Genomic DNA, 57,834 nt, shown 5'->3' with positions numbered 1-57,834 from the left:
GGCATAAACATCCCTGTGAGTCATAGGCCATTGCCATCGCCAGGGGCCCAGACAGCTGCAGTTGTCAGGTATCCGAGAGTTACTTTGAGCTGGCCTGAAAAATATCTCCTGATTGGTTAAATCTACCTTATGTCCTGCCCCTAGATCTGTAGGATTGGCATTTTGACAGAATACTTTTATATCATATGAAAATACAACACCAGCTGCTAAAAGGAATGAACCTCTTCAACTTTGGTTGAGATAATCCCTTACTTCAAAATTAATCTGAATTTTATCTAAAGCCCTTGACCTTTCTGTGGTCATAGTTCATTTATAGGAGTAACACGAAAGGATTACACTTGAAATGCAGAACCTGGTTGCAGTCTTGGAAAATTGATTCAGTTTAGGTAAAGGCAATTTATGAACTGGCTTGTCTTCCTAAAGCTGAGAAATCTATCTTTATGGTTCAGTGTGCAGCAAGACAGAGCTGCAAAATCCTACCCTGAAGCAGCCATCAAAGCTAAAAGGCTGGGGCTGCCTTTGGTGCGGCACCCACTGGGCAAATAGTTAGCTCTTCCAGCATTCCAGAAATGAGCTCTGTGCCTACAAACCACCTTCAAATGGCAAGAGGGTGGGGGTGGGGCGGGACTCGGGCTCAAAGAGAATTAGCTGGTGCGCTTTCAGCCATGCATAGAACACACCCTAGGTGAGGGGTGAGAAGCAGGGGTTGCTATGCTAATGGATCAGCTCTAGGAATAATGTGGACTACATTGTTTAAACAAAAAAGCTGAACAGGGCCTGCCTCTGTGAGACTGTGCTTCACCACATCAGCCACATCAATTACCCTAGTAACAGTCACTCCTCCTTTGCTTTAGTTGGTCCTCTTGGTACAATGACGCAGTGGTGGATAACAGATCCTGTCTGCCTCTAATGTATGTACTATTGTTACTCTCCTTTCACAGATGAGGAAACCGAGGCACGGAGTGTTATGTAAGGTCACTCTACCTGGAGAAGGGACTACCCTGGTTATTCTAGTGACATTTTCAGGATTTTGCAACAGTGACTTAAAAAATATTTTCTAGTCCTGGCTGGAATGGATCAGTGGATTGAGTGCTGGCCTAGAAACCAAAAGTCACTGGTTTGATTCCCAGTCAGGGCACATGCCTGGGTTGGGGGCCAGGTCCCCAGTTGGAGACACGCAGGAGGCAACAGATTGATGTGTCTCTCACACATGGATGTTTCTCCCACTCTCTTTCTTCCTCCCTTCCCCTCTCTCTAAAAATAAATAAATAAAATATTAAAAAAAAGAAAAATATATTTTTCATGAAATAAAAATACTGAGAACTTAGGAGGTGGAAGTTTAAAGAAAAGGAGAAAATCATCATGTATTTAAAGTAGGGGGCACGTGGCCTGGCTGGTGTGGCTCGTGGACTGAGTGCCAGTCTGTGGACTGAAGTAGGGGGCATGTACATCTTAAGTCAGCTGGGCCCTGGCCGAGTAGCTCAGTTTCTTAGAGCATCATCCTGATACACCAAGGTTGTGGGTTCAATGCTGGTGAGGGCACATACAAGAATCAATGAATGAATGCATAAGTGGAACAACAAATCGATGTTTCTCTCTCTCTCCCTTCTCTCTCTAAAATCAATAAATGTAAAAAAAATTTTTTAACAGGAAAAAATGTCAGGTAGAAGTATAGGTCCACTTTGGGAAATCATAGCCAAGTAAGTCAATTAGACTTTTGACTTGGTGTTATTGATGCTCCCGGTAGAGATCCTTTTTTATATTAGAGTACAGGTGAATCTGTGCACGTATCAAATGTCAACTCAAACCTGTCAAAAAATGTAGACCAGAACACCATCTAATACTGACCCTTTTAGAGTCTCACATTGAAGCAATATCTGCAACTTTTACTTTTAAGCCATGAAATCACTTCCTTCAAACTTCTTTTCTGAGTTTGGTCAACCTGGGCTGCTTTAAAGTCATTAACTTTTGGACAGAAGTAGTATCTCTTTTGCCCTCCCAATGGGATATAAATCAAGTTGACAGAATAGTTAAGAGAAAATTTAATCAAAGATATGCAGTGGTAATTACAGGATCTTCAAATTCCCATCTTAAATTATCAAAAGAGATCGAGAGGGAAAGTTGGAGAGGCATCAACAGTCAATGAACTATGCAGAGTCTGGAGACACAAAAGTAAAAAATGAAATGAAGCAAATGGCCAAGGTCACTTTAAATCACATGAACTTAATTACCTACTTGGTAACTATATAATACCTGGGAAACGAGGAGTGGTCATTCTTTTTACTGATCTTGCAGCCTAAAGACTATCAGCAAATAAAACCTTCTGGGAGCCAGCACCCTGGAAAACTTGCAAGTTAAATGGGTTATAAGTAGCTTTGCTTAAACACAGGTGAAGGAAATGGAACCTCTTATTAAATGTAACTTGGTAGTAGTAACCTACTCACCTGGGGGCCAGTGGTGAAGGAGCACTGAGGCAGCGGGGATAATGCTGCTGCCTTCTCCCTCTGACCCCATAAGGGCCATCCTTGGGCTTTTTGTTTTGTTTTGCTTGCTCAGAATTTATTCCTCTTACGTCTTAGGTCTGGCACCCCAGTTATTCTTCAAGGAACAACTCACCCTCACTATCCGTCCCTCTGATTATCTACCTGTTCTCCCCACCCCAACTTCAGAGGTAAGAATATAATCCCAAACTGGCCAATCAAATGTGGGCAGTAGGTCAAAGATTGTCACATGATCCAAGCCAGCCAGAGAGACCTAAACCTGTGACTTGTTGGAATTATTAGAACAATAACTCTTTTTCTCTTTTTTCCTGCTGGCTTTCTTGAGGTATAATTGACAAATAAAAATTTTATACATTTAAGGTGTACAACTTGATGTTTTCATCCATGCAATACATTTTGAAATAATCACCACAATTAAGCTAATTAATATATTCATCACCTCATATAGTTACAATTACCTTTTTTTTTTTTTACTTTTTTTGTGGTAAGAGCACTTACAATCTGCTCTCTTAGCAAATTTCAAGCATACAATACACTCCTGTTTACTATATTGTTTTCAGTATTGTCACAGATCTCCAGAGCCCACTCATCTTGCACAGCTGAAAGTCTGTTCCCTTTAATCAACAACTCCCTATCTTCCCCTCCCCCAGGCCTTGGCAGCCACCATTCTGCTTTCTACTTCTATGAGTCTGACTATTTTAGGTACCACTTGTAAGTGAGAGAGGCAATATTTGCCTTTCTCCGCCTGGCTTACTTCACCTAGCATAAGTCTTCCAGGTTCATCCATGCTACTGCAAATGACAGGACTTCCTTCTCTTTAAGGCTGAACATCATTACATCATGTGTGTGTGTATAGATGCATAGATATAGACATATATAGATACATAGCATATTTATCATATTACATGTGTATGTACCTACATTTATGCATATATATCACATTTCTTTATTCATTTTTCCATTGACAGGCATTTAGATTATTTCCGTATCTTGGTTATGGTGAATAAGGCTTCAGTGAACATGAAAGTGCAGATATGCCTTCAAGATACTGATTTTGTTTCCTTTGGACGGGATTGCTGTATCATAAGGTAATTTTATTTTCATTTTTTGAGGAAGCTCAACACTTCTGTAATGGCTGTACCAATTCACATTTCCACCAACAGTGCAGAAGTGCTCCCCTTTCTTCACATCCTCACCAACAATTGTTATCTATCTCTTGTCTTTCTGATAACAGCCATTCTCACAGGTGTGAGGTGGTGTCTCTCTGTGGTTTTGATTTTCATTATCCTGATGATCAGTGATGTTGGGCTCCTTTTCATGTACCTGTTGACCATTTGCATATTTTTTCTTGAGAAATGTCTGTCCAGGTCCTTTGCCCATTTTTAATAGGTTTATTTCTGTTTTTTTGTTTGTTTGTTTGTTTGTTTTCGATCAGGGATTGAACCCATAACCTAGGTATGTGCTCTGACTGTGAATCAAACCAGCAACCTTTCAGTGCATAGAACAATCCTCCAACCAACTAAGCTATGTGGCCAGGGTCTTAGCACTTAATCTTTTAAACATGGTTATTGTTTGTCATCTATTTCTGCCTGTGAGAGTTTAAGCTCTAACCAGGTCATAAATCTTGGACTGTTTTGTTCACTAATGTATTTCAAGGGCCTAAAACAGGGCCTAGCAAATAGTAAATGCTTGATGAATATCATTGAATGAATAAATAAATGGATTTTTCAATTACATGAAAAAATATTTCACATAGTGGAAGAAACAAGGGAGCTCTCTGGGGTCTCTTATATTTTTTTAAGATTTTATTTATTTATTTTTAGAGATAAAGGAATGATGGGAGAAAGAGAGAGGGAGAGAAACATCAATATATGAGAGGAACATCAGTCAGTTGCCTCTCCCACACACCCCAACCGGAGACCAGGCCCACAACCCCAGCAAGTGCCCTGACCAGGAATCAAGCCGATGACCTTTCCTTTTGTGGGAGGATGTTCAACCAAGTGAGCCATGCCAGTCAGGGCTCTGAGGTCACTAATCTCATTTATCAGGGCCCCATCCTCATGACCTAATCACTTCCCAAAGGCCTTACCTCCTAATACTACCAAGTTGGGATTTAGGTTTCAATATATATATTTTGGTGGGGACACAGTCAAGTCCACAGCAGTGTCAATCACAAGGCAGCTTTATCTGATCCTTTTTCATTGTCTTCCTGTCATGTCAAGCCTACATTTATTTTTTTTTCTGATACTCAGTGAAACTGTTGGATGACAAACTTGAGAAAAATCTTCTAAAAATATTGCAAAAAGAAAAGGAGATGAAAACGAGAGAGAAAAGATAACACCTGAATAACAAGAGTTGTAGAAACAAGAAACAGAGAAAATAAAGGGAACAAAAGCCTCAAAAAATATTCCAGAGCACTTTATAAACAGATATAAACCTCCAGATTGCAACTGCCAGATTGAAAACATCCATGAAGCATCTTGGACAGTGTGCATCTCCAGTCCCAGCCCTTGACCCCCACTGCTTCCATCCCCTCTTGGATAATTTTGAGGCATCTCAAATTCCACAAGTCAAAATATGGACTCCTAAGTTTTTTTCCTCAACTCTTGTTCACTTCATGCTCTATATCTTGAAGAAGTATGTAACTATCCATCTAGTTATACAGCCTAAAATTCTAGGAGTTACTTTTGACATCTCCTTCTCCCTTCTTTTCTTTTTTTTTTAAGATTTTATTTATTTATTTTTAGAGAGGGAAGGGAGAGAGAAAGAGAGAGAGAGAGAGAAACATCAATGTGCGGTTGCTGTGGGGGCCATGGCCTGCAACCCAGGCATGTGCCCTGACTGGGAATCAAACCTGCAACATTTTGGTTTGCAGACCGTGCTCAATCCACTGAGCTATGCCAGCCAGGGCCCTTATTTTCATTATACACTCCATCTCTAAGTCCTCTGGTTTAAACTCCTATCTACCTATTAAATGTATGTACTTGTTTCCACATCTAAGATCACCTCTTACCTAGAAGATAGCAATAGAATTCTTGTCTCCCCGCATCCTCTCATAACCTCCTCTAACCCTTTTTTCCCACATTGTGTCTATAGTTATCTTTTCAAAAGGCAAATCTGAGCATGTCTTTCCTATTTGCCTCTTCTTCAGAACTGAGGCTCATTGGTCTAACTTAAAATGTCAGGTCTTACTTCCTTTCCTGAAACAGGTGGTCTCTTCAGGAGTCCAGCTCTAAGCTGTGGTCAAAACAGCTCTATCGTCTGTTCTCCTAAGCCCCAACAGAGAAACAAAGTCTGAGGCTCAGACCTGGTTGGATAACTGAGTGGGAGCTGCTAAAGGGAAGACCATGGAGGAGTTGGTGTGGCTGTTGTTTTGGGTTGCACTTGTTGGGAACAAAGGGCATGTGTCGCTTTATGCCTGGTCTCCATGTCTTGGTGTCCTGACATTTTTGTTTCATCATAATTACCAGGAATCAAAGTGAGGTTCAACCCAGCAAAGGAAAGCATCCCTAAGTTTTAGAGACCCAGTGACAGCTTCCCAATGTTCTTCAAATGAATATAAAATCCTTACCATGGCTGTCAAGCTCCTAGGTGGTCTGTTCCTACTAGCTTCTCCAGCCAAACTTCAGCCTGACTGCCCTCCCTCTGTTTCAGGCCCACAGTTCTCTTTCAGTCTCTCCCCTCATCATCAGCCTGCCATCTCAAGGCTGCTGCTCATACTGTTCCCTCTGTTGGAGTGCAATTGCCCCACTATTACCACGACCTCCTTAACTCCTCTTACTCTTCCAGTTCTCAGTCCAGTCAGCACTTCTTTGGGGAAAACTTTCCTGACCAAGTTGAATGTCCTCCTCATACACTCTCAAAGCAACCTTTTCTTTTCTTGATAGCAATTATGCGAGTAGGCAATTTTATTTGTGTGATTATTTGAGTAATGTCTTTCTCCCCCACTGAATTGGAAGCTCATGAGGGCAGAGACTGTGGGTTTTGCTAACCATTGACTCCTCATCATCTAGCCAAGTTTCTGGCCCATAGTAAGCCCTCAATACATATTGAATAAGCAGTTGAATGAATAAATGTGTGAATACATAAATGAATGAAAGAATTTGAGATTCAGAAACTTCTAAGATAAACTTTTTGAGTGGCCCAAAACAACTATTGGAGAATTATTCCACTGTTGATTCAAAAGCTGTCATATCAGTGCCCCAAATAATAACTTATATATCATGGTGTGTAGTCCCTCAAATATATCCTGTGATATTAATATGAATTTATGGCTATAGGCCATAGTTTCAAGAAAACAGTGCTATCTTCTTACTGTAATGAAGGATGGATTTAATCTCTTAAGAGCTCATCAAAAAACAATCTGGGATAATTTTATAACTGTGAATATCCTAATAAAAATATGATACTGCTTATATGGAAAATTCAATGAGATTCTATTTGCAGATTTAATAGTATAAAGAAATTTGTCAAGTTATAGTTTACCGAGCTTTGTGAAATCACAGCTCAAGATCAAACTGTTCCTGCCTGATAATTTGAAGTGAAGTAGAAATTCTGAAGTGGCATATGACTTTTATCACTCCAAGATATTAGATATACAGTCCCCATTTAGAAAACTCAGAGTAAGATCTTACTGAAAGGGTGCTTTGGTCATCATAAGGATATAGTTAAACATACTATCTGATGACAATAAGAGGTAACATTTACTATGTCAGATGAAGTTCTAAATGCTCATTTAATCCTCATGACAATTCTAAGCATGTAGGAACTATCATTTCCTCAGTTTATAGATAAGGATACTGGATCACAGAGGTTATAGAACTTCCAACATTACATCCCTACGTACTTTGGCTGCAGAGCCCACATCTGCCATGTCCAAAACGGTGTCTACTAACCCATGTGGTTGTTGAGCATGTCAAATGTGGTTGGTCATAATTAAGATGTGCTGTAAGTGTAAAATGCATGCTAGATTTTGAAGACAGTATGAAATATATAAAATATCTCATTAACAATTTTAAATATTGAAATGATATTTTAGATACTCAGGGTTCAATAAAGCATGACTAAAATTAGTTTCATCTTTTTTACTGTGACAACTAGAAAATTTTAAATTATGTACATTTATGTCTTTCATTCTATTTCTATTGGACAGTGCTGATCCACACACTCTTATACTATATTTTACTATCTCTTACTTAGTCCAGCAGCAAAGCCTTTTATTGCTAGTAGTTGTATTTTGTATAGGACTCTTAGCAATGTGAATGCACTGCAAGTGTGAATGATGCAGTGACAAATGTGGAGAAAAAGAAAAGAGAAGCAGAGATGTCATTGAACTTATCAGTAGTAAAATCTCAAAGCAGCTGGGCAAGTTGGCTGTTCTCTTCCATACATGTAGCTCTGTGGTGTTATCCATTGTATAGTATGCTTCCTCATTTCTAGACTCTGTCCTGGCTCAAGCTTTTGATGGACAAATACAAGCAACCGAGCAACATTGTCCTTGGCCCCCATAGATAATAGAAAAAAATCATTGCTCTTGGTGATTTGCCTTGGAGCCCATCAACAGACCACTTCTGTCTACCCATCAACTTCATTCATTCATGGATTTGTCCTTTTATTCCCAACTTAGGCAAGAGTTTGCCTTGATGTGTTGAGAAAATATGGGCTCTTTCTCTCTCTCTCTTTTTTTTTTCAGACCCTATGGGGAAAAGGATGTGCAGGGACATCTTTTAAGAGAGAGAGGAGGAACAAGAACAAGAAGAAACAAGAAAAGATGGGCTCCATGTGAAGTGGAGAGGACTGTGGCCATGGCTCAGGTCACAGTAGAGGACAAAGGTCTCTCCTTGCTCTTTCTGTCTAGCCACTACAAACCCCCATCACAGTATGAGTGTTTCTCCCCTCTCCACTATGCTTCTCACTACTCTGACTTAGAAGCCTCTTTCAGGATTTAAGTTTTAGATCTTTGTCATCTGAACCTGCAAAGGGGCAGAGTAATTAGCCATATTAGTGCATATTCATGCAAGAATAGAAGGAGGTGGACCACAAATAATATGGGTCCTGATGACTGCAGAAACTTTATTTAGATCTGAAATATATATTTCAGGGTTGTAAGATGAAATGGGGATGCCTGAATACTCAGTAAACTCTGAGATATGACCAGTGAGTCTTGGACTTGGGATTCCCCAGCTCTGGACAGAATAGTCCAAGGGTCACAGCTGGGCAGTCCAATCACACCTCAGGCTAAAGTTCCTGAAGACGTGACTAAGTATATGCTTTTCCCTTTATCCCAGAGATAGAGATCTTCATGGGTTGACTCAATAGACAATGGATGCAAGGACAGACCTATTTAAAGAACCCAGAAATTAGAAAATGCTTCCCAATATAATGGAAAAGAGAAAAAAAATAAACAACATAAGCATATAAATGACATTGGCTTGATTTTTGTTTTTAAATTTGTATATTTAAGTGCTTGTATTTTATTATATTTGTATATTTTTTATTTTTTACATATATAATCCACTAGAATAGAAGCTCTGTGAGGGCAAAGTGGAGGTTTTTTTGGTCTCTTCTTTTCATTGCTGGTTACTATCACTCAGAAAAGTGCTTGGCCTAGAGCAGGTACTGTAAAGATATATAAAAAAGAAAGAAGAAAGGAAGGAAGGAAGGAAGGAAGGAAGGAAGGAAGGAAGGAAGGAAGGAGAGGGAGGGAGGGAGGGAGGGAGGGAGGGAGGAAGGGAGGGAGGAAGGAAGAAGGAGAGAGGGAGGGAGGGAGGAAGGAAGGGAGGGAGGGAGGGAGGAAGGAAGGAAGGAAGGAAGGAAGAAGGAGAGAGGGAGGGAGGGAGGAAGGAAGGGAGGGAGGGAGGGAGGAAGGAAGGAAGGAAGGAAGAAGGAGAGAGGGAGGGAGGGAGGAAGGAAGGAAGGAAGGGAGGAAGGAAGGAGGGAAGGAAGGAGGAAGGAAGGAAGGAACTCATACCATATAATTGGAAAGAAATGCCTCAAAATGGCATTTCTATGTCACGAATAGGGACGATCTCCCGGTGGAGGGATTCTAAATGAATTGTATTTTTTTCTTTATACTATTCTGCATTTTTCAACTTTTTTAAAAAACTAAATTATTTATAATTGGGGCACAATAAATGTTTGTTTAAAAATACTTTTGGGCAGCCCTAGCTGGTGTGGCTCAGTGGTTGAGTGCCAGCCTGTGAATCAAAGGGTCATTGGTTCAATTTCCAGTCTAGGGCACATGCCTGGGTTGTGGGCCAGGTTCCCAGTAGGGGGTATGTGAGAGGCAACCACACATTGATAGTTCCTTCCCTTTCTTTCTTACCTCCCTTCCCCTCTCTAAAAATAAATAAATAAATACAATCTCTAAAGAAATACTTTTGGACAATAACTTTTAAAACATATTGTTGTATTTTAAATAATACAGATATTTCTTCCTTTTGACTACTCATCCTAAATTATTAGAAGACATCCAGTATGGAGGCTGCATTTGAACTCAGACCAGCTGTGTGCTGGGCACGTGGACACAAAAGGCTGAAGATGACAGAGCCATTGCGCTTAAAGTAGGGCATAGGGAAGAAAGTCTGAATGAATGGCATGAAACCTTACAGAAATCCTTACAATTGCATTGCCTCTATGATTTTCCATTAATTATCACATTAAAACACATAGAGAATTTCAGAGGAATCAGGGTAGTGTTATTCCCCATTTATAGATGAGGTCGTGTTGCCAAGAAATTGGGCTGCTTGCCTGAGGACAGGCAGTTAGTAAGTGGTCAAATCACATACTCCCAGATTGCCTTGTGTTGTCAGATTTCCAAAGAGCTGGGCTCTCCCCAGGGCTAGGGGGTGGGGGGAGTGGGGGGGGAGTGGGGTGACACTCTAATTGGACATTTGTGGCTATTTAAATTCAAATTCATTAAAACTAACAGACATCAAACATTCAGCTCTTCAATTGTGCTAGCCACAGTTCAAGTGCTCAGTAGTCACATGTAGCTTGTTGCTGCAGAATGGAACGGCACAGAATAGGACCTTTCCATAATCCCAGAAAGTTCTTCTGGATAGCACTGTTGTAAGTAATTTTCATTGGTTTTTTATTAACAAATAACAATCAGTGCGCCTTCAACAATTAGAGTACGTGAAACCTCATTTAAACCCCCTAATGACCTCTGGAGGAAGGCGCTATTATCATCTCTACTTTCAGAGAAGGGAGCTGAGGCCAGAGGGCTTAAGCAACTGGATCAAGATCACATATCTTGGGAGGTGTAGTTAGGACTTGAACCCAGCTGGTCTGGCATTAGAGTTGGTGTACTTAACCACTGTCAAGTACAGTGTGGCCTGCACACCAGCATTAGCATCACCTTGAAACTTAACTGTTAGAAATGGAAATTCCCAGGCCCCACCAGAATTACTGAATCAGAAACTCCTGGAGGGGTCCAACCCTCCCACTGACACTGACATACCAAGTACTGTGCTAGGTTTTATTTTATTTTATTTTATTTTTTAAAGGTTTTATTTATTTATTTTTAGAGAGGGAGGGAAGGGAGGGAGGGAGAGACAGAGAGAGAGAGAGAGAGAGAGAGAGAGAGAGAGAAACATCAATGTGGGGTTGCTGGGGGTTATGGCCTGCAACCCAGGAATGTACCCTGGCTGGGAATCGAACCTGCGACACTTTGGTTCCCAGCCCACGCTCAATCCACTGAGCTACGCCAGCCAGGGCCTGTGCTAGGTTTTAGCTGCTGGTATTTTTCACACTGGCTATGGTATGCCTTTAAAAATCTTTTTAGCAGAATGACAAGAATAATTGTTCATTAACATGCACCGAGCACTTACTCTGGAGCAGACTCGGGGTAGCATGTCTCACTCACAGGCACTCAGAGCCATTCTCTAATTTGTCTGTGGTCACAAGCTAATCAGTGGTGGGCAGGGATGTGAAGCCAGGCTCCCGACTCTAACACTCACCCTATCTACCAGCAGGTCTTACTTAAGGGATCATGGAAAAGCAACTCATCAATTGTGTCTCTAAATACAAACGAGTTATTAAATTCCCTGCTACCGGAGTCTTATTCGACTCTACTGTCTCTCCAGGTCTCATTCTTTAAATTTGAAAATTTAGCCCAACATAAAAATAACTTTTCGCATCTATCCTAGAATGTGCCAATGCGAGGTTCAGAACTTTTATTCCTGGAGGTTTTAAAACAACAGAAATTTGCTCACGCATTCTTCCATGTAACGCATTATTGAGTACCAACTGTGTGGCAGACAGAGTCCTCCTGGACAATGAAGAGCAAACAATGAGGAGGAGACAAAGCGCCTGTCCTCACGGGGCTTATGTTCTGCTGAGAGAGGTGTTCTGTGGGGAGGGGGTGGGTGGAGGTGGAAAGGGGGATAAGGGGAATCATGGTAATGGAAAGAATACACGAACAACAATTAAAATAATTAAATAAATAAAATAAAATACACTAAAAAATCTAATCATCAAGAAAATATGTGTTCAATACATGAATGAATAGATATTTCTAGATTGCAGCCCTGGACATGTTTCCCCAGCACTTATCACAGGGTCTATTTAACAGAATTTTTTGAACAAATAAATGTGGCAAAGGGGACTGCAAGCCAGATTCTGGTCAGAAGAGCTCTAATTTTTCTTCTGAGAGTAATAAGGTAGCAGCTCTACTTTATGGGGCACATTTTGTATGCTAATTATGTATTCATGAAATACTCCTCACAATGACCCTGTGAGTGTACTATTGTCATCCCCATTTTACACCTGGGGAAACGGAAAATCACAGATAAACGCTTAACATGCTTACTCAGTAAGTATTTACTCACTGCCTAAAGTATCAGGCTGCAGATCTAGTCCTAAACTGAAAAGACTGCCTGGTTCTGAAGCCCATGCTCTTTCATGAAGTTATACTGTGTCTAGTGATAATTAGAGAATTGAAAAATCTATAACCTCCCTCAACCTCCCATGTAATTTATAAGGAACAGCAAGTCCAAAATGGAAACTAGTTAGACGGGGTCTCGGGCGCACCACCCGTCTGTACTCCTGACCTTTTATGCCCCGCTCAGAACACTTCTGTGCCTGACACCAGGATCTCTTGCTGTGGGTGGAGACAGGGAGCTGGCCGGCTCCACAAGTCTGCATTCCCACTTGCTCTTCCAAAGGCCCAACTGCCTGCAGCAACCTGACATCATGCCCTGATTGCTAAGTCTGGTCTGGCGCAGGGACAGAGAGACTCCGAGGCCGAGGAGTTGAGAATTCTTGCTGGCCACTGGGGAGGGCCAGATAACACAAGTGAGACGCTGGCATGCTAAAAAGAGGGAGTGCTATTTTGAGAATCTGTTCAAATAATGTTTCACAGTGGAAAAAGGGTGGCACCCGGCAGAGGATGTGCCCTGTTAGGAGTTAGGGCTCAAGCATCAGTGCCCTGGGTTTCTATTTTTATTGCTAAAACATGCAGTTTGAACCTAAAAAGTTGATGTCTAAGAAAAAGGTAAAAATCAGTGTGAAACCTGGAAAATGCCACAGATCAGGATAGGAGGGTAATCTGTTAAATGCCTTGTGCTGTATCTACATAAGGAGTAGCATGCAGCTATTAAAAAGAGAATATGAAGCTTTCTCTGTCCACAAAAAAAAATATGTCCCAGCTGCATTTCTCTGTGGAAAGAGATAGTTACAAACAGTCTGTACCTTCATGGCATCAGTTTATAAAATATATGCATGCTTATATGTATATAGAAAAAGTTTGGAAGGCTATACAGAGAATAAAAGGCAGTTATTATGCCTTTATATTTATACTTTGTGAGCTTTTTACAAGAAGTATGGATGATGTGTGTACAATTTTTACAAAATGAAGCAATTTCTATTTTGAAAGAAAAGCCTGGTGATCAAAGAGGTCCCTGACCAAGAACAACTGATTACAGAAAATCCTGTAGGGAAAGATCAGGTAAGGAGCCAAAGTCCTTTGCTCACATTTTATTTGGGAAACTTTTTTATTCCCAAAGTTATCCCCAAATTAATTATATTACATTAATTAGACAGGAGAGATTGATTATATGCTTAGATATGGCTTCAAAGGACATGTAAAAAGTTAATGAAGGAAAAAGAACAGAAATTAATCAGCTATTATATTCAGAGTTTTACGGTCAGTTCCAAGGAACTCACAAACATGGGACTTGTCGCCTGGGGATAGGATTTGTATTTACGCAGGGATAACAGATGTCTAATAAAGACAGAGGCACTGGGAGAGGAGCACATGAAGTCTGCATGGTAGGCAAAGGGCTTCAGGCGCCATGACCGTGAAAGTTAATGCAGAGGCCACACTGTAGAAGGGAAATAGAAAGCTTACCTCACCATGTGCCAGTGTCAAATTCACGTGCCATGTTCAAGTTTTTCTAACTGTTCAATGTAGAGAGAGGGCTTTTCCCCTCAATTATTTCCTCAACTGGATATTCTACCTAAAAGTGGATTTATGTTAACTGTATAGCATGTTGAGTAATTGTTTAACTGGAAAAAAGTGCGTCTTTTTCATTAATATTCTGGAATAATAAAGAACATTAAATATTAAGCAATTATGATATGTAGTACAAGGATTAACGTGAGCATTATGGGTTGAATTGTGTCCACCCAAAATTCATATGTTGAAGTTCTAACTCCCAGTACCTTAGAATATGATCTTATTTGGAAATAGAGTTAATGCAGGTGTAATTAATTAAGATGAGGTCATACTGGAGTAGGGTGCACTCTTAATGAAATATTACTAGTGTACTACAAAAAAGGGAAATTTGGACACAGAGATAGACACACATAGAGGGGAGACAATGTGAGGAGATACAGGGAGAATGTTTTATTTGTTGATACTACCTGTGAGTTGCTGTGTGGATTTAATAAGATAGTTTCAAAGCCCTTAGCAGAGTGCCTGGTGCATAATAAGGACTCAAAACATGTTCTCTGATGTTGTTGTTGTTATTTCAGTGTCACGTAGATGCGCAAGCCTCCTTTGTAAACAAATAATCAAGATAGGTTTTCCAAAGTGGAAATAGGAAAGATGGTGTCTTAGCCACTCATAATGCTAAATAACAAAGTACCACCAACTGGGCAGCTTACAAACAATAGGAATTTATTTCTCACAGCTCTGGGAGCTAGAGTGCAGATCAGGGTGCCAGCATGGTCAGGTTCTGGTAAGAGCCCCAGTCTAGGGCTGCCGACTGCCAACCGCCTGTTGTAGCCTGAGCTGGTGGAATAAGAGCAAAAGGGATCGCTGGCATCCCTTTTATCAGAGCACTGATCCCTTTTATGAGGGCCCCACTCTCATGACCCAGTTACCTCCCAAAGGCCCCCTTCCTAGTACCACTGCACTGAGGTTTAGGATTTCAACATATGAACCTGGGGGGATGCAAACATTTAGTATTTTGCAGATGGGAATTTTGACAAGCTCCAGGAGAGAGAAGTGCTGACGTCCAGAGAGGAGACAGGGTTCAGCTAACAGATATTTAACGATTGCAAATGCAGTTCTCCCCACAATATTTCCCTCCAGAAAAGTCTCCATATTTTTGAATCATTACAAAGGCTTACATTATACTTTATTTTTCTACAACGAAGTCCCATTTGGGGAAGAAACATTTACTTGAAACCAACTCAGTCAACGTTAGTCTGAGAGACTTACAAAGCCAATTAAGAAGGAGGCAGAGACATTTAACACAGATTTAGTCTTTATTTCTTAGGATGTGACTTCACAATAGTGACTGACAGGTGTTGGTGTTGGTATGAGCACAGTTGTTGAAAAAACAACTTTTTAAGAAATGTTTTATTGAATAGATCAGAGTGACACTGGCTAATAAAATTACGTAGACTTCTGGCATACAATTCTACAATACATCGTCTGTATATTATATTCCCAAAATCATCTTCTTCCATCACCATTTATTGCCCCTTTACCCTCTTCTATGAAAAAGTAACTTTAAAAAGCAACGTAAGTGGTACTAGAAATTAGGAATGTAGATCTGTAAGACTTAAAATGTTTTAATGTTTGCGAGTGGGTTCTTGGCCTAGGGATGACATTTTCTGTGTTGGAATTATAAGTGACACGAGGAGTGGTATAGAGCAAACAGTTCAGAAGGCAGGGAAGAGCTGACTTGGTGCTTCAAACAGAGGCCACAGTAACCTCACACCAAAGACCCATGTGCATGTGTGGATAAAAATGTTCCTAGAACAAGAATGCTTTGAAAAGCAGTTTTTCTAAGTTACTATTTGTTATGGACTGAATGCACGCCCTCACTCTCCAAATATAAATGTTGAACCCCTAACCCCCCAGGGTAGCTATATTTGGAGTAAGAAAGTAATTAATTTAACAAAGTTATGAAGGTGGGACTCCTATCTGATAGAATTAGTGTCCTTATAAGAAGAGACACCGGATACCCAAGGATTCTCTCTTCCTTCACCATGTGAGCACTCAGTGAGAAGATGGCTATCTGCAAGCCAGAGAGTCCTCACCAGGATCTGAACTGGCTGTCACCTTGATCTTGGACTTCCCAGCCTCAACTTCGAGAAATAAACTTGTGTCGTCTAAGCTACCTGTTCTATGGTAGTTTGTTATGACAGCTTGTGTTAGTCTGAGTTCTCCAAAAAGACAGAACTGAGAGCACGAAAGCGAGAGCGAGAGCGAGAGAGAGACTGTATGTGTGTGTGTGTGTGTGTGTGTGTGTGTGTGTGTGTGTTTGTATTCATACATATATATCTATCTAGCTCTCTATCATAAGAAACCGGCACACACAGTTGTGAAGACTAAAGAGTCTTAAGATTGGCAGTCCCCAAGCTGAATCCCTGAGAGTCAATGGTGTAGTTCCAGTCCAAGTCTAAAGCCCTGAGAACCAGGGGAGCCCGTGGTATGAGTTCTAGTCCCAAAGCTGGCAGGTTTGAGATCTAAGAAAAGCTGATGTTTCAGTCTAAGTCCAAAGGCTGGAGAAGATCAATGTCCAACTCAAGCAGTCAGGCAGATGTTCCTTCTTACTGAGCCTTTTTGTTCTATTCATGACTTCAGTTGGCTGGATAAGGTCCATCTATACATTAAAAGAATTTCCTTCAATAAGTCCACTAATTCAAATGTTAATCTCCTGCAGAAACACCCTTACAGACACATGGAGAATAACATTTTGCCAAATGTCTGGGCACGCCATGGCCCAGTCAAGATGACACATAAAGTTAACCATTATAAATCCACTCCTTATAAACTTGGTACACATGTGCATCTTCTTAAACCAATACAATATCTATATTAATAATAAGAAAATTACCATATTAAAACATAGTCATTTGAGTAATCTATACCCTAGAAGTTTATATTTTCAAATGAATGGAAACTCATTTTTTTTAATTCTTATTGAGAAAGTGAAGAGCTAAGTTATATTTGGGGTCCCTGTTAATTGAAGTGCACATGGTTTTTCTACGAGGTTGGTATCTCATTTAGCATTCAGGGCAGACTTGAGAGAAAGTACCATTTCTATTATAGTGATAAATAACTTGTGTCTCAAAGAATTTAGGTCACTGTCCAAAACTGAACATTCAAACTCATTCTTGTGTACACCCATAGAGAAAACCTAACACTCACATTTTTAAGAAGCCTAACACCGCTGTATTTTGTAATGTGAATAGTATTTCCTATGCCATAAGCCTCATTGTCATGCTCTTTCACCTATTTAATTCACTTGTAATGTTCTTTCTTCTACAAGTTACTTCTCAGGTAGTCACAATCCCCTCATCAAAACCATGTGGCAATCTAAGAAATAATTGTATAAGTTCTCTTATTTATTGCAACAAAAATGAGTCTCTTTGTACTCCACAAGTCAAATAAGTTTTTCAGTATGGAGGTAATAAGATAGCAAAAATATTTTTATGAGATGGAATGACATATTCCTTCTGCCACTCAGTGGCTGTGATAGGATATTCTTACCCTATTAAAATGTGTTTACATCATCCTGATATCATGTAGTCTCTACATATAAATGCTTCTAAAAATATCCATAAAAGTATCAGGTTCTTTTTGCCTCTAAAAAGATTTGCATAAGGAAATAAAAAAAAACATTAATATTCTGTGACTAAATGAATAGAACTAATGGTTTTCCTTGTATTTTAAAGTGCCTTACATATTTTAAAGCACAGCATTATAATAATTTCTTACAAATAGTCAAAGAAACATGAATGTATTTTGTACTGATCCTCTAACCTTGTTCTAGATTACAGTGATTTCCCAGTGATTTTAATAAAAATGCCACACAGATTAATAAATCATGTCAGTGTCTTTGAAGAAAAACTCAAAGTCAGCTTACAAAAAAAGACAATGGATAAAATAGAGAATATGATAGACAGATATATAGTTTATGCCTTTACTTCCCAAAAGGCCATGAAGCAACAGATAATAAATATACATTAAAGCATATTTGATAAAGAAAAAATAGACAAGATATGGATAATTAAATCAGAAATAGTGACTGAAAGTGTTTAGATAAATGAATACATAAATTAATGGGATTCATTATTATTGAAGTCTGGAATATGATATTCTAAATTTTCTAGCCATTGCACCAACATGGAAGGAGGTAGAAGCAGCTTAGATGCAACCAGTGCCCCTTAGACTTCCCCACTAAAGGTCAAGGAGAATGACCTTGGGTTGCATAGACTGAGACACCTGCCAGAAGGGAAAAATCATTTTATGACTTAGCATAAGAATTAATAAAAATAAGCCCTGGCTGGCTTAACTCAGTGGATTGAGCACGGGCTGGGAACCAAAGTGTCCCAGGTTCGATTCCCAGCCAGGGTACATGCATGGGTTGCAGGCCATAACCCCTAGCAACTGCACATTGATGTTTCTCTCTCTCTCTCTCTCTCTCTCTCTCTCTCTCTCTCTATCTCCCTCCCTTCCCTCTCTAAAAGTAAATAAATAAAATCTTAAAAAAAAGAATCACTTTGTTAAAAAAAAGAATTAATAAAAATATCACACTCTATCATTAAATACATTGACATTTGTTTTAATGAAAAAGGTACGGAGAATAAGTAGCATAGATGGTAGGTAGAAAATAGACAGGGGGAGGGCAAGAATACTATGGGAGATGTAGAAGCTAAAGAACTTATGACAGATGGATATGAACTAAAGGGGGGGAATGTGGGTGGGAGAGGGTGTGCAGGGTGGAGGGGAATGAAGGGGGTTAATGGGACAACTGTAATAGCACAATCAATAAATATATTTAAAAAATTAAAGCGAACACCATCCAACCCTCAAAACAAAAAAATATTGTATGATCTCTATCTGTAAGTAAAATGTGTTCTTCAGAATGAAATAGCATATGAATCCTACAACTTAATACCACTTTCCCACAGCACACATTTCCTCCTACCCCTGCTAGTAAATATACAATTTGAAGGGAATATGTTTACAAAGTTCTCATTGTATAATTTATTTTGTAAAATCATACAAGCGACTGTTAAAGTCAAAACTTTAAATTTAAATGTGACATATATGCAGGGCCATTCCTCAGGAGATAGTATAAAAAGGACATTGATCATACCTTAAAAAGCCCCAAATCCAGTCTTGAAGTAGTACAGTGCCTGACTAGATTATAGTGATCTACTCCTAATCTGTCTTCTAACCAAAACTAGGAAAAATCCTTGCTGGATGAAATAATATCATCTAGAGTATCTATAATTTTTCATATTAAATGCCTGACATTCAATTTAAAATCACCAGACAAGCCAAGAGGGAAAACGGACTACAGAAACAGACCCACAAACGATCCACGGCCAAGAAGAGAAACTTCAACCCCACATGCAGCATACAGAAGAGGAAACTGTAAAACCTGGAGAGATGTAAAGCTGTAAAACCTGGGATGGAGAGAGCTGAGAAGCTTATTTGCTAATTTCTCTGCCTGAGAAGTTCAAAATTTGGAGGCACCAGGTATCAGGGAAGGCTAAGGGCAACGTAAGGTGGAAAACTGAGTGATTACCTGAAAAACCTTTAAATGAAAACAGTTGCATCCCCAGGTTCTCTATCTAGAAAGGTAACTAACTAGTTCACCTAATAGTAAATCACAGGTGTATGATGTGGAGAAATTGGATCAGAATGGCTCTAACCTGGGCTGAAACGTAAGGTAAAGTGTAAAGCTGAAAACCCAAATATTAAGTGAACATCTGCTTACTGAATGGTAGGATCTCCAGACCCTTATTCAAACTGCTCTGATAACCCCCAAAACTAGGCATTTGTCTCTCCAGGCTCCTGCTAGGAGTATTCTTCTCAGGAATATTCTACTGTAAGTGATGATATTTTGGCTTCCCAAAGAAATAGCTGCCTTCCAACCATACCATCTTAAACTGGAGCCTATAGTCAACAAGTTCCACCCATAAAAGCTTTCTAGTGCCTTACTCATTAGTGGAGAGACAAGGATGACCAAGTATTTGAAGAAAGTCACACATATAAAAGAGAAGGAATAAATTAAATGAAGGGGTAGTATTAAAAGATATTACATTGGAAATAGAAGAAAATTTAAAGCTGCATACATATAATAACCTTAGAAATATAGTAGAAAGTAATACATTCATGCAATAAAAATAAGATAAATAAAAATTTAAAAAGCCTTAAAACAAGATAAGTTCTGGCTGGTGTGGCTGCCCTGACTGTTGTGGCTCAATGGATTGAGTGCCAGCCTGCAAACCAATGGGTCACTGGTTCAATTCCCAGTCAGAGCACATGCCTGAGTGCAGGCCAGACCCCCAACAGGGAGTGCTCAAGAGGTAACCACACATTGATATTTCTCTCTCTCTCTCCCTCCTTTCTCCTCTCTAAAATAAATAAATAAAATCTTTTTAAAAAAGGAAATAAGATAAACAGGTGTATATTTAAAATATAATCACAAACATAAAATGTAATTGAGGAGTTAGAATGTGAAGTTAAGAAAATATCTCAAAAAGCGATGAAAAAGAGAAGAGATATGATGAGACAAGGTGAATTATGAGGTCTAATAATTAGAATTTCCAAAATGCAATATAGAAAAAAACAGTGGGGAAGGAATTCCAAAGACATGACGTCAACAACAAAAATCCTACAACTGAAATGTTAAGTGTTCGGGTATTAAAGGTCCACTAAATGCACAGCACAATATGTAAAAAACAAAAAAAGAAAAAACCATGTCAGGGCACAAATAAAAATTTTTTAGCATTCCAAGGATAAAAAGAAGATCCAAAAACTTTCACAAGTGAAAAGTCACCTCTATCAGAAGAAAATCTGATGTCTCAAAAATGGTGAATGGGAGAAGGCAATGGAGAACTGTCTTCCAAATTCCGAAGGAATTCTTTACCTAATAAAACTATAAATCAAATATGAGATTAAATGAAGAGGTTTTAAAACCCTTCTCTGCCATGAAGTGATATTAATAAGGTCTTCGTAGAGGTACCTTAGCAAAATGGTAGGAAGCCTGACACCCTACAAGTTACATGCTGGTAATGTCAGTGGATACTATCTAAAGTTCGGAAACCAAGAAATAGCAGCCCTTCCTTTATTTAGATGTGTGTCATAAATACAGGAGAAATAGCTAAATGAGTTTGGAGTGATTGCCACTGGAAAGCAAGATTTGATAAGGAGAGGGTTGGAGCAAGGTACTGTTGTTTTGCATTATAAGGCCTTTAGAGCTATTTGAAGTTTAAATGTCATACAGTACAAAAGAGAATAATACTTTGATAAAAATAAAAATGCATTAATTTTTAATTTAAAACTATGTTTTCCACTGTTGTACTAATGTACACCCCCAGCATCAGTAAGGGGGAGTAGATGATTATTTTATGTATGACTTTTGTTAATTTGCAAACATTTTTCTCCAGAATGGTAATGTAATGAAAACCTGGATTTGGCCCAGGTAGAGAACCTATATTAACCTATACCTAAGACAGTCATTACATCAGCAGGCAGTATGGAATGGTAGAAATAATAGCTAGATCCAAGTACAAACAATGGAACACTTCACTAACTGGATGATTTTAGAAAACACATGTTAATTCTTCCAGCATCACCTTCTCCACCTCTAAATAGGAAATGGAGCTGCTAATGCCCATGGTGGGGAGAGGGAGAAGGAGACAGAGAAGCATATTAGTATCCCAGTAAACTCTAAGTGCTGGTCCATTGCTCTCATTCATAACTAACATATCTGAATGGTCATAAGTGACTTGAGTCATTTAATGGCTTGTGTTGAGTCCTCCCCCTCCTCCAGAGACAAGAACATGAATGTTAGTAATTTGAGAGAAGATTCCAAGAAAGAGCATTAGGGAGAGTGGGAAGGGTAAGGACATTTCTCAGCATTATTTCAACTAAGGGGTAAAGAGGCAGGGATGTCTCTGAACTCCCATCTGTCACTGCCTGAGAGCTACTTCCAAGGGCCATTCAATCCTGAGCACTTTCAGCGTGCCCCTTGCGCTCTCAGAATGAGCTCTGTCCCCCAGACAAGTGCTCTTGGGGAACAAATCAGTATCAGTTATCTTTTATACCCGTAACTGGTTAATTATAGTATTTGGAGCTCTCCAAACTTCATCCCAGTAAAATTAAATCATGAAACTGGAACACTATAGAAACTTCCAGAAGAAGCAAAAACAGATGTAAATAATGCTTTTATACTGTCCAATTTAGAAATTGTAGACTTAAAGTTCTTAGATAAGTTTCAGTTACAGAAATGTTATAGTTTTACTTGATATTTAGATCATTTAAATACTGTGTTGAAACTGCCTTCTGAGAAAGATAAAGAAAAGTTGTTTAGAGACTATTTAAATTCTTATGACCGCAGAAGTACTAAACAAAGAGAATTTTGGGAAGTTAGCCAGGTGGATCAAAGGTCTTTAAAATTACACTATACATGTTCTGATCTTTGTTTTTGTACTTTAAAAATCAAATGAACTTTTGTCATTCTTTTGGCTGCCCAGCATGTGAACCCCTTCCTATGTTTGGGGAATTCTTGACCTTACAAGTCTTGGTGGGATGCAGAAACAGCCTTTCAGTATAAAAATGGAAAGTTCTAGATAATTGCTCTTCTAACTTCCTTTGCAGCCAACAACCCTCAGCCAATCCAAAGTCCTCTTCCCAGAACTTGACTAGGCATCTCTGATGTACAGAAGCAGGGATGGTAGGCCACTGTCTCTGAATGCAGCGGCAGCCGTAGCAAGTTAGTTCCTGGGGGCAGCAATGATGCTCTGCTAGCTCTGTTCAGTGACACATGAGGGGACGTGAGTTGAGGCATCTAGTGACTGGTAATAGTGACCGTGAGGTTTCCACTTAAACCAGATCTTTGATGTGGTTTGGGTCTTTATGACCCACAGGCTGCATGTTCTTCAGTCTTCTCAGAAATTCTGTAAGCAATGTAACATTTTTCGGTAAATTCCAGTGAGTACTTCAGTGAGTCAAAGCTGATTTCAGTTAGTTTTAATGATTTCTTTTTTTTTTAAAGATTTTATTTATTTATTTTTAGAGTGGGAAGGGAGGGAGATAGAGAGAGAGAGAGAAACATCAATGTGTGGTTGCTGGGGGTTATAGCTTGCAACCCAGGCATGTACCCTGGCTGGGAATCGAACCTGCGACACTTTGGTTCACAGCCCGCGCTCAATCCACTGAGCTATGCCAGCCAGGGCTGTTTTAATGATTTCTTTAACAAGAAAGTTTAATGCCTCAAAACTTAGGACCAGGGAGTTGAGTGTTTTCAGTAGCAAATGCTAAAATACAGAATTGGCAATAATAGAATTCTGAACTTGTTTTAACACAATGCTGCTCAGTAGTAAGAAAATACGTCTTTCAAATGCTGGTTCCAGACATTACCACACAAAAAAAATAAACTGGGAGATTATCCCAGAAGGCAGAACCAGGGATCGCAAAGGACCACTGGGGGTACGATTTTTAAATACAAACCAACCAATCCAGAGTCTCCCCCAACCACCTCTCCTATAGGAATCTCATACTATAGCCTACTATGAAGATCTTAATCACCCCAGGCCAGCTCAAACAAGAAATTGCTCATCAGTAAGCCATTGAGTAAATTTGGGTTAGCTATTAATAGAATTTATAAATCTGTGATTAAATATTGATAGAATTGAAGGTGCATGACAGAAGAAACCATGTCTGTTTCACTTAGCACTGGATACCCAGAGGTGCTACGTTCTACTTGGCACAGCGGAGCAGAAAGAGGAAACAGAGGAGGTGGAGGAAGAAAATTATACTGGTTATTTTTTAGCTTATGTATTATAATTAATACTGCCATCTATTTCCTGCATTTTCTCCCCCTTAATTTAGCAAAGGAGATGACTTTGAATAGATTTGCTCATAGAATATTTCTTACATAGCATGGCTGGGATGAGGAATAGGAAAACATTCTCAGTGCTTTCTTATGCTTTATAAATAGAACTGTAGGGAGAAAGCAGGATACATTGACCAGAAAGACTGAAGGCTCCAGTTCCAGAGGGCAAAGAAGGATCCTGTGATTTAAGGGAAGTGCTGATAGGAAGTACCTGGAAGTAAAGATTTAATGCTTAATACCTGGGCCAACAGATCATGGGATGCACTGTAATCAGATAGAGTTTGCTTTTCAGAGCTCACACTCCTTAAAGAGTTTAACTGGACCATTCAGCTAGATGAAGGTGACAAGATGGAGGATGGGCTACTATAACTAGGGCAAGAGGGGCCATGAGTCAAGGCTAAGAGGTTCCCCCCTGCCCTTGTCCTTGGGTGGTGGCAAAGGAACACCTTGTTTGGAATAAGACATCATTTCGCATAATATGTGAAGAGGATTTTAGTCTTTGAACAGTAGAGGTCTTTGTAAGGAAGGACATTATCGTGAAAATGGGCTTTGGTAGGTGCATTTTTTAAAAAGATTTTATTTATTTTTAGAGAGGGAAGGGAGGGAGAAAGAGAGAGAGAGAATCATTGATATGCGGTTGCCGGGGGCTGTGGCCTGCAACCCAGGCATGTGCCCTGACTGGGAATCGAACCTGCGATGCTTTGGTTCACAGCCCACACTCTATCCACAGAGCTACATCAACCAGGGCTGGTAGGTGCATTTTGAGTAAAAGACAGAACCAAGGTTTCTGCCCAAGAGTAAGCAACTCTGTATAGCACTAAGAAAGAGCTGGAACTGAGTGGGGGATTCTGGGAGAATTGTCCAGATGAACCCCTCAGCTGGTATTGGATATAGGAGGGACTATATGGAGAATTGTATTAAGTCATTGACTAAATGACTTGTGTTATAAACTGTCTTCACCAGTTTTTCATCTTTGCAATCTTTGGTAAAATGTATGTTCTTTGTTAATATTTTATAAAATATTTTCTTGGAAGGAGAATGAGTGTAATTGCTCTGTCATACTTTAATGTTAGCACTAACTGAAACTGTCTCGGTCCGTTCAGATTGCTGTAGCAGAACACCGTAAACTATGTGGCTTATAAACAAGATATCTTTCATAATTCAGGAGGCTGGGAAGCTCACGATCAAGACGCCAGAGCATTCAGCGTCTGGTGAGAGCCTGTTACTGGTTCAAGATGGCCATTTGCATCTTCACATGGTGGAAAGAGAAAGAGCTCTCTGGGGACCTTTTATAAGGACACTAAGCCCATTCATAAAGGCCCCCCCCTCATGACCTAATCACCTCCCAAAGACCCCACCTCCAAATCCCATCACACTGGAGATAGGTTTCAACATGAATTTTGGGGGCGTACACATCAGTTCATAACAGAAGCCCGGACTACATGTGGAGATGGCCAATATCAAGTTAGCCTCCATTTAGTCACTTTGGATCTGCCATTTTTAAAAAATGTTCTACTAAATTCATTGAAATAACATTTAATCACATATATAAACTCCAGGTGTGCAACGTTATATCTGTATGCTCAGTTAGTTGTGTGCTCACCGGTTGTTTCCTTCTGTTACCACATATTTGGTCCTCTTTACCGTGTCCTCTCCCTGACTCCTTCCCTTCTGACAACTTATGTGTTTGATTGTTCGTCTGTTGCTTGTTTTATAACCCACATATGTTCTTCTTAAGAGGCCCTGGGAAGGAAGGCCACCTGAACACAAAGAAAAAAAGAGGTGAGAGGGAATGCTACAAACTGAATAGGACTCTTGACCTGGATGAAAACAGCCCATGTAGTCTGGGAAGCTCTGTGGCACATGCAAGAACCTGCCAAACAGGAAGAAAAAAAAGTATGTCTTCCCAGGGTTCCTTTTGGACTATAGAGATGAAACCATCGTTTTCAAGCCAGACTGACTAAATTCTGGTTTCTCTCTGGGTATATTAGTTTCTATCGTTTATCAAACTCTCTCTTCTTTTTTTCTTCCACCTACTCCAGTTTGATCTCAGCTGGGCTGGTTCAAGGGAAAAAAGAGATCAGGTTGCAAGGTTGGGCCAGTTAGCTAACAGGGCAAGAGCACCTCCCTGTGGCTGAGTGGCAGGAGAGCAAGAAACGTTAGCTTCTGGATCTACCCTAGGGAGGAGAAATCCAAGGCAGTAATTTGTGGAAGAGATAAACTTTAAGTGGTGTTTTCCTTAGACCTTCTTTTCTTTGGCATCCAGGGTTACAGGCCATGAGGTCCGAGTGCAGAGAAAATATAAGTTCACAATAGCTGCTGAAGATTGTACAGCCATTACATGTGTTTTGGAATGAAATAAACACTATCATCACAATCGGTGTTTGTTTTGTTGCTAAGGCCATCAGATATGTTAGTCATTTTTTTTGGTATGGCAGGAAAAGAATGTTTAAATGAGTATATAAATCAAAGCCTTTCTACTGGCATTGTGAATCTAGAAGAAAGTATTGCACAGATAGTAGTAAGAGCAAGGACATTTAGTCCAGGCATTCAAATGGGACTGAATCATTTTAACATGGTTTACTGGTGGAATATCTCACCAAGTTACTGTAGATTATATGCTACTTAATAAAAAATAGCCATGATAAAGTTTTTTCTCTTCAGCATTTGCTTTAAGAGAAAAATTCTGAAATTTGTAGGGATTTCTTTTTAATTTAATTTTACTTTTATTGACTTTATTCAGATGACATTGAATAATAAAATTATTTAGGTTTCAAGTGTACAATTTTATAATGCATCATCTGTATTGCCTGTTCAGGCATTTCTGATGTCAGGAAATCATAATATGTAAGACTACATTTCACAATTAGGGTAACTTAGCTCATGATAACTGGCATATGCATAATTATAATTTGCATTCCAGTTACTTAAACTTAGATATTCTTGGTCAGGTTGAACATACTGTGAGTAAAAGATCTCTTTTTCCAACAGATGAGGTGGAGAGAGTCTTTGGAGAATGGCCTCATTGAACTGGTAAGTTAGTTTTCTTCGGATTTTGGTGATTTCCCCAGTTCTTCCATAATTCCTCAGTGCTCTGGCCATTTTCTGGTACGTCATGGTCTTCCGGTTGCCTTTTCTTTTCCCCCAAAGTTGGGCGAGTTTTTCTTTGTTTTTTGATATAAATTGAAAGATACCTTTACTTTTGTCTACCCACTGAATACAACATGCCATCTCGGGATTACACAGGGATTCGTAAAGGTATTCGAACAGTCGGAGCTTCTTCCTGCCTAAAAAAAAACAATGGAGAAGACACAATGTTATACTCCACTCATTGTGGCATCAAGGCACATCTTCAGGAAAGGTGTGTTGAGTGACTATAGAGCGGAAAGCTGCCCTGGGAGTGGTGTTCCTCCTCCTCACCCTCTTAGGCGTGCCTTTATGGCATTATTTTATGGGACTTGAAAGTCAAGGGTCTACTTGACCTATTGAAGTTTCAACTGGAGCCTTTTCTCTGTCAGAGAATTTGCCCAAAATTTTGTACCATCTTTCAATGAAAAAGGGAAGCCAGGAACTTCTTTACCTGAGTCTCCCGTTTGTCCTGCGGTCTTTCTTTCCAATTAAATCTTAACTAGTAGTTTTATGTCATATGTTCAACTTTCTACAAGCCAACAAAACTAAGCAAAATGGATGGCAAACGTTTACTGGTTTTAAAGAGAACCCTAAAAAGCCATATACAGAAAGTAAGTCATTTGAAGGTCTTTATTCAAATGAGCTAAGTCAAATGAAGTAAGGAGTATGACTCCATTTTGTAAAATGCAAAACCCTATGCAAATCTAAGTGAAACCAATAACAAAGACAGGTAAAGAATGTGAACTCTGGGTCTATTATTTCTCAAAAAATCAAGTATAGAAAAAACTGGAGTGGAAAATGCCAAAATATCTTCATGACATTTTGACATTGCTTATGAATGATGGCAATGACCATGGGCATTGTGATATTTTTCATTGCTGTTACATAAAGTGCCACTGCCAGAGTTCTTATCTCTTTAGGAACACAGTCCTTTAGATTTCAGAATAACTCATCAGGGAACTTTGGGAAAAGTTGTTGTTTTTGTTTGTTTTTTATTGGACTTCATTAGCCGAACAGAGAGCGAAGGTGATAGCCCATGTGGTGACTTCTGAATTGGCCTGTTAATGCCATGCCTCACCAGCTCTGTCAGGAGCTAAAAAAAATCCACGGCCAAATTCTGTTTTCCCCTTGAGAAAGCAGCATAGTGGATTCCAAAACTGCTTTAAATAGCCTTTGGGGAGTAATCCTCTTGCATCAGTCATCATTCATCCAAAAACCTCAAAGGTTTTGACAAAGATTATCTTTTGCATTAAATTATTTTGAGTTTATGAATTGAGAAATGAAAGGGACTTACCAAAAACACATCATGAATTAAAGTCACAACCTTAAACAAACTCTCTGCCTGTCAGCCAGTGGTCAAGTCAATTATAATGGATCCTCATCTTTTTTTAAAAAAATGTTTAAATTTTTATATTTTAAAAGATAAAAAGTGCCCTGGCTGGCGTAGCTCAGTGGATTGAACGTGGGCCCTGAACCAAAGCATCACAGGTTCGATTCCCAGTCAGGGCACATGCCTGGGTTGCAGGCCATGGCCCCCAGCAACCGCACATTGATGTTTCTCTCTCTCTCTTTCTCCCTCCCTTCCCTCTCTAAAAATAAATAAATAAAATCTTTAAAAAAAAAGTTAAATGCATCCCAGTTATTTAAAAAAAGATAAAAGCATTATATGCTCATAGCAAATGACTAAAACAGAAGCATAAAGTGAAAATAAAAGTGCTAGTTTAACCTACATAGTTTTAGAAAGCGTTTCTTATTTTTTGCCCATACGAACATATGCATATCCTTTAAAAATTACAAATGTTATACTATTTTGCACTTTTTAAAACAAATGATGTATCATAAATTAAATCATAGGACAATACAGGGATTAACTATAGGTAGAGGAAATAACTAAACTATTGACAATAATTACTTCTGGGGCGTAACATGGGAAGAGAGAAGGAACACTTTCACTTTTTAAAAATAGTGTTATTACTTTTCAATTATGGAATTTAAAAAGATTAAAACCAAAAAAAGTAAATGTATTTTAGAGTTCTTTCCCTATCAATATATAAGGTGCATCTTCATGACTTTCAATAGCTATGTATGTTCTACTTTATGCATGTACTTTTTCTCCCAGTGATGAATTTCCAAATTACTGTTTTATCCTGTTTCAAATGTATCTCTATTTTAGGTGGAAGATAAACCTCTAAACAGAAAATTGTGAATGATGTCTCCTAACAGCAAATCTCTACAACAAAAATATCAATGAAAAAATAAAGGCTTCACGCCCTGGAGTGAGTGAGTGAGTGAGTGAATTATTTACCAAAACTGAGTGACAAGCTAAGCTCCTTATATTAACTTACTACCACAGTTAAATATTTAATACTAATATTCTATGATACAAACTTATTTTTTCTGTGTCATTTTTTGTACATTATTCTTCACTGAGTTAGAAGATCACTGCATATTTAGAATCGTAGGATCCAATATACTGTTTTCCAGGAACAAAATTAGTTTTCAAAATAATATTCACTTAAAATAATTTTAAGTAACTATGATCAAGTATCATTTTAAAACTTGCATTGTAGAATTGAGATGCACCTCATATACAATGAATACGATAGGTGAGTTGCCATTATTTTTACTCTCACAAATAACATTTGCTCATCACAAAATACGTATGTATGTGTATGTACACACTCATGCATCTATGGTATTTTGAGAAATTACCCACAGTACCAGGCTATGAGTATAGTGCTTTATAAGGGTTTCCTCGTTTAATTTTTACACTACTCTTATCGTGTCTGTACAATTAATATTATTTGTTTTTTGAATAAGAAACCTGTGGTGCAGAAGGTTAAGTGATTTGCCCAGGTTCACACAATTAACCCAGAGCTCACAATCAACCACTGAGTTACATAGTCCCTTAAAGTCAAAAGATATGAGCGCTTAAAATTTTGATAGACTTTTGAGAGGTGTTGTCAAATTGCCTCATAAGACTTTGGAATAATTTACAACCCCTTCAATAGTGTGTGTGAATGTGTGTGGCTCACATCTTAGCCATCAGAGGCTACCTTGGCCCAACTGTAAAGTGAGATCATCATCATCTTAATTTATAAAATCAGGGTTTAACATTTATAAAACATCAAATTATTATGGAAATTTTTTTGCAGAAAACTTAATAAAGAAGATGATTTCTATCCTGAGGGTTTCACACTTGAAATAAGATTGTTAAAATAACTTGTGAAAAGGTTTCTCCTTCTATACCTAAAATATAAATTACACACATCATTCATTTATTTGAGCTAAGTGGACACTTTGCGGCTTCATAATATCTCTATGAAGTAATAAGAAGGCTCACCCAAGATGATAAGCTTAGTGTTCTTCAGTCTGTCTGAGTTAAATGATGCTCAACTGTGATTAGAGAATATTTTGCAAATACAATTCCAAACTTATATATGAAATCCCCTTAAAGCCACTTTGAGGGAGACGGTGTTCTTTTACCTACAGAAAGAGAGGTAGATCCATGTACCTTTCACTCCTTTTTGCTGGAGAACAGGAGGTTGTACCAGCTGGTTTTCAGGGATGTTCTGCAGAGATTGATGGGTATTTCCTTCAAGATAGAGGTCCGAAGCACTGTTCTGTACAAACAATGCAGCAGGGTGTTAAGTGGGACTTTCCATGTGGCTCCTAGTTAGTGGCTCAAGTCAAAGGCTGGGGGCAAAAATAGTGCTAAACATCTCCCAAATTCTAAAAAGCACTCTACCCTCAACTGCAGCCAATTATCTCCCAGAACAGAACTAGCATGCACAGAGAGGACCGAGAGATAGAGGGTCATCTTTGGGTTTGTGAGGAATTACATATTTTCCTCCTTTATGAGAACAGACAGGAGATGGCTTCCCTCCTTTCCCTTAAAAATACCCAGTGAGCCAAAGAGATCTGAAAGAATCATTAATAGAAATGGAGGTGTCAGCAAAAGGGGAAGATGAGCTTTCATTCCTGCTTTGGATGCTCACCCAGGCAAGAGGAGATTAGAGGAGAAAGATGGCAGCCAGAGGAGAGCAGAGCCAAGAGAGGGACAGCAGGCAGTAGCCTGAGCTTCTACCATTACATACGACAAGGATGTGTGGGTCTCCGGGGGTTAATTACACACCGTGCAAGGGGTCGGGCTCAAGCCATTTTACCACACCACACACAAGAGGGCTGCCCAACAGGCAAGGACTTCCCAACCACAACAGGCAGTGTGGTGTATGTACGCCAGGGCGCGGGAATTGAATGGAAGCAGGGTTGCCAGATTTAGCAGATGGAAATATTGGGCATCCTGTATTTTACCTGGCAACCCTAGGTGGAGGCAGAAGAGCTTAAGCTGGAACCCAAAACTCCCTCTTCAAAGAAATGTCTCGCGGAAAGGTCGTGACAGAACAACTTACAGGATCAGAAAAAGGACTTTTTTCATAGCATGGTTGCAGCTAGTGACTAAAGAAAAATTACATTTCCTATGTATATCCCACCACATTAAGGCTACTTTAATAAAATGAATACATTAAGAAAACAATGTAAAAGAGCATGTGAGTGGAGAGATAGATGGAGGGGCATCTCCTTTTGCAGGAGTCTACTGAAATATAAATTAATTGGCCCACTACATGTAGCTAGCTCTGAGCCTGAGGGGCGAGGAACAGAGCAAGTTAAGATAAAATTGTAGGTAAAGCCAGAGCAGGGGATATGTGGGCCTTTGCCCTCTGGCTTTTAGGAAACTATCATAACTTTTTTTCTTTTTGCAATTTTCCAGATGGACCAAGGAGAAGCAGTGATGTTAGAACTTTGAAAAAGCCTCTTCTTTTTTAAAAGTCTTTATTTATTTGTTTCTAGATAGAGAGGAAGGGAGGGAGAAAGAGAAAGAAAAACACCAATCAGTTGCCTCTCCTATGTGCCCTGTCTGGGCAAACCCGCAACCCAAGCACATGCCTCGACAGGGAATTGAACCAGCAACCTTATTTATTTTAATTTTTTTAATATAGTTTATTGACTATGCTATTACAGTTGTCCCATTACCTCCTCTTAATTCCCCTCCACCCTGCCCACCCACATTCCCCCCTTTAGTTCATGTCCATGTGTCATAAATTCTTTAGCTTCTACATTTCCCATACTATTCTTGCCCTCCCCCTGTCTATTTTCTACCTACCATCAATGCTACTTATTCTCTGTACCTTTTCTCCCGCTCTCCTCCTCCCACTCCCCTGTTGCTAACCCTCCATGTGATCTCCATTTCTGTGGTTCTGTTCCTGTTCTAGCTGTTTGCTTAGTTTCTTTTCGTTTTTTGTTTTAGGTGTGGTTGTTAATAATTGTGAGTTTGCTGTCCTTTTACTATACATGTCTTTTCTTTATCTTCTTTTCTTAGATAAGTCCCTTTAGCATTTCATAAAATAAGGGCTTGGTGATGATGAAATTTAACTTGACCTTACCTGAGAAGCACTTTACCTGCCCTTCCATTCTAAAGGAAAGCTTTGAACCAGCAACCTTTTAGATTGCAGGAGGATGCCCGACTCACTAAGTCACACCAGTTGGCGGGGCAGTGGGGGGGGGGGGGGATGTGGAAAGCCTCCTCTTAAATACAAGTCATTCAAACTAGTCTCCAGCACTGGGAGAAGAGCAATGACAAAGGGCAGTTTCTTTCTTCACTGCATTGCCAATCATCACCCACACTGACTGTCAAATTCACACCATGGATGGCGGCCATGAATAAACCTTTTCCCAGGCAGTGCTGTGTTTAAGCTGGGTTTCAGCGAGCACATGCCAAGTGCCAAGTGGAAGGCTGGAGCAAATAGGAAATTAGCCTGTTACTGAGGGAGAGTCTCCCGGTACATGTACTCACTATTACTGTTCTCCAGCCATAGACAGGTTCCTCTGGAGGCGGCATACTGTAGTAGCCGGAATGTCCTCTGGCATGGGCGTGGGGACAGTGGTTGATGAAACTCAAGTAATTTTTGTAATCTAAATTAAAAGCAGAAAGAAAGTGAAAAAGTGAAAGTTTATATTCGTGTGTGCTCATATATGCAATCGCTCCCACCGTGTTCTTTTATCACTTTGCATTTCCCTGTGTTGCTTATTGTGTTACACTGATATTACAGATACTCTTTTACATATTCCATTGTTTCTACTAGAGTACACACTCCTTGCAGGTCAAGATCCCATCATTTCTTTTATCTTAGAACTTCCTGCAATACCCTGTGTAAATTTGACTGTCAGAATGTCTACATCTCACCTGGACTGTCCATCTAAAACATCTGTAGGATAATGGGTAGGAGGGAATACTTACTCCTCCGGATGGATGGGTGGAAGATCTTTAAGATAAGTCAGAATAGCTGAAAAGCCCTTTCTGAACAGTAAACATCATCTGTCTATTGAATAAGTAAATGTCAACCAGATATGCTTAATAGCAGATAATTATAGGTTTTAGTATTCTTGTATGGAACATCATTCTCTATATTTTATGTCAGATTTTGGATTTATGTAGCATAGAGAACCCTGGATGCATGCTTTGGGTGAAAATGGTCGTTTCTTTTCTGATCATTTTCTTACCGTACACCTGTATGTTACCAACAAGCCATCTGATGTAAGAGCAGAAGGGGCTGACATTTTACCTGTGGTGTATGGCAGATCTCCAGCTGAATGTTGCCTCAGTACCTCAAAAGCATCTTCAAACGCTTGACCCAGCTTATCTTGTTCAACACAAGCCTGTTAGAACAATGATGGAACTCTGGATTCGGGGAATTACCAATTAAATGTAATTTTTCTGATATAAAGGAGGGTTGGCTCAACCATGGCACTGCTGACATTTTTAAGTTGGTTAAGTCTCAGTTTGTGGGGGTGCTGTCCTGGGCATTATAGGGTGTTTAGCAGCACCTCTGCCCTCTGACTCCTCACTAGATGCCAGTAGTGCTCCAACAGTTGTAATAGCCAAAAGTGTCTCAAATACATTCAAATATACCCTAAGAGACAAAATTGATCCTGGTTGAGATCTATGGCTCTCTAATACCTGTATTCATTCTACAGTATAGGGCTTAACATTCTTGTAAAATTTTAGCAAGAAGTGGTATAGGTGGAGACTGGTTTGGAAAAGGGAGCCCTGGCTGGTGTGGCTAAGTAGATTGAATGCCCGCCGGCCTGCAAACCGAAAGGTCGCAGATTCAATTCCCAGTGAGGGCACACGTCAGGGTGGCAGGCCAGGTCTCCAGTAGGGGGCGCGCGAGATGCAACCACACATTGATGTTTCTCTCCCTGTTTCTCCCTCCCTTCCCCCTCTCGGAAAAGAAATAAAATCTTTAGAAAAGAAAAAAGAAAAGGGGATCAAAAAATTATCTTCAATTAGACAGAATCCGAACTGTAACTACTCAACAAAATGAACAAGCAAGCAAAGTCTAGTCAAAGACACTGAAATTGAGAACAGGCTGACAGTGATCAGAAGGGAGAGGGAAGGGGATAAGGGGGGAAAGGGGTGAAAGGTTTACAGGAACAATTATAAAGGACACAATGGGCAAAAACTAGGGTGGGTGGAAATGGGGGAGGGAGGTGGGGAGGCCTGGGGTAGTGGGGATGGGTGGGAGCAAAAGGCAGAAAACTACTTGAAAAACAATAAAAAAGGAAAAAATAAAAAGACACCTGTAGAAGAAAAAAATAATAAATGCATTGAGACATGTAATCACACACAAAAATGAAATGCTCTTATTTTCAAAAGCATGTCTCTAAGACTTAAAATGGAACTGTTTTGCAAACTATTTCATACTGTAATTAATCTGATCCATACATTTTATTTCCAAAATAGAGGATGAATAAGGAAACCCTTTTTTTCTCTTGCACTGTTCCTGGAGGTACTGCAATACCCGCTCGGTGCGCAGAGTGGACTGAGCAAGCCCCTAATTCTGTCTCCCGGATCCAAAAATCCATTTAGTATAATGTCCTTGAGTACAGGGTGTATCAGATAATACACTAATACAAATACATACTATCCTCGGTCTTCACCAAAAGGCCAAGAAGAGATGAATAAGGAAATTTTAAATGACAACTTACCATACTTCATTAATGAACTGACAATCCTGAAAAAGATTAATATTTAAAAAACAAAATCAGTGTCTCTACTCAGTTTGCCTCTGAATTAAGAGAACTTACTCAAAATGTTTTCTAAAAATGTCTTATATAAACCAAAATTACCACCTGAATCCTATTTGATGAGTACGAATTTTATTTCTACAAAATTTTGTACTAACATTTTTGGCTTTTCTATCATTACAAAACTTCTTAAAATTTAAAAAGCTAAATAGAGTTAATTACCTAAAATACTTGACTTATAAGAGAATATGGAAATGACTGAGGAATATATTTAAATATTTCAAAATGCTGGAAATCAAAATTCTTTTTCTTTAGCATAGTTATTTGTTTATAGCAATGATTTTTTTAATTCCTTTAAAAAAACATTTCTGATGTTAAATAGCTTTCAGAGAATTTGGTGAAAAGCATGCTTTTTCTCTCATGAAATGTATATACATTACAAATAAAATATACCCTTGGAGACACATTCACGGACTTTCTAAAATCCTGAGTTAAAAACCCTGGTCTATAATTTTATATCATCTACTTTCTTATCTCTGTAAGTAATTTAGCTTTTGTTTTAAATAAACAATTATCACATAGACTCACACTAAATGTTTTTTTTAAATCTACCTTCTCTAAAACTACACGCATAAATCCATATAACAAGAAAGAGCATGTACATGGTGGATCTCACATTGTCTATCATTTAGCATACCAAAACATTGTTTATACAAGTTCTTACATTTATTTTGCGAGCACAACGAGCTTACTCTAATATTTAACACTGCATAATGCAATGAGATGACATGATCTAATGCTGTTATTATACAAACCCATGACACATCAGTTTGTCAAATATCTAAATTCTATTCAGCTCTTTGAAATCCCTCTATCATGTCAGTTGAAAGAGAACATGAAAAGAAAATCCATAAAAAAGGTAACTATGTGAGGTGATGGATGTGTTACCTAGTCCTATTATGGTGATCATTTCCTAATATATGCTCATGTCAAATCATCAAGTTGTACGCCTTAAACTTATACAATATTATGTATCAATTATGCCTCTATAAAGCTGGGGAAAAGCTATTTTTAAAAAACCATGTCAGTCACTTTTAATCAACTATGCCTTGACTGATAAGCACCGAAACAAATATATGAGTGTTGTTCTTCGAATACTTAAATGAAGCTACTCTTTTGACTAAAATACCCCCAAAACTATCGCAACTCTTAAGAGTAGCAAGCTCAAAGGGAATAAAGAAATTGAAAACGTATTGATCACTCAACTACTTAATATTTCTTGAATCAGAACAGCAGTCAATGAAAAGCACTCATTAGACCAATGGAGGAAATTAATAATTTTTACAAGGTATTTTGAAAAGCATAAGCTCAATACTTACCAGGAAGACACTTCAACCCTTTACAAAAATGTTTCATTAATATCAGAATCGTTAAGACAGAACTGTCAAGAACTCACTGACAAAGTTGCATTAAATAGCTGTTTTTAAGGAAGTGCTACAAAAGGGGAATTTTTTTAAAAGATACAGTGCCTTCATAATCTCTATTTCATGCTACGGCCAGTAGGCCTCAGGGGCTATTATTTTGAAGAGATGTGGAATAGTTTGTATCCTATGGGCCAAAGCATTAGAACAAACCCCATGAAACCCCCACCCAGCCTAATTTGCAGCCTTGCAGGCCGGCAGAGCCTTAGAAACAATGCTTGTCCATCCTCTCCGTTTTATTCCTATTACTTCCCCGATTCTGGACCTTATGTTGCCTTACTTATTTGAACTATTAACAGCTTTCATTCTGAGCTTTTCAAATCGGCCTCTTCAATCTTCTTTACTCATACTGTCGTTTGCTCATCTCCTTACTCAGTGATCACAAAGGCATGAGCCCTCTTCGCCCTGGCGTTCAGGCCTTAGTCTTCATTCCAGCTTTCGTTTCATTGACCATCAATCGTTTAAGAGGAAGGAAAAATGTTACGCTCAGAATAAAAAATATGCACACAAAAGTAAGAGATCCATGGTACGGTCTTCTCCTCACACTCGGTTCCAGTGGAGGCTCCAAAATGCTCCGGAGAGGCTTCTGGGTGGTGATCTAGCCACAAACGCCTGAAGCTGCTGCATTTTCAGAGCGGGTCCAGTTCTCTTAGTTAGCTCGGAGGTTTATTTGAGATGGTTTCTCGTGGCTTTGATGGAAACTCCGGGATGCTCCCGCCACCTATAATGCCTCCTTCTCAGTCCATCCATCTGCCTGCTCCCCCATTGCATCTTACCTGTTCGCTAGAGTCCGACCTAGCTTCCACAGGGACCCGGTGGGAAAGGCCTCCTCCTTGTAACACAAGTGTGCACAACCCTTAACTAACTGTAACCTTCTGTCACTTTAATAGCTATCACATATAGCCAGGGGGGAAACTACCTGAGAATTTTTTTTTTTTTTGTAAACCTTGTGGGTAGGGAAGAGATTTTCTGTTTTGCATTGTTGGAATTCTGAAGTCACCTTTGATACGTTGATACGTTGATACTTTGATACAGGACTATTGTTCTAGACTACCTACTCTATTGATTGGATTTGTTATGCAAATATAAACAAGCATCTCGCCTCCCCTTCTGAAATGTAAATATTGTATATAATCATTACTATTGATGAGCTTAACCTACACCCTTGACAAACCTATGCCCTTGACAAACCTATGCCCTCGACAAAGCTATGCCCTTTTGGAGCCACATTTTGATTTGGCTCAACTTTTCAACAAATATGTATTACTGAGCACTGTCTTGTGTCCAGGCCTGGCAGCTCTGTACAAGTTCTAATGAGGACAAGTGATTTAAAGCAAACAAACTAAAGAACTATGAGATAATATTTGGTGCTGAGAAAACAATTAAAGAAAGGGGAGGGGGACAGAGTATGTGGGCCTGGTGAATAGTCACACAAACTCTGCTTGGCAGGAAAATGTGTGAGCTGAAATCCAAGTGTAAGAAAAAGTAAGCAAAAGAAAAGCAGAGTTGTCAAGATCCATAGAAACATCTGACAGGAGAAACAAGTACAGAGAGCCTTAGGTGGAAACGAGTTTGGTTTCTTCACGGCACAGAAAGGAAGAGGGGGTGTGTAGGGAGGAGTAGAGGAGGTCTGGAGCAAAATGAGCCTGTGGGCTAATTAGGCAAAATTAGGGAGGATGAAGGGTGGATCCACTCAACCCACACATCAAACCAAAAGACTAAGAAGAAGTAATTTCAAGCCCATTTCACAGCAGAAAGAATCTAATTTAATCCAAGGCATTTCATGATTTTCCCTAAGGCCAGTTGCTAGTAAGAGATGGCTGGGTTGGGGACATATTTGGACCGGACTGTCTTCATGCTTTCAGCTGTCCTGCTGAGCTCCATGTCTGCAGGTTAGGTTCCATTAGGCCAGGGTTCTCAGTCTTCGTGGCAGTCTCCATAGCACCTAGCAGAGTCTTGTAGTAGTACAGGCTTGGCACATATTTGAAATGAAATGGAAACACAAGTAAACTTTGGTCATTGGCATTTTTCCCAACTGGTGTCTCCAGACTTTTTTCTGCAAGATGTTAATAAATGAATCCTGAAAAAGAGTTGAGTGGATGCCAGTTTTGCTGCTAAAATTTCTTTAGTGAAGCCAATGAGTATGTTGATGTTTTTTCGACATGATTCCATATTGCAGATGAGAAAACAGAAAGGCGGTTTTGGGCTCTTTGTAGAGCTACTGGGGAAAAATACTTTCTGCAACTTGAAAGATGATACATTGTCCTTCTAACATGTTAGAACAGGTCAAAGCTCCTATTCCTCAAGAATCCGATGAAAATAATGACTTCTCTCTGCAGCAAAATGCTATCAATACACATTTTCAGGCACAACCTCCAGGTGAAGCCCATGGACCCCAGTTTAGGAATTCCTGCAATACTGTGTTTTCAAAACTTTCTTATTTAAGGTTTTAAGGACTACCTTGTGAGGTATTTGTCACCAACGCCCATCCACACAGAGCACCTTTTTGGGGGTGGGGAGTGGGGGCGGGGTAGACACCAATATTTCCCTCAACCCAGAAGTGAGCTGAGTAATAAGGGCTCTAAAGGAAGGATCCCTCCCTGATTGACAGATTCTCTTTTGCAGAAGTTCATTGTCCTCAGTGGCAACTGAGATTATTTTAGAAAGTCTTAAGCAACAGATGTGCGGGTGTCTAAATCGTAGGGTGCCAAGGCGTCTTCAGGTGGAAGACAGCCTTTTCTGAGAATAGAGAACTTCAGAAGCCAGTAAAAGGGAGGCTAAATTCGAGCTCTTATTACTTTGCAATTTTTATTTAATTCATTTTCTTAGGGGATTACAGAACTGGGTCTTGATCTTAGTAAGATGTCTGAACATCTAATAAGCAAACAGTATTGCTAGACCGACAAAGTGCTAACAAAATTTCTCACGTCAGAGTAGGAAAATTCATGGAACCATAGATTATAAAACAAAAGGTGAATCCTCACCCTCATTTTGATAATTACTTGCATTTGATTATTCTTTAAAATTTTATTGAGATTTGTTTTGTGATCCAACATAGGACCTCTCTTGATGAATGTTCCATTTGCACTTAAAAGAAGCTATATTTTGCAAATATTGTATGCAGGGCCAAATAAATGTCAGATCTAGTCAGTTGATAATATTGTTTAAATGTTTCATACCCTTACTGATTTTTTGTCTTCATGTTCTATCAAGTATGAAGATTACAGGAGCTTATAGATATTACAAAGAGTAATAGCCAACTATAATTGTGGATTTGTTTATTTTTCCCTTTAGTTCTGCCAATTTTTGCTTCAAGTATTTTGAAGTACTATTATTAGATTTATACTTGTTTAGGATTATTATATGTTCTGGGTGAACTGAGCCTTTTATTATTATAAAATTTCTGACATTAACCACACCAGAATTCTTATCCTTTCTACTTTCAGTGTGTCCACGTTATGTCTTTATATTTAAAGAATGTCTCTTTAATCAGCATGTATTGGATATTGCATTTTAAATCCAGTTTGACCACGTCTGCCTTTTTAGTGTTTAATTTAGTAATTACTGATACTATTAGGTTCAAGTCTACCATCTTGAGATTTTGTTGTTGTTAGTTTGTTTATTTCTTCATCTTCTGCTTTCTTTTGAATTATTTTTATTATTTTACTTTATTTCCTCCATTGGCCTTTTATAATGTGATGACATGTTATAATGTGATATAATTCTGTAATTTATTTTTTGTGGTTTCTCCATGGGTTATAATATTCATCCTAAACTGATCACTGTTTACCCTTACTTATGATTATACTATTTCATATATAGGGCCCTAATCAGTATATTCAGTGTAATTTTTTATACCCCATCCCATCCTTTGTGCTAATCTTGTTATATATTTACTTCTACATATGTTATCATAACAGATTATTTAACCTTCACAGTAATACTGTGAAATGGTGTCATTATCTCTGAGTTCATATTGTGGCTCCGGAGCTGTGTGAACTTGGACAGCCTCTCAGTTTCCTCTTGGCCAAATGTGGGTAATGCTCTTTTTTCCACACGGAGCTGTTGTGAAAATCTGAGTGAACCCATCTCATGTACTTTGGATAGTCCTGGCATATAATAAACATTCAACAAATGTTAAGTCCCATTTCATTATTATCCATTTTATAGATGAAGAAATAGAGGCTTCGTGAGGTTAAGTGACTGAATCAAGGTCACACAAGGTAAAAGTGAAGCTTTTCAAAAAGGTTCTACCAAACTCCAGCCAGACTTTTAACCATTCAACTGACTTTGCTTCCTTATCTATAGAATTTGACTGTGAATGAGAATAAGAATTTGATAGTCGATAATTACCTATGACAAAGGGCTCTTGAAAAGTTTTATTGAGACAGTACAGAAGCAGGACTAGTAAATATGCACTGTGGTAACTCTTAACAAGCACACTGCTCCTATTTTGCCACAGCTGGGGCCTGCAGGCTAGCTGGTAAGTGGCAAAGTCGGGACTCAAACCCAGGACAGCAGGGTCTTCCCTTGCTGTCACTGGTGCCTCTTCCCAATAACTAGGTTGCACAAATATTCTCCATGGCTTTACTGTAATTAATAGCTCCTATGAGTGCTCCTACCAGTGGAGAAAACTCCTCTAACACAGGACTAGTAAAAAACCACCCTTATATACACTCACAAGGATAAATATATGCATCCATTTACATATATACACCCTGATAAGAGAATGAATAAATTGTGATATGTCCACATAATGGAATAATAGAGAAGAGTGAAAATGGATAAATGATAGCTAACTGCAATGACATGGAAGAACAATGTTCAGTGAAAAAAGTAAAGCCCAGGAAACCACTTAAAATATAACAGAATTTTTTAGAGTTCAAAACAAACAACTAAATATATTTTAACCAGCTTTTCTTTCCTCCATTTCCTTTCTTTTTCCTTCCTCCCTCCCTCCCTCCTTCCCTCCCTTGCACTATCTATCTATCTGTCTGTCCATCTGTCATCTATCTTTCTCTGGTTGGTGGGTGGTTGTCAACCAAGGGAATAATAAGCAAAAAGTCTGGGGCAGTGGTTACTCCTGGGAATAGGGAAGCAGGGAAATGGTCTGGAGAGTAGCAAATAATTTATTTTAAATGTTTCACTTTTGAACCAGTAGATGGGTTCATGGGCATTTGCTTTATTAAAATGAAAACATTCATATCTTTATGTGTTCTTCAATTAACATACTAAAAATAATAACCACAGCCAAAGAGAACAAGAATATATACAAGGCCATCTAACAAAGAAGGTAAGGTTTCAGAAAAAGAAAATCCCAAGGAAACAATTTTGCCTTGAACAAAGAAAACAGTCATCAGTGTTGTAAAATTACATTTTTATTCTGTGTAAATTTATGACAGTAATGAAGAAGTACAACAGTAATAAAAATACAAAACTTTAGAATACTGCTTCTGGGCCCCTCATCTCAGCCTCCAATCAATTCCAAGTATTATGTCTCGTCTGAAGCTTTACACTCTTAGGGGAATAATTTTGCCCTCAGATAACATATGGACTTTCTATATTCATGTTTCTTGGCATGCCACTGGAAAAAATATAAAAGCAGACCCAGCTCGTTTTAAATACATTTGGTAAGGCATCAGTGCTCTCTTCTTTTGTCTGCTGAGAAACCAGAGTTCAGTTATTTTTCTTTTGCATTCATGGTGTGAATTCCCACGGGTTCTGTGGAAGAGGAAGTTAAAGATGCAGTTGTCAGATTTGAGGTACTGGATGCTAATATGCCTGAATATTTGTGTGTTTAAAAGGATCACCATCAACTTAAGTCCAGTGTAACAGTCCTTTGGGAACTTGGAAAAAGAAAAGATAATATTGTTCCCATTGCATTAAACAGTAAAGAGAATAAAATCAGCTTCAGTCTCCTGAAAGACATGGGCAAGAAGAGATATTCCAAAAGAGAATCAGTCATTCAGGAAGAAGGACTGCTACTCCAGGAAGCCAAGAAAGAAGCCTATTCTAAAATTATCCAAGTATCCAGGAGAGGTAATCTGCTTCAGGGCAAAATCCTCACTATCATGGGGATGTGTGCAGGGCGTGGTAGTCCGGGGTTTCGAACACTCCAGGTGTCTCTGAGGAGACCCTCCTACTAGTGAGATGCAGAGCCAGAGAGTGGGTCAGGCAGGCAGGATCTAGGAATTATAGTCTACCACGCCCAAATCTAAAATATCACCAGATGTATATGGAGGTAGGGGAAATATATTTACTCAGATTCCTCCAGAGGACAGGGTTATAAGTACTTGGAACAGCAAGAACTAGAACAATAACAAATCCTTCAATAAGCTGTAGGGCAGAGGTGGGGAGTGAGACCTCTGAGCAACTCCACGTTGTACCCATGAGACCTCCAGGCCACCTCCATTTCTTCGTTTACCAAACATCTACCGAGCACCAGATAGATGCTGATCTAGATGTGAGGATTCATCAGTGAACAAAGTAGACAAAGCATGCACATGATGAATAAGTAAATTATGGCATAGCAGAAGATAAGTAGCTTATGAAAAACTTAGAAAGCTGAGCATGGTAACAAGAATCAGGGATTGGAGAAGTTCCCCTTTTCAATAGGATCCTCAGGCCATGGCATATTAAGATGGTAGCGTTTCTGTAAAGACTTGAAGGAGGTGGGACAGTGAACTGTGGACATGTAACCTCTGTGAGAGGACAATCCCAGCAGAGGGAGCGACTAGTAAACTACCAGGTCAAGGAGCCAGGAGCTTCTTAAGAGGGAGAGTCCCAGTTATTATGAGCTTATTGTATTGATTCCTTGGGACCATGATGAAAGTGTTCTTTATTCTACCTTTCCTGTAGTCATAACTCATTTCTAGATTCTTTAAACGTAGAGTTGATATTTTAAGCATATCGATATGAATGGGCACCAACCTGGGAGCCTGCTCAGGAGGCCCATTTCCCCCCAATCCCTTCTGATGCGATGAAACAGTCTGTGTGGCTTGCTCTGGGTCAGAGAGGCATCTAGGACCCTCCTCTAGCTTTGGAGAGATAGCCTACAGGCCTTGATGGTAAGATTATAACAAACCTGTAAGTAGACCTGCTCTTCTTGGAACTTCAGCCCAGGTTTTTACCTATTATTTCAATACCTGAAATTGAATTAAGGCCATCTCTGTTGGTAAGGTCTATTTAGGCACATTTAGGAACATTTAAGTAGAAGATGGTATCACCTTATTCCTAGCATGTGTCTAATACAATGCTCACCAGATATTAAAGAACCACCAGGCACAGAGATTAGGCAATCTGAAGGAGAACCTGCAGTACCAACAAGTCACAGGGCTTCCAACGTTGTTGCCAACTACAGACTTTAAAATGATCACATTTGCCCTGGCTGGCATAGCTCAGTGGATTGAGTGCGGGCTGCAAACCAAAGTGTCCCAGGTTCAATTCCCAGCCAGGGTACATGCCTGGGTTGCAAGCTATAACCCCCAGCAACCACACATTGATGTTTCTCTCTCTCTATCTCCCTCCCTTCCCACTCTAAAAATAAATAAATAAAATCTTTAAAAAAAAATGATCACATTTATATTGTTAGAGGAGACAAAAGACATGATTAAAAATCTTAGCACACAACTGAGAATTATTACTATTTTTTTAATGGCACAGGTTGGAAGCACGGCAAGTTTGAAGGAAAACCGGATAAAAACTCTAGAGCTGAAAGAATGCAGTACCAAGAATGGGAACTCAATGTATTCATTCATGCCTTTTCTATTTCTATAGAACAGAACAAGACAATTTTGTTGATTGTTTCTTAAATTGGCTTCTTTGTTTGGTTCTTCCCTTCTATTCATTTTCACCATTGTTATCTCCTTTCCTTTACTCCCTTTGTATTTATTTTGTATGCCTTTTCTAATCTCTTATTTGGGATATATTGTGTTAATTTTTGTTTTCTTGTGTTTTGGGGTTTTTTTAACTAATATGAACACATAAGGCTAAAAGTATCACTTCTCCTCTTCCCACAAATTTCGACATGGAGTGCTTTCACTATTATTCTATTCTAATTATTTATCCAATTTTCATTAAAATTTCTTTTTCGACCCAGGTGTAATTTATAAGTGTGATTTTAATTTCTACATTTAGAAATATAGTATCTTCTAAGGCTTTTAATAAGGCTAAGGCTTTTAATAAGTTTTGTTCTTAATTTTTAACATAGAACTCAGAATTTTTTTTTTGTAAAAGACTAAGTAACAAATATATGGCCTTTGTTGCATATGCTTCAGTGGGATGTTCTGTAGCCATTACAATGAAGCATTATTTTTATACCAATATGGAACTCTAAGTCATATTATGAAATATAAATGCAATATGCTAGTGTATATAGGATAATAAAATTTATATTTAAAGGAATATATTAAATATTATATGTATTTACGTATGCATGGGATAGCCTTGAAGGATACACAAGGAATTGCTAAAAATGAGTGTCTCTGGGGAGAACTAAGGACTGAGTACAGAAATGTGAGACTCACTTTCACTGGATACTTTTTTACTCCTTGAATTTTTAAATCATATGTATTACATGGTTTAAAAAATATTAAATCTTGCCCTGGCTGGTGTGGTTCAGTGGATTGAGTGCTGGCCTGCAAACCAAAGGGTCACCGGTTCGATTCCAAGTCAGGGCACATGACTGGGTTGCAGGCCAGGTTCCCAGTGTGGGGCATGCGAGAGGCAACCACATATTGATGTTTCTCCCCTTCTCTTTCTTCCTCTCTTCTTCTCTCTAAAATTAAATAAAATCTTTAAAAATATATTAAATCTTTAAAAAAAAATTTAGACTAGCATTTTATTATATGACATGTTTAAATATACTTTCCTCCTTTGATTTTTCCACAGTTAGGAATAAAAGGTACTGTGAAAACAGGTATCACAAGAATATTCTATTAACACATAGTTTCAATAGAATAAAGAAACCCTCTCACATTTTCACAAAACAAAAGAAAATCAAAACCTCAGTCTGCATTTTAAAACTGGCTGGGTGTGGCCTTTGAAAGTTACATTTTTTAATAGATTACCTTTTGCCCCAAGTCTGTTGTTCAGATCCCAGAAGAGCTTAGCTCTTTTAAAAAGGTAAGTTCCACTGATAAAAGTTTGTAAAAAACTAGCAGAAAGAGTTTGAGAGTCACAGAACTAAAAATGAGTTAGAAAACTTAAACTTTAAAAGTATGACTGTGGGGCAAGAACTTAAACTTTGGAAATCCCTGGTCAATATTGTAATATGGAAATTTGGGTAATGGTGGGCCCATTGATTTGTTTTCTCATCTGTGCTCTATCTAATATTGTATTGGAGTTCCCAACCAGTGTAACAGGCAAGAAGAAGAAATAGAAAACATTGAGACTGGAAAGAAATAAGTAAAATTGTCTTTATTTGAAGATGATATGATTAGCTATATAAACAATTCTAAGAAATCCACAAAAAGCTGCCAGTACTAATAACTGAATTTAGTAAGTTTGCAGAATATGAGGTTAATATACCCCGAAAATTGTATTTCTGTATACTGGCAACAAACAACTGGACACTGGAATTTAAAAACAGGCCCAGTCTGGGTAGCTCAGTGGGTTAGAGCATCAACCCAATATGCCAAGGTTGTGGGTTTGATCCCTAGTCAGGGCACATAGAGGAAGCAACAAATGAATACATAAATAAGTGGAACAACAAATTGATATCTCTCTCTTCCCCTTACTCTCTCTAAAATCAGTAAATAAAAATTAAAAAAAAAGAAATTCAAAAACAGTATTACTTCAAGACAATAGCATTTAGAGACATAAAATTCTTAGGGATAAATATGTGTAAAGCCTGAACACTAAAAACATTGTTGAGAGAAATTAAAGAGGGCCTAAATGAATAGAAAGTTACACAATTTATGAATTAGAAGATTTGCTATTGTTAGGATGTCAAATTCTCTCAAATTTAATTATAGATTCCAGACAATGCCAATCAAAATGTCAGCACATAACTTAGAAAAATCAACAAGCTGATTATAAAATTGTATGAAAGTCCAAACAATCTAAATTAGCCAATTTTTGTAATAGAAAAAAAAAACAATGTTGAACATTTACCATAAAGCTACAATAAACAATATCACAGTGTGATGTTGGGATAAAGATAGACATAGATTAATGGGCCAGAGTAGAGAGTCCAAAAATAGACTTATCTATCTAAGGGTGATTTTTTTTTTGTAAAATATAGCTAGAATAATTTGATATACAGGTTAAAAAAATACTCTGACCCACCTCACTATGTATATAAAATTTAATTGTAAATGAGTCAAAGATTTAAAATAAAAAGGTAAAACTATAAAACTATTTTAAAGCAGAAGAGAAAATTTTTATGCCCTGTGTTAGGCAAAGATTTCTAAAATAGGGCACAATAGCGAAAAGACTAGGAATCGATAAGTTAAACTTCATGAAAATTTAAACCTTGGCTCTTTAAAAGACCTGTGACAATGTTAAAAGTCAAGCCATAAACTCAGAAAATATGTATACAAAACTTATTTCTGATGAAAGACTTACAGCCAGGTTAAAAAAAAAAAAAAAAACCCTCTGAAACTCAGTATGACTAAAACTCATGTTGATTGTTCAAAATTTTTATTCATTATTTAATTATTTTTAATTTAAAAATATTTTAAAATTACTGTTGACATTCGATTTTATATTAGTTTCAGGTGTACAGCATAGTGATTAGACATTTATATAACTTAGGAAGTGATTCGTCCCCCATAAGGATAGTACCCACCTGGCACCATACACAGTTATTACAATATCATTGACTATATTCCCTATGCTGTACTTTAATCCCTGCAACTATTTTGTAACTTCCAAATTGTATTTCTCAATCTTTGCAGCTCCTTCATCCATTCTCCCAACCTCCTTTCTATCTGACTATCATCAGTTTGTCCTTTGTATCTATGAGTTTGTTTCTGCAAAAGGAGTTGTAAAAGGGGACGAAATATTTGACCCCTTCATTGATAAACACATTAAAAGATGCTTAGCATCATTAATCATTGGGGAAATGCACACTAACTAGAATGACTATAATTAAAAAGATTGGTAATTACAAAAAATTAGCAAAGACATGAAGCCACTGGAACCCTCTTACCTTGCTGGTGGGAATGTAAAATAGAATAATCATTTGGAAAATTGTAATTTTCTTATAATGTCGAACATGTACCTACTATATGACTCAGCCATTCCAGTCCTAGATATTTGCCCAAGAGATGTGAAAACATGTCCACACGAAGACTTGTGTGAAAATGATCGCAGCAGCTTTACTCGCAATACTCTCAACCTGGAAATAACTCAAATTTCTGTCAACTTGTGAAAAAAACAAACAAATTGTGCTCTAGCGAGGTATAGCCAAATGGAATTTTTCTCAGGAGAAAAAGAAACGAACTATTGGCACACACCCATTCTACCTGGATGAATCTGAAAAGCTTTATGATAAATGAAAGAATCCAGACACTGGCAATAACATACTCTGTGATTCAACCTATGTGCAATTCTAGAACAGGCAAAACTGTAGTGTCAGAGACCAGATCAATAGTTGTGGAGGGCCAGGGACCAGGTGAAGAGAGACTGGCTGCAAAGGAACAACAGGGAAACTTTTTTGGGGTGATGGAAATGTTCTATATCGCGACTGTGGTGGCAAGTATGTACCTACATACATATGTCAAAACTCATTGTGCACTTAAAAATGATGAATTCTACTGTGTGTAAATTAACTTCAGTAAAGATGATTTTGAAAGCCAATTATAATCAGGAAATGTGATGAACAACTTTATGCCCATAATTAAAACATTTAGATGAAATAAGCGAATTCTTTGAAAAATACAACTTACCGAGATGACACAAACAGGAAGGCTCCTCTATGCTAAGAACACTTGTGAAAAAGCAGCTTATATCGGAAGAGTGGGGGTGGTGCAATAAAAACTTGGTTTTTTGCCCTGGCTGGCATAGCTCAGTGGATTGAGCGCGGGCTGCGAACCAGGCATCGCAGGTTCGATTCCCAGTCAGGGCACATGCCTAGGATGCAGGCCATGACCCTCAGCAACCGCACATTCATGTCTCTGTCTCTCTCTCTCTTTCTCCCTCCCTTCCCTCTCTGAAAATAAATAAATAAAATCTTTAAAACAAAAAAACAAAAAAAAAACTTGGTTTTTCATTGCTGTTTGGTTTTGTTTTGAACTATTGTGTTGAAACTTTTTCTCTCCCTCCAATTTCTCAGAAACTTTATCAGGGAGTACTTTGTTGCTCTTAGTAAAAGATTCAACAATATTTATTCACGTGGAGACACAAGTTGTTCAAGTTTATTATAAAAACTATAAAGGAAAACAAATATTTAAGACCTACATGACTCCGTGTGAAAATAAGTACATTCCCAGGATATTGAAAAGTGAGGATAGAAAGAACAGATTCAAGGAAAGTTTTCCTTCTTTTGTCCTATCCTTGCAATTCCCAGTTTGGTTTTGGTAGAAAATCAAATCTTACTCAACAGAGGAAGGCAGGTTCTCTGGATTGAAGTTTTGCTTCCCTTCAACAAAAAACTTAAAGAAATTGTACCTTCCCCCATTTTTCTTACACTTAAAAAAAAGTGAAGATTTTTAGAAATTGAGTGCAGTAAAATCTAGAACTAAAATCAAATCGGTAAGTTATTGACCTTAATTTTGTGTATCTGTACTCATTCTTTGAGGCAAATGCATTTATGCATTATATTTCTATCTGGATTTCCTCTCAATATCTTTTTCCTTCCTTTTCCTTAATTTCTTAAATTAAGAAAAACAATTTAGAGCTCAGACTCTCAAGGCTGGAGACAGACTCCTTGGTTTAAAATCCTAACTCCACCGTTTTCCAAATTCAATTTTTCCTAAGTCTAATATCAATAACAACACAAAGACATCACTAACATTATTATATGACACAGAGTGGTTAAGTAACTTGCCCGAGGTCACAAAGCATTATCTACTTGGGAGAAAAACCTCACCTTTATGGAAATACTACCCGGAGGCAAATTAATCCTGACCCTCCTATTCAAAACCCAGAAAGCAAAATTCCATTTAAACCACAAGCATTGATTGAGCACATGAAAATCAGGGCAAGGCTTCCGCCCTTCAGGCTCTGATAGTCTAACAGGGAGGTACATGGAGAAACAGCCTGAGGAGTTGTGTATGAGAAATAGCCATGAGAAAAGAGTTTGGGGAGCTTAGTTATGCATAGATATGGGGCAAGGGCTGGAATGCATCAGGGAGAGGCATAGTACCAGCAGACTGAAAAGAAAGCTTTGGAACATGCTGTTGAGAATCATCTCAAATCAACAGATCCTGCTAATATCGAACATAATTTTGGTAGTAGTCTCCAAAGTGAATTGGCAAACTAAAGCCTGATGTACCTGCATTGACCAAAGCGTTTCCTTGAATATGGGACTTTCAATTTTAAAACTGAAAAGTTAAACAAGTTTTGGGCAAACTGGAGAGAGTTGGTCACCACAGAACTAACATAGTTACAGCACTGCTAGTTAGCATTTGCTGATTCCAGCAGTCCCCTCCATATCCTCAGGGGACGTGTCCTAAAACACCCAATGGATTCCAGAAGCCGTGGATTTCTGAAGACTTGGATAGCACTGAACCTTATACAGTCATGCTCTGTTTAATCGGAGAATATGTTCTGGGAAATATATGTTCTGAGCAATTTCATCTACTATGTCACTAGGCAATAGGAATTTTTTGACTCCATTATAACCTGATGGGATTACCGTCATACCAATATACAGTATGTAGTCCACCATTGACCAAAAGGTCATACAAGATGCGTGACTGTATACATTGTATTTCTGAACACATGGTAATTTATAAATTAGGCACAGTAAGAGATTACCAACAGCTAGCAATAAAATAGAGTGATTATGATAATATATCATAATAAAAGTTATGTGAATGTAGTCTCGCTGTCTGAAAATATCTTATTCTGTTGTACTCACATTTTCACTTAAAGGAAGCCCTTTATAGCTTCTCTTTGGTGTATACAAATTGCCAGCATCACTATTTGGGGCCATTTTTTAAATTTCTTTCTTTTAGTTAAGATTTTATATATTTATTTTTAGAGAGTGGAGAAAGGAGGGAGAAAGAGAGGGAGAGAAGCATCAATGTATTCAGAGAAACATGGATTGGCTGCTTCTCGAATGCCCCCAATCAGGAACCTGGCCTGCAGCCCCTGCCTGTGCCCTGACCAGGAATCAACCAGCGACCTTTTCGTTTGCAGGCCAGTGCTCAATCCACTGACCCACATCAGACATGGTGGGGCCAATTCTTTTTTAACCCTCATCCAAGGACAGTTTTTTTATCGTTTTTACAGAGAGAGAAAGGGAGAGAAACATCAATGTACGAGAGAAATGTCAATTGAGCATCCGAACTGGGATCATGTGCACCCCAACTGGGGACTGAACCCACAACCTAGGTATGTATCCTGGCTGGGAATCAAATCCACAACCTTTTGGTTATGAGACAATGCTCCAACCAGCTGAGCCCCAGCCAGGGCTGGGGCCATTATTAAGTAAAATCAGGGTTACTTGAACATAAGCACTGTGTTACCATTCCTGGCAATCTGGTCATTTTCAGACAGTGACTTAAGTGACTGTCCAGCAGGGAGCACATACAGTGTGTATACACACTGAGGACAAGGGCTGGTTCACATTCGGGGAGGGGCTGAGACAACTTGATATTTCATCACACTACTCAGAATGGCATGCAACTTAAAATCCATGAATTGTTTATTTTTGGGATTTTCTGTTTAGCATTTTTGGATCACCGTTGCCTGAGGGTAACTGAAACTAGGGAAAGTGAAACCACAGATAAGAGGGATTATGATACCTACAAAGTACTAGATGGCTGCTATTCTAAACAGAGTACTTTCCATTTGTTAGCTCATTTATTCCACCCAACAACCCACCCCAGTTTAATACTATCATTAGCTGTATTGTGCAATGAAGGATACAGACTCGGCGGATCGTCAAGGTCGTGTACCTGGGAAATGGTGGGACCAAACCCAGATGTCGTCCTTCTGGAGTGTGCATTCTTCACCATGATTCTTCCCTGGGCAAAAATCAAAATAGCCATTTTTTCTGTTTGGTGTTGGAGGATCTTGGACCCCAGAAACACAGGAAGGGCCAGACTTGAGAAACAAAATCTTCAAGATGTCTCTAGTTAGGGTGATTGAACCCAGAATTGCCAGACTCCCGAGTCTGTGCTTCTCCAGGGCATCTCTCTTGTTTCTGATGAAGTTCTAAACATGCTAGGCCACTGTGCTGCTGGTCCTTACTTGTTCCCTGACAACTATGGTTGATGGGGGGAGTCAATTTCAACTCTTCTTAGCTAATATTGTTAAAAAAATAAACTATCAATAACTGAGAATACACTATGTGCCTGGCATTGTTCTGAGCAACTTGCCCATATTAAATTTTTTATTCTGTATTCTGTATTTATTCTGTATTTTTTGTATTAGTCAGAAGCATGCCTACAGGAGAGGAGAAATTTGAAAGTCAGCTTTTCACCCTTTTTCAAAAATGATGACTGGTTGGATAAAACAAATCCATGGGGAGCAGAAAATATGCCTATGCTTCAGTTAGTATTCCCCTGGTATATAAGTGATTTTGTTTTTTCACAGCCAATCTCTGCTTTTGCAATATTCTGACTTATAACCTATTGTGTCTTGTTGAAACAGTTTCTCTCTTCCAATCTACTGTCTTCTATGGAACTCTCAGTGATTCAGAAACTTGTGACCTTGGTGAATAGGAGCTTTGGAAACATTGAGTTTGTTTGCTTCTTTTAATGGATTTTATCAGGCAGTGTTAATGCCTCCACGCCTTAGGGAGGGATGGGAAGCGGCCCAGTCAGTGGCTTTTGTTGAGGGATGGACTTAGTATGCTAATGCTCTGAGGAAAATTGGCTTGAGGGCAGGGGCGTTTTCCTGATTCCCTAGGACTCCACCAGAGCCTTGAATTTCCGCCACCAGAATGCCTCTGCTTTCTAAGGACATTTTCATTTCTTCTCAATTTTTATATTACTATAGTTCTAATGGTCATTGAAACCTTGTGGCCTCTTCTAACTACCCTACTCAGGAGCTTCATTTTTTCATTCCCCTCTATCATTCCCCCTCCTTCAAAACCTGCAAGGAGAAAGAAGCCATCACCTTCCTTTGAATACCAAGCCTAGTGAATTGAAAGCCTTTGGTATAAGAAAGGCAAACACGGCTTGGATTCTGCCAATCACTCTCAGCAACAAGTGAATTATATTGATAGCATTCTGTACGCATCTTTGTGAAAAACTTATTTTCTTCTGTCCCAAGAAGTTTCTGTCACTGACCAAGTGACCAATAAATGCTTATATTTGAAAACTTTCTACCTTTTAAAGATGTTTATTTATTTATTTGCAGAGAGAGGGAAAGGGAGGGAGAAAGAGAGGGTTAGAAACATCGATGTGTGAGAGAAGCATGGATCGGTTGCCTCTTGCACTCACCCTGACTGGGGACTGAGCTTTTACAACCCAGGCATGTGCCCTGACCAGGAATCAAACCAGTGACATTACACCTTGTGGGACAAAACCTAACCAACCAAGCCATACTGGTAAGGGCAAAATGTTTCTATTTTTAAATAATTTCAAACCTTAAAAAACTGAAAGAATAATACAGACTCAACCATTGTTTTGGATTTGCTACATTTCCTTCTCTCTCTCTTATTAAAATTTATGACAGAGACCTTGACACAGATAGGAATTGGGAAGGACTATGGGAAGGACTCTCAGACCCTTGGCCATCACAAGAGCCCTATAGGAAGAATTCTGTGTTTACCACAGAGCTCTGGGTTGTGACAGCCCCTTCCCTTAACTTTCTTCTCTCCTCTGTAAACACTGTCTCCATCTTTGTTTGGGCAAAACTTGCATACGGCTCATCACATCTGCATGTTCCAGATCACAGTCCTTTCTTTTCCCCACATAAGTCCTTTTTTGGTGACAGAATACCTAGATAACTTTTAACAGTCAACAATCTATCTTTTATTTGTGCATATTATTTATTGTGAACCATCTGAAAGCAAGTTTGAGACAACCATGCTCCCTTTTTGTCTAAATAGCTCAGGGTAGCTGTCCTAGAAATAAAGATAACAGAATATACATATTGGTTTCCGCTCCCCGTTCCTGACACTGAGCTGCTGAAATACTTGTAGATTCCTAAGTAATAAGAGCACTAGGAGCACCTTTTGTTGTGTGTATCAAGGTGACTCTGAATGGGCTCCTAGATGGTGCCGAATGGAGGCTGGTCACCAGAAAGGCCAAGTCATGAGTCAAGGTTGAAGGGCTAGAAGTAGAGTTAGTAATTGGTCATGGCTCCATGAAATCCCTATAGTATGGGCTCTGTGAGCTCCCAGGTTAGTGAACACATCTGCACTGGGAGGGTGATTGATGTGCCCCAACTCCCTGGAGGCAGAAGCTCCTGCATTCAAACCATCCTTCCCACAAACCTCACCCTATGTTTCTCTTTATCTGGCTGTTGATCTGTATCCATTGTCATATGCTTTAATAACCTAGTAAGTGTGTTTCCCTCAAAAATTAATTGAACCTACTGAACCTCCAACTTAAGGCAGTTACTGGAAACTCCAGTTTAAGGCAATTTGGTCAGAAGCACACGTGATAGATAACTGGAGCTTGCAACTAGTGTCTGAGGTGGTTCATGGTTTTGGAGGGAACAGTCTTATGGGACTGAGCCCCTCCCTAACCTGTGGGTTTGATGCTATCTCCAGGTAGATAGCATTGGAATTGAGTTAAAAGGTGGGACACTGAGCTGGTATGACAAAGAACCGTTTGGTATGGAGAGAAATCTCCATAGGTTTGGTGACCAGAAGTGACGTGTTTTGTGAGTAGATAAACTGAGCTTATTTATAATCACACAAATAGATTTTATAATTTTTCTTATCATCTATTATTAGAATCAAGCTGTTATTCTTCAAAACTTTATTCCGATGAATCACATAGATGGTATTAGGTCAGAGTGGCTAAGAACACAGACTTTTGTCCTGGCTGGTGTAGCTCAGTGGATTGAGTGCTTGCCTGAGAACCGAAAGGTTGCCAGTTTGATGCCCAGTTAGGGCACATGCCTGCGTCGCAGGCCAGGTCCCAGGTTAGGGGCTGGTGAGAGGCAACCGATTGATATATACCTCACACATTGATGTTTCTCTTCCTCTCTTTCTCCCTCCTTTCCTCTCTCTTTAAAAAAAAAAAAAAGAACACAGACCTTTGTGAATCACACATTGGCTTAAATCTCTGATCCCACTCAGCAATTGTGACCTTGAGCAAATTAACTCATCCGTTAGTTTTCTCATTGGAAACTGATCGTAATGAAAATTCTACAGTTCATTTGCCTGTAATGAGGAGTAAGTAAAGCAGTGAATGTAATAAAGCACTTAGCTCTAGGCCTGGTACAAAGTAAGTGCTCAATAAAAATTAGTGGTTTTTAGCCCTGGCTCCTGTGGCTCAGTGGATTGAGCGCCAGCCTGCAAACCAAAGGGTTGCTGGTTTGATTCCCAGATCAGGGCACATGCTTGGGTTGTGGGCCAGGTCCCCAGTAGGGAGAGCACGAGAGGCAACCACACATTGATGTTTCTCTCCTTCTCTCTTTCTCCCTCCCTTCCCCTCTATCTAAAAATAAATAAAATCTTTAAAAAAATTAGTGGTTGTTATTATCACCATTGACCCATTCAATGGCAACCAAAGACAGCTAGTTCCCCCTAAAACTTTCTCAGCCTTTTTCACCATTGGGACAGGGCCACATGATTAATTCTGGCAAAGGACTATAGGTGGACATGCCATGTGCCACTTCCGGGCTGAGGCGCTGAAGAGCCAATGTGCTGCCTCCGTCTTGTTCTCCCCCCTTGTCCCCCACCGTATTGACTTTGGAGGCCGCCTGTTCCAGGTGGAGCAGCTACAAGGTGGAGACAGGCTGCCTACCACCTATAGAATTTAAATGAATAAGAAGTAAGAAACCACTTTTAGTCTGAAACCACTGGGATTTTCAAAGTTCCTATTTTACTATGATAGAATGTAACATTTACTTGATCCATTTGAGCAGCATGTCCACCTAATGATGTGTGAAGGATGACTTGACAGTTATTCAAAAGACTAAATATACTGTTGATTCTGTTTACTGATAGCTGATTTTAGGTTCACCTGATATTCGTTCAACGAATATTTTTACCGAGCACTAACTACATGCTTGACTCTTCTGACAAGTGGCCAACAAAACCAGACGGAGTACCCGCAATCATAAAGGTAATAATCTAGTGGGGGGAGACAGTCATCACGCTAATAATGACACAAGCAGATGCAGAAGTGTAACTGGTGTTATGCTAAGAAGAAAGGAGAAGACCATGGTGCCCTAGAGGCTGTAGCTGAGAAGTGGGGTTTACTGCTAGATGGAGGGTCTTGGCTTCTTGGCCTTAGTTTCTTTGTCAAATGAGTGTATCAGCCTAGCTGATCCAAAAGGCCCTCCTAGCGCTAACGTTCTATTTACATGTCTCTGTGAATTCCTCTTTTTTTCTTGTTTGTGTGAACACTTTTTTTTTTAAATTAAAAAATATCTAATTTAGCAGAAACATTGGCTAACAGAGAAGGCAACGTGACTTCTCTGCATGCTGCTAATTTAAATCCAGTGGTGTTCGGCAGCCTCCCTCAGTGTTTTTGCTGAAACATTGGAATAATGCTTACTAATCATCTTTAGGGGAACTTGGTGAACTGTGAGTCAGCAAGTTTCATTGAGTAAGAAAGGCAGAAGCTTACATGCGTTTAGCAAAGACAACACTCTCTGGGGTAGAATTGGAAAAAGCACCTGAAGAAAACTGAGAGTGGGAGAGATCGGTCCTTCTCTGGCTACCGAAATCCCATATGACTCAGAACTCTTCAGAAAACCTTTGAACAACAATGAAAGTGTTTACTAGGGAACAACCCCATTCTTTGTTTCTAATACTTGAATGTGAATATCTCACGAAAGCTGGAAGTCACTGAGGGATAAGCAAGGGAAAGAACTCAGAAAGATCTGGAGCTTGAGGGACTTGGCTAGAGAATGCAGACTGGGTCAGAGCACAGAGGTAAGCATACCCCAGGAGGGCCCTGGCTGCCAGGTGGAAGAGATCACCCAAAGCAAAGGATCAAGAACAATAATTTTACTCTACAATGTTGCTACGGGCCAGCAGTGAGTGCCTGGCACGTATATTACTAAGTTAGTTCACTACCTCATACCAAGTACCAATGGAACATGGAACAGTGGTCTTACATATCTAAAAAAAGAAACGGTTGAAGTACTTCAAGCAAGAGAAGAAAAGGGCATGGCTCCCCTCATCCTCACAATGGCTAGAAGAGGTCTTTGCTACGAGTTCCATGATATCCATATACCCTAGATAGGTGTCAAAGAGGAAAAGGACAGAAAAATGTTAGCGCAAACTTCAGTTCATGTGACTTTGATTCCCACGTTGATGCCAGCGGAAAAACCAATACATAGCTGCAAAATAACTTTTAAAAAAAATTACATGATTAAGCAAAACTGATATTAACAAGTCAGTTCTTCTTTTTGGAAAGGACTCGAAACTTGCTAACATAATAGCAGCACTTTTCTCATGCCCATAGCACCATTTTCACATCCCACATTTTGCCAGTTTGGTGTTTCCTTCCCTATTGCTCAAAAGATTGTCAGATATTTTAAAAGGAGAAAAGAAGTCAATTAAAATTCATGCAGGTTGTTCTTTAAAAATTCTGATAGTACAAGGGGAATTGAAAACATCAAAATAATTAAATATGAGGGTTTTTTATAAGAGGGCAAAGGACTTAGGTTAATATCCTATATTTGTGGGTAAGGGAAATGTTATATTTGTATTAAAAGTAAATTTTTTCCAGCCCTGGCTGGTGTGGCTCAGTGGATTGAGTGCTGGCCTATGAACAGAAGAGTTGCTGGTTCAATTCCCAGTCAGGGCACACACCTGGGTTGCTGGCTGGGTCCCTGGTTGGGGACATGTGAGAGGCAACTGATCGTTGTAGCTCTCACACATCAATGTTTCTCTCCCTTTCTTTCTTTCTCCCTCCCTTTCCCTCTCTCTAAAGATAAAATCTAAAAAGTATATACTAAACTGTATTTTAAAAAGTATTTTTTTCATTCATTCAAGCAAAATAATTCATGTTATTTCATATTCTTTTTTTTTTAACTAAGATCTTTGATTTATTTTGTCATTTTTTTCCCATT

The 57,834-nt window shown here is 38.9% G+C and overlaps 1 protein-coding gene and 1 non-coding gene across 2 annotated transcripts; both read right to left on the bottom strand.

Annotated features, from left to right (window-relative positions):
• Positions 1 to 26,626: 26,626 nt before the first annotated feature.
• Positions 26,627 to 36,485, bottom strand: SPIC (Spi-C transcription factor). The gene is made up of 6 exons (XM_036019471.1): positions 36,412 to 36,485; positions 34,994 to 35,019; positions 33,568 to 33,661; positions 32,799 to 32,917; positions 30,459 to 30,567; positions 26,627 to 27,102 (listed from the first exon to the last, which is right to left on the bottom strand). The coding sequence occupies exons 2-6, from the start codon at positions 34,994 to 34,996 to the stop codon at positions 26,669 to 26,671; spliced, it is 759 nt and encodes a 252-aa protein (XP_035875364.1). The 5' UTR covers positions 34,997 to 35,019; positions 36,412 to 36,485; the 3' UTR covers positions 26,627 to 26,668.
• Positions 34,773 to 34,964, bottom strand: LOC114514309. Its single transcript, XR_003686027.1, has one exon. It is a non-coding gene; the product is annotated as a U2 spliceosomal RNA (small nuclear RNA).
• Positions 36,486 to 57,834: the final 21,349 nt, after the last annotated feature.

The sequence above is a fragment of the Phyllostomus discolor genome, chromosome 2 (assembly GCF_004126475.2).
Source record: "Phyllostomus discolor isolate MPI-MPIP mPhyDis1 chromosome 2, mPhyDis1.pri.v3, whole genome shotgun sequence".
Classification (NCBI taxonomy): domain Eukaryota; kingdom Metazoa; phylum Chordata; class Mammalia; order Chiroptera; family Phyllostomidae; genus Phyllostomus; species Phyllostomus discolor.
This window is presented reverse-complemented; position numbering and strand designations above follow the sequence as displayed.

What these genes read in the sequence shown, in the direction of transcription:
- SPIC (XM_036019471.1), bottom strand. An exon ending in AGATCTGCCATACACCACAG is followed by an intron (nt 32,918 to 33,567) that starts GTAAAATGTCAG and finishes CTTTTAATTTAG; the next exon opens with ATTACAAAAATTACTTGAGT. An exon ending in CCAGCAAAAAGGAGTGAAAG is followed by an intron (nt 27,103 to 30,458) that starts GTACATGGATCT and finishes GTTTTTTTTTAG; the next exon opens with GCAGGAAGAAGCTCCGACTG.